Genomic DNA, 72,089 nt, shown 5'->3' with positions numbered 1-72,089 from the left:
CAGTTGGGTTTGCCGCCCTTCTGGCGTTTGGGCGGAGGCTGCCCTTCCGGCTGCTGGTCTTCGACTGTTTCCACTCGCCGACTGGTGGAAGCCGGCTGTGGGGCTTTGCACTTGTGGTCGTTCTGCTGCTAACGCCGACTGGCGTCTCCGTCTGGGGTTCGAGGAGCCTGAGGAACCACCTTGCCTGTCGCACTAACTAGGATCTCCGCCTTCATGGAGGAGTCGGCCGTGGCATATTTGTCTGTTATGATCAGCAGCTCGTCGAAGGTTTCCGGCTCATCGCAGAGAAGGCTGTGCTTGAGGAGCGTGCCCTCTCGGCATCCTGCAGTGAAGTACTCGATGGCCTGCACCTCGTGCACGCCCTTGCAGGAGATGCGGAGCTCGGCCCAACGCGTGAGGTAGTCGCGAGTTGACTCGTTGGGGCCCTGTACGCACAAGGAGAGCTGGCGAGGTTTGGGAGGCCGTTTGTACATGTTGGTGAACTTGCAGACAAAGGCGTCGGTGAAGCCGACCCAACTGTTGATGCTACGGGGCTTCAAGCTGTTCAGCCATGTCCGGGCCGTGCCCTGGAGCATGAGCGGAACATACTTCACGACAACACGCTTGTTGCCGTTTGCTATGCTGACGGCCGTGGAGTAGTCAACTAGCCAGTCTTCTGGCTTCACAGAGCCGGTGATTTGGGTGTGTCTCTTGGGAGCGTGAACCCTTTGGGGAAGGGCTCATCTCGAATGCGGAGGCCGAAACATGGCGGACCCAACTCATCTTCTTCTTCAAGCGCCAGGGATCGGTGGAGACGGTCGATCCGGTGGCGGGCGTCATTCTCTCCGAGTCCCTCTCGGCAGCCAAGGCGGTCGCCGAGTGTCCGGTGATCAACAGGCGGCGGGGAGACTCGCCTTTCCCTGCGAGGGGGAGGAGGCGGACAGTCGTCCCGTCGTTCCATTGCTCTTGGGCGGTCGTCTTGGTTGCGCTCTATGGTGATGTGAGTCCGACCGCGGCTGGCAGCCGGCTCCTTGTCCTTTCTTCCGTGAACGCCACCAGTCGGCGTCCGAGATGTCGCGCCTTAGTCTCGGCAAGGAGGCAGGTCGTCATTCTGTCGGTGCAGCGCATCAGTGCGGCAGCCGGCCTCGTTCTGCTCTACAGCCGCGTCAAGGAGTCGCTGGACGCACTCTGTCATCAAGCGATGTTCTTCGCCCTCGAATTTGTCCAGCTCGTCCACCGCCGCCTGGGCGGCCCGGATGTTCTCCGCAGGTGTGGCATAAACGGGGCGATTTGCCCCGAACAGGTCGGCGATGGCCAGTCCGCACTGCCGGACTATGCCAAGGCGGCTAGGTCCAGCTGGAGCCGGTGTGCCGCCCACAGCGTGGTCCATCTCGCGCTGGTAGGCCTCTGATAGGCGTCTCATGCTGGCCAGCTTTTTGGTGCCTTTGACTAGCTGAAGGCGGCATGCCTCCAGCGTCTCTGCGTCGGCGTCTTTGGGAATGGGCGCAGCCAGGTCTTGCAGCGCCGCGTTGAGCGGGTCATAATCACCCCCGCCGGAGTGCTCGCCATGATCAATGACAAGCACCTCTATGACGGTGCTTCTGCCGCTCTCCACACAAGGGAGCGGTTCATCGTAGACCACCACGTTGGTGGGGAACATGTCAAGCGACGCGGTGTCAGAGTCGACCAACATCGGATCAGTGGAGCCTACGGACTCCAAGTCCCCAGCTGGCTCGCTGGCGACGTGGAGTTGATCGAGGAGGCCCGCGAGGAGGCTCTCGGGGCCGCCTGTGCCTGCGTCGGATGCGGGCTCGTCAGAGAGGTGGACCTCACCGACAAGGTCGGCGAGGCAACTGGCCACGCAGGCGATTTCAGCGCCATGCAGCACGTCGGCGCAGACTCCGTCCGGCGTGTCGGGCTGGCTGCGCTCGCCAGGGAGGAAAAGGGTTCCCATCCAGAACAGGTCTCCGAACGACGGTGCACCAGGCCCCACGGTGGGCACCAAATGTCGGGGGTTGGGTGCGACATATGCCAATGGATGGCTTATCATGGTGGGAGCGAGTAGAAGGTCGTCGGTGCCTGGAAACGGGATGAGGCGTAGACACGAACGTCGGCGTACTTTACCCAGGTTCGGGGCTCTCCTAGGAGATAACACCCCTAGTCCTGCTCTGCGGGGTCTCCGCATGATCACTAAGGCAAAGTGAATACAAGGGCGCTCCTTGAGCTGTATGCTGAAGGTAGGAGAAGGCAGGGCTAGCTCTCTCCTCCCTCTATGATCTGATCAAGTTCTAATGTGTGGGAACCCCTTTACATGGGAGCCCTGGGGGTTTATATAGGCCTACCCCCCAGGGGTACAATGGTAAACTGTCTGGGCGCAGGGCCCAGCCGTCAGTCTCTCCGCCTGTCGGCCCTTCCGCCGACTGCTGGGGCCCGCCGACTGGTCGGGTACGGAGCCGACAGGCCGTACCCGCCGCTTGCGGGTCTTGCCGGCTGCTGATTACTGTAGCCGTGCTTCTAATGACGCAGGCTTGGTCATGGGGTCGTGGCTACAGCCCCGCCGTCTGGCAGGCGATCACCGTAGCCACTCCTTGTCTCGTCTGGTTAATGGCGCGGAGAACCCGTGGGAGGGGCAGGCCGACTCCCAGGGGCCGGCTCCCTACGGGTCTGGCTGGTGGCGCTCTCGCCGTCTTCTGGACTCTCGCTGACCGGTGGGGCCCGTCATCCATGGACCGTACTGACAGGCCGTCGTGGGCACAGGACTCCGCCCACTGTTGCTGATGTCAGGGATGGCATGGCAACAGTGCTGCGCTAGACAGAGATCTCCGTTGGTACAACGCACTGTGGCCTAGCCACCCCCTGGAAAAGGGGAGGGAGTGGGCTTTACTGTTGCCACTCCCTGTCCCATCCCCCCTGGTGAGAGCACGGGCTTTGTTGGTACCGTGGGCTGACTCCCCGTGGCCGGCTTCTCTGGAAGCCGCCAGGCGGGAGTCGGCCGGTCTTAACCTTGCCTCTAGGACTCGGCTGCATGCGGGCAGCCGACTGTTCCTTCAGTCGTCCTCCAGAAGGCGGCCCTTCATCTGGCGTCTCGAGGGGCGCATTCAGCCTCGATGTCTTGAAAGGTTTTGGGCCTCGGGTTAGCCTACCCATGGCCCATTACTCTGACAAATTCTCTTTATTGTGGCATGAATGTTCACATCCAAAAGATTCAAGATAAAAGTTTAATATTGACATAAAAATAGTAATACTTCAAGCATACTAACTAAGAAATTATGTCTTATCAAAATAACATAGCCAAAGAAAGCTTATCCCTACAAAATCATATAGTTTGGCCATGCTTCATTTTCGTCACACAAAATGCTCCCCTCATGCATAACCCCAATGACAAGCCGAGCAATTGGTTCATACTTTTTAATGCGCTTCATCCTTTTCAACCCTTACGCAATACATGAGCGCAAGCCATGGATATAGCACTATAGGTGGAATAGCATATGACGATGGGGGTTATGTGAGAAGACAAAAAAGGAGAAAGTCTCACATTGACGCGGCTAATCAACGGGTTATGGAGATGCCCATCAATTGATGTTAATGCGAGGAGTAGGGATTGCCATGCAACGGATGCACTAGAGCTATAAGTGTATGAAAGCTCATCTAAAGAAACTAAGTGGGTGTGCATCCAACTTGCTTGCTCATGAAGACCTAGGGCATTTTGAGGAAGCCCATCATTGGAATATATAAGCCAAGTTCTATAATGAAAAATTCCCACTAGTATATGAAAGTGACAAAATAAGAAACTCTCTATCATGAAGATCATGGTGCTATTTTGAAGCACAAGTATGGAAAAAGGATAGTATCATTGTCCCTTCTCTCTTTCTCTCTCATTTTTTTGTTTGGCCTTCTTTGGCCTCTTTTTTTATTCTTTCCTCACGCGGGACAATGCTCTAATAATGATGATCATCACACTTTTATTTACTCATAACTCAATGTTACAACTCGATACTAGAACAAAAATATGACTCTATGTGAATGCCTCCAGCAGTGTACCGGGATATACGATGAATCAAGAGAGACATGTAAGAAAGAATTATGAAAGTGGCTTTGCCACAAATACGATGTCAACTACATGATCATGCAAAGCAATATGACAATGATGGAGCGTGTCATAATAAACGGAACGGTGGAAAGTTGCATGGTAATATATCTTGGAATGACTATGGAAATGTCATAATAGGTAGGTATGGCGGCTGTTTTGAGGAAGATATAAGGAGGCTTATGTGTGATAGAGCGTATCGTATCACGGGGTTTGGATGCACCGGCGAAGTTTGCACCAACTCTCAAGGTGAGAAAGGGCAATGCACGGTGCCGTAGAGGCTAGCAAATTGCGGAAAGGTAAGAGTGCGTATGATCCATGGACTCACATTAGTCATAAAGAACTTATATACTTATTGCAAAAGTTTATTAGCCCTCGAAGCAAAATACTACTACGCATGCCCCTAGAGGGATAGATTGGTAGGAAAAGACCATCGCTCGTCCCCGACTGCCACTCATAAGGAAAGCACTCAAAGAACACCCCATGCTTCAAATTTGTCACACAACGTTTACCATACGTGCATGCTACGGGACTTGCCAACATTAACACAAGTACTTCTCAATTTCATAATTACCCAACTTGCATGACTCTAACATTACCACCTTTATATCTCAAAACATCTATCAAGTATCACATTATTCAAAGTACTCTATATGAAAGTTTTTATCATACCCATCTTGAATGCCTATCATATTAGGACTAATTTTATAGCCAAAGCAAATTACCATGCTGTTCTAAAAGACTTTCAAAATAATATAAGTGAAGCATGAGAGATCAATAATTTTTACAAAATAAAACCACCACCGTGCTCTAAAAAAATGTAAGTGAAGCACTAGGGCAAAATTATCTAGCTCAAAAGATATAAGTGAAGCACATAGAGTATTCTAATAAATTCTGATTCATGTGTGCCTATCCCAAAAGGTGTATACAGCAAGGATGATTGTGGTAAATTAAAAAGCAGAGACTCAAATCATACAAGACGCTCCAAGCAAAACACATATCATGTGGTGAATAAAAATATAGCCTCAAGTAAAGTTACCGATAGACGAAGACGAAAGAGGGGATGCCTTCCGGGGCATCCCCAAGCTTAGGCTTTTGGTTGTCGTTGGATTTTACCTTGGGGTGCCTTGGGCATCCCCAAGCTTAGGCTCTTGCCACTCCTTGTTCCAAAATCCATCAAATCTTTACCCAAAAACTTGAAAACTTCACAACACAAAACTCAACAGAAAATCTCATGAGCTCCGGTAGTATAAGAAAACAAATCACCACCTTAAGGTACTGTAATGAACTCATTCTTTATTTATAATGATTTTAAACCTACTGTATTTCAACTTCTCTATGGTTCATACCCCCCGATACTAGCCATAGATTCATCAAAATAAGCAAACAATACACGAAAAACAGAATCTGTCAAAAACAAAATAGTCTGTAGTAATCTGTAGATTTCGAATACTTATGTAACTCCAAAAATCCTGAGAAATTAGGACATCCTAAATAATTTGTATATTGATCTACTTCAGTTGGAATCACTATTTTATCGCTCTCTTGTTAAAAATGAAAATTATTCTCGTGAGCGCATACTTTTTGTTTTTTTCCAGCAAGATCAAATAACAGTCATCGAAGAAGATCCTAAAGGCTTTACTTGGCACAAACACTAACTAAAACATAAAAAGACACAATAATAACAGAGGCTAGATGAATTATTTATTACTAAATAGGAACAAAAAGCAAGAAACAAAAATAAAATTGGGTTGCCTCCCAACAAGCGCTATCGTTTAAGGCCCCTAGCTAGGCATAAAAACAAGAATAGATCTAGGTATTGTCATCTTTGGTATTTATCTTTTTAATGGAGTTATGTTCGGATCCGAGACGTTTCCTTACGTTTCCCCTCTTGCTCGGAGATCTTTAGATCTAGAGCATCCAACCGCTTATTGCGAAGTGTAATCAACAGATTCATGCGGTTAAGATTTCCACCAACATTTTTAAGAGGTTCAATAAAAATTTTCAATTCGGATAATTTCTCTAAGATTTGGGTTCCTTCTTGCGTAAGGTGAAGTCCCTTTTGTGGGGGAAGTACTCCTACTATCCCCTCTATAATTTCATAAGCAATACCAGGGTCAACTTCAATAAAGTTCCCTTTGGCAGAAAAATCAAGGAGTTGTCTATGGGGTAAGGTAAGCCCAACATAAAAATTGCGAAGTAAAATCTTGAAATCTCCCTTTATGGTGCAACTACAATAAGATTCTACCATCCTATACCAAGCATCTTTTAAGTTTTCTCCTTGACTTTGTTTGAAGTGGAGAACTTCAAAATCAGGAGTACTAACAGTGATAGAAGGACTAGCCATAATGGCAAAACAAACGATCTAACACACGGACACACAAGAAGCAAGCAAAAAGAGACGAACAAAAAAAGAGCGAATAGAACGGCAAAGGTGAAGTGGGGGAGAGGAAAACGAGAGGCAAATGGCAAATAATGTAATGCGAGGGATAAGAGTTTGTGATGGGTACTTGGTATGTCTTGAATTGTGTGTAGATCTCCCCGGCAACGGCGCCAGAAATGGCTAGTTGATAGGAGATCAAATATTGACTTGACTTGGTGCAAATCTCCCTGGCAACGGCGCCAGAAATCCTTCTTGCTACCTCTTGAGCATGTGTTGGTTTTCCCTTGAAGAGTAAAGGGGATGCAACAAAGTAGCGTAAGTATTTCCCTCAGTTTTTGAGAACCAAGGTATCAATCCAATAGGAGACTACACGCAAATCCCCTAGTACCTGCACAAACAAATAAGAACCTTGCAACCAACGCGATAAAGGTGTTGTCAATCCCTTCACGGCCACTTGCAAAAGTGAGATCTGATAAAGATAATAAGATAAATATTTTTGATATTTTTGTGGTATAGATTGGAAAATAAAGATTGCAAATAAATAGTAAACTAAAATTGTAGATTGGAAACTTATATGATGTAAAGTAGACCCGGGGGCCATAGGATAGCATGTATTACGGTGGGTGAACAAATTACTGCCGACCAATTGATAGAAAAGCGCACAATTATGATGATATCTAAGGCAATGATCATGAATATAGGCATCACGTCCGTGACAAGTAGACCAAAATGATTCTGCATCTACTACTATTACTCCACACATCGACCGCTATCCAGCATGCATCTAGAGTATTAAGTTCATAAGAACAGAGTAACGCATTAAGCAAGATGACATGATGTAGAGGGATAAACACAAGCAATATGATATAAACTCCATCTTTTTATCCTCGATGGCAACAATACAATACATGTCGTTTCCCTTTCTGTCACTGGGATCGAGTACCGCAAGATTGAACCCAAAGCTAAGCACTTCTCCCATTGCAAGAAAGTTCAATCTAGTAGGCCAAACTAAACCGATAATTCGAAGAGACTTACAAAGATATAAAATCATGCATATAAGAATTCAGACAAGAATCAAATAATATTCATAGATAATCAAGTTCATAAACCCACAATTCATCGGATCTCGGCAAACACACCGCAAAAGAGTTACATCGAATAGATCTCCAAGAAGATCGAGGAGAACTTTGTATTGAGATCCAAAGAGAGAGAAGAAGTCATCTAGCTAGTAACTATGGACCCGAAGGTCTGTGGTAAACTACTCACATATCATCGGAGAGGCTATGGTGTTGATGTAGAAGCCCTTCGTGATCGAATCCCCCTCCGGCAGATCGCCGGAAAAGGCCCTAAGATGGGTTCTCACGGGTACAGAAGGTTGCGGCGGTGAAAAAGGTGTTTCGTGGCTCTCCCCAAAGGTATTAGGGTATAAGAGTATATATAGGCGAAAGAAGTAGGTCGGTGGAGCTGTGAGGGGCCCATGAGGGTGGCCCCCCTTGGGGCACGCCCTCCTGCCTCGTGGCTTCCTTGCTGCTTCCTTGACGTCCACTCCAAGTCTCCTGGATTGCGTTTGTTCCAAAAACGATCCTCGCGAAGGTTTCATTCCATTTGGATTCCGTTTGATATCCCTTTTCTGCGAAACACTGAAATAGGCAAAAAAAAACAGCAATTTGCACTGGGCTTTCAGTTAATAGGTTAGTCCCAAAAATAATATAAAAAGGTATATTAAAGCTCATTAAACATCCAAAACACATAATATAATAGCATGGAACAATAAAAGATTATAGATACGTTGGAGACGTATCAAGCTCCGGTCTATGGCATGACATTTACATTGTTCCCGATACTAACATATGACATAAACTAGTTGTGTCTTGTAGTGGGTCTATCTGACTCAACGATTCATGGAAGTGAATCAATTTGATTATATCCGTGTGAGTCACTCAGATCCTATATGAGTCCATACTATCAGGTTAACATCTCTATGACAGTCATCAACCAAGTCGGATACTAGTACGAGGATACAAGTTCGCATAACCTTATCAACTCTCTCTACACGTGTGTGTATGTGTGTGTATGTGTGTGTGTGTGGTTATATCAATTTAACCAGTAAGTTCTTATTCCATTCTTAAAAGAGAGTGGTTACATGTGGATCACATTTATTATTAGGTCTAACTGAACAACTTGAAAGAGCATCTAGTTCACCACGACACGACCACAAGCCCAACCCTTCAAAAACGCACTACCGGATGACAGAGAAGCAATACTGTCACGCTAGCATCCAACTAGATTTGAGCATCCATGAATGAAACTAGACCAAATTTGGTTGCCTTGCCACCACCGTCCATGGTGGTCGTGCGGGCTTTCCCACCGGCAACCTCAAGCATCAGCATGAGAGTCTGATGTTGGTTGGAAAGCCTGGGGTGTATATGGTTGTGCAACCATCTAAGTAACACTGGACGTGACAACATGGGGGTTGTGAAAAGGGATTCTACTTTTTTGTGTCCTCGAGATACCAAACATTGGGTCGATACAAAACTGGAAGAGATAAATGTTGGACTAGGAAAATATGAAACTTTGGATGAGAGTAGTCATATCGGTATGGGAAACGCTTGTCTTCGGCGTGCTGGCAAAAGCATGGGTTGGCCGCCTCACGCACGCATCCAACGCGTTTCACTTACAGGCGAGACGTAATCTGGCGGGACCCCGTCTGGTGCCTTATCTCTTCCCCGTCCACTATTTCCTTTCCTTTCTTCCTCATCATTTCCTCGTCTCTCTGGTAAACAAGCTGAGCACCACATCCTACCGATCTGCTGCTTCGGCGAGCTACCTCCTCACCTCATTAGATCCCTTTTCTCCTGCGAGAGCCGCTCACCTCAAGGCCCCCTGCCATGCCTGCTGCGAACTACAGCCAGCGGTTGGGGATGATACAAGAAGGGGCAACCAGCGACCACCGGAGTTGCCACGGTTGTCACCGATGCTGCGTGGCGCAGCCATGATACCATGCCCATGCGGTGGTTGGTGCAGTTTCCAGCGGTGCTACAACCGCGGGGCACTGATGCTGCAACTAGTAGCAAGAGTTGCTGCGACCGGTGACGGAATTTTCTTCCTGGAGGAAATGGAGAAGACGGGGGGGGGGGGGGGATGCCTTGGTGCTACAACCAGCATCCGGCGTTGCTGGAACGACAACCACCATTTGCTGCAACCGGCAATCATGCAACACTGGAGAGGATGATACGGCGTGCTGGAATCGGCTGTCACCCCGGGCGGCGGCAAAAAGCTGTAGCCATTCATTGGTAAAGCTTCAATCTCCCTATGAATTTGCTAAACCGGTATTTAATTTTGCTTGAACCGGGTAATTTTTTGCTACAATCGATCAACAAGAGTTCTTGCTGGTAAGTTGTGTTTGCTAGAACCGGTGTTCAATTTTGCTGGAACCATGTAAATTTTTGCTACAATCAATCACCCGAGAGTTCTTCTTGATGAGTTGTTTTGCTGGAACCGGTGTTCAATTCTGCTGGAACCGAGTAATTTTTTGCTTCAACCGACAAATGGTGGATTTGCTGCTTTCCAAGTTTTTTGCTGGGCACGACTGTGTAAGTCGACGACCGCGACGACACCGGTGGTGCTCCAACCATGGTGAACGTGCGCTGGAGTCGGCCGTGCCGGAGCTGCAATGGCTTGGTTCTCGAGCTATGGACGCGACGTGTGGCGACTGCAAGCTTCAACAGAAGGGTGGCGGGGGGGCTACGACGGTGGTGCTGCAACGAGTAGCGGCGCAAGGGGACGGGGTGCTGCCGCCCCTCGCCGAAGCGCACGCGCATGGGAGCGAGAGCAGAGATGCTCACGGGGAACAGGAAGGAGGGGATTTCCTGCTCACGTTGACCAAAGCGAGAGGAAGGAGATGATTTGGTGACCGGCTATAAATCATCAGATCAAACAATTGGGGCCGACCGGCCCGAAACATTGGCTCGGCGCCCCGGTGCTTAATACTGGCCTATCGGTATGGACCACGTTAGTCAAATGGTAAGCGGCGCGTGTATATAGGGTATAATAATGCATCCAACTCGCAAGGTACGTCACCTATATTCGGAGAACATAAAGTCACATTATCATTCTCAAAAGAGGGGGTGGCCCCGTGTGAGGAACGCATCCTGAGCAAAGACGAGGAGGTTTCCACTCAACCTTTGTCACTCTAGCTATAGTGTATATTAGAAGTTAAGTGTTTCCCTTACCTTCCATATACAACAATAATTTAAAGTTAGAAACACCTGTAAATCACATGGAAACGTAGGGATCACAACGAGTCGAAATAAACATGTCGTATTAGTGACACATATTTACACTTTCTGTTAACACTTTTTGTTCTTTTCATAAAGGATATTTGTTTGCATTAGCGTTGTCATGCTAAACGAGCATATACATTACACCATTATGTGTTTGTTGTGGTTTCTAGAGACAAGACATGAACACCTAAATAAAGAGAACATGGACGAACAGGTTAACCGTAGAAGCTCATGCAACATGACAAACAACGTTGCATGGTATGAGGTTCCGTGGATCACACTTCTCTATGTACTCTCAAGAACGAAAACACTTGTCCATACAATGGTAGACCGTCAGAAAAGGTGAACATCTTTTGGACAACAGGAAGTATGACTAACGTGGCGTCGCGGACGAAACTGCATTATCAGTTCAGCTGAATTTGTACTATATGTCATATCTATCTCGAGTACTCAAGACAGAAAAATCTTGTACTCCCTCCGTTCGGAATTACTTGTCGTATAAATGGATGTATCATCCATTTCCAAGACAAATAATTCCGAACGGAGGGAGTAGTATAGTATCAGTGAAATAATATAAACATGAGAGGATCGCACCCTCAACCCATCTCGTTCAGCACACAACCCATGGGTTAGCCATAGCCTCTCCGGCCGTCCTCTCTTCGCCGGTTCCCACAGGGTTAGAAAGTTTAAGCCTTACCATTCCTCGCCCAATTTTGTTCTAATCAATCACCTTTGCCCAGTTCCATTTCGGAAGCCTTCCATGGAGCCCGTGTTCTTCTCACTGGAGGAGGCGATGCCCGAGCCCGACTCTAACCCCTGCCGGACCGCGTCGCCGCCCCTGGAGGCACACGTGCTCGCCGGAGGACTCGGAGGAGTGGGCGCCGGCAAGGTCGTCGGCGGTGGCGCGACGAACGAGTGCGCGACAGAATGGTGCTTCCACGAGTCCGTGGACGAGCCGTGGCTGCTCAACGTCCCCACCGCGCCAGTGGCGAACCCCGAAGCTTCGACGCTTTACCCTAATCCCACGGCCGAGGGGAGCCGCAAGAGGCCGTACGACGTCCATGAGATGGTGGGCGCGGTGGAGGTCATCCCCACGCCGCCTGCGGCGAGCCCGGAGGTGGACCCCGTGGCGTACAACGCGATGCTGAGACGGAAGTTGGACGCGCATCTCGCCGCCGTCGCCATGTTGAGGGTATGCTACTAATCGAAGTACTAATCGCTTTATTTTAATCATCATAGCAGCTCGATAGTTACAAATGAAGGAAACTTCTGATTTGTGATAAAAAAATCATACACATCAGTTGACTATTTTTTTTCAAGAAAAAAATGTCGAACTTGATCAGCGAATTAATATGTATGCAATATTTCAAGATTTGCTAAGGGTGACACCGCCTTTTCTGGAAATAAGTTGAATTTCCTCATATGTGAACCAGCCTATCCATTTTTGTGTCCATCGGTGCTCTGGCGTCATCCCTAACAAGAACAGCTAGCGTTGCACAAAAGAGTCATACTTGGTAAAAGTTCCAGAATGGGTATATTTTTTACTAAATTTTGAAAAGAGGTAATTTTTTGTCAGTTCTCACGAGCTGGAAAAGGCATTGATTAGGAGGGTTGTGGCGACAACAAGGAGAAAGATATTGGAGTTAGGGTTAAGATGTGTGGAATTTTGCATACGGAGAGAAGAGATATAATTTCCACTTTGTTTAAATATTTCCCTCAAGAAATTCTTTGTTTCCCGTATGAATATAGTGTCCCTAAAATATTAATTGTGCATCTTTCATGTTTAACTTTCACTTTTGGCATGTCCACCCATGTACAGAACACTCAGGGAATTTGCCGACAAAGCTCCCATGACAATGGAGCATCGCAAAATCCAGATTCCATCCAAGGCTCGGAAAACCACACCGAAGGTACTCAATTGTGCCTAGTTACGTCTTCACTACTTATGAAACAATATTATGGAATAATATATGCTAAGCTAAGTTGACTGCATCACTTGTTTTCATATATAGTTGTTTCGCTGTACTATTTGTGTGCATATGGGTAATGAGATTCACGTGCAACAAATGTCATATGGTTGTGCAGATGTCAGTGTGCATCAACTTAGCTCTTCCTCATTGGAGCCATCACCATCAGATGGTGATATGGAAGGGGAGGCACAAACAATTGGAACTATGCATATTAGTGCAGAGAAAGCGAATAAGAGGTAAAATATGTTGTATATTTATTTCGTGGTCCTTCCATAAAATCCTACTTTTTCTACTATAACTTGTGTGTGCAATGTTTTTTTCCTTATGTGGAGATATCTGTATTGTTTATCTTTAGTTTTCCCTACATCAATTTTGTTAGTCTCTTTGTGGCTTTGTACTGGATGGAGTTGGCTTATACCTTAGATTTTATCCAAAATTTTGATTGATTTTCATGCACCTTGGCATGTACTTAGGAACACATTTATGATTTTTTATGCATTATTATCCATATAGTTGTACAAATTAATTTGAAACATTTCCACGCAATCAACGTTGCATATGGAGGGTGAATTGATATTTGTGTGAGAAGACTCACTAGATATATCTTATTTTGTTGTTGTTGGTGTCTTCATAGTGTGAAACCTGATTTAGCATGGTTAGAATTTTTGGTGGAGCTTGTCGTGATCACAAACTACAATTTTTTTATCTCATGCAGTTTTACCCCTCTTCTTATTGAAATGGGTGTGCATGTCTCATGCACGTTAATGAACATTTTACGTTTAATTACATTGTATGCCAAATACACCAATACCAATTATCATATTTGGCAAACATTTGTGAGCATATATTTTTGTTGTCGTTTAGCCCTCAAGTTCCGCCTTTTAAGCAGATTCCTCATATGATTTCAGGAAAGAATCTAACAGGGATTCGGCGAGACGCTCAAGGAGTAGAAAAGCAGCTCATACGAAGGAACTAGAGGAGCAGGTCTGATATTTTAAACACTATTTTACTTCTCAAGATGAATATTGCATACTACGTGAGCAAGGAATCTGATGACCGCTGCTAAAACAATACATGTCTCACTATTAAGAGTCGCAAATAACTCTTTGATAAGACATCTTGCAGATGTAAGTCAGAGATACATTAATATCTCTATTGACAATAGGGTACTCAAGGCAAATGTTGAAACCCTAGAAGCAAAGGTATGTCTTGCTTCTACATTGGTGTGTTACATATTGAATTCTGAATTATCCTCTAGCAAACATGTGTCAATGTGCATAGCTACAATGAGTTTCAGTACCCCAATTAAATGTTGAGAGAATTTGAAGGATCAATAGTGTTGACTGGATGGAGGGGTGGAAAGGTGACTATCAAATTATATATATGATAATATCATTTTAATGATATTGTTGAAACGAAAGGTATTTTAGTGTAATTCTATATTAACAATTGTATGTGATGCGAGCAATCCAGAAAGTTGCAAGAACATCACAAACAATCAAGGCAACTGTGCAAACGAAGTATGAACAAAAATTAATATGCCCGAGAAAATAGGTGCGAAGATGGTGATGTCGACCTGAAGTTCAAATCGTCAGGTGATTCCATGCATCCAATGGAGAGGCATGGGTACCAAGTCTTGATGGCCACAAATGTTTATCCTTCTTCCATCAAATTCTTGCATTAAATGTAGTAACGAATCAACTCGTGAATGGTGACAACCAATGCAACGACATAGTAACAAACATAGTTTCATTGTGGACAATATATTAACTTGTGTAGGTGTTTAACATTTAACATGGTTGCATTGCAGGTAAAGATGGCCGAGGAAACTATGAAGAGGGTTACATGCACCAACAATTTTCCTCAAGCAATATCTGGCACATCTCTCAGGATTCCTTTCAGTGGCTCCCCATTGGATGGTATCTGTGATAATCCATTGCCAACCCAGAACACCTCACTTAGCTACCTCCCCACTACAACAACAGATTTTGCTGTGAAAAACAACTACATCCCCGAGCCAGCTCCGGCGTTCCAGATCCATGATCAAATGTCTTCGCTACATATGCAACCTATGTCATGCCTGGATCATCACCCGCAAATGATGCACATAGGTATTCCTACATCGACACCTACTCCGCAACGGGAATCTACTACATTGGATTCAAATGAAATAGTCAACATGATGATGTAGTAGGAATTATATGAGAGACCTGAGCAGGAATTGTTTTTTTAATTATTTTCATTGTTGTTGTTGACCGTTGGGGGTATTTATAGTGGTTTCTCGGCTTGTTAAGTGGACATTTCTTAGACTTGTTTAAGAAATATCTATTGTTGTTGTTTCAGAATAAGAACCTAGACATAGTTGGTCTCTGATAACCATATATAGTGATGTGGTTGAGTCAGACTTTTTATCTTCCTCATATTTCTTCATAACACTTTAATTATCTATGAACAACCCACTATATGGTCGTTTATTTTCTATTAGGACGCTTTTATGGCAAGTTTTACTTTGCATATCTTTCAAAAAAACTTTTCCATATGTATTGTAACTCCATGTGTTTATGGTGTGTTGGAGCCAGGGCCGGTCCTAAAATTTTTGGGGCCCGGGGCGAATCCAAAACTAGGGGCCCCTAGAATAAAAAATATAGTAATAATAAAAGATATATGCACATATAAAATATTACAAATAATCAGTTAAATACATAAAAACAATATACATATGAGATAATTATAGATTTCACCTTTAAAAAATTCTAAAATTCTTCGATGTATAGTCACTAACGACAGGGCCGAGGTCAAGCTCGTCAAATAATTTTCTCTTGATGCATAATTTTTCAAAACCATTTAAACTTCGTAGTGTCATTATTGATCTCAAATAGTTCTTCAATAATTCTATCTTTGAAAAACTTCTTTCGACCGATGCGACAGTTATATGGAACTGTAAATAAGATGACAAGCAACACAGGCATTAAGATAAACGTCGACTTCACATGTTTGAAAATCACCGTAGTAGACATTACACTATCTGACAAAGTGAAATTGATAATCTTTTTTATTAAAAAAAGCAAAAACAGATGATCATCAACACTAGCAGTTTGTGTTTGTGCACCAGTTCAAATAATTATACTATTAGGGCTAGTTACATTTTTATCACTGATATTGATATCAACATTTTCGTCTTGTTCATATTCAGAATTCCCGTCAATTTGTTCCTCTTCCTCCACAACAATCCCTGATTCACCATTTGGGATCAACGAAGCACCGGTATTAGTTTTGAAATTTTTATCAAGAGCATCCCTCTGATTGTATCAACTCATCTAAACACCGTATTGTCTGTTTTCAACGTGCTAAAAATAAAGAAAAAATGGCATCAAAGATTAATCTGTGCCAGCTATGCACCATGTATTCAAAGGATAAAATACTTAATCAGTAGTACTAAACTCATCGAGAGTAGGGCGTAGGGACTAGTGGTAATATAATATACCTTAGATGGATCATCGTTGGTGGTATGTAGGGCGTTCAGCGATGAGCCTATAGACGATGTGGCGCTCGATGAATCGGCGATGCCTGTGTGCATGTTCGTCGCCCGAATTAGTCGGGAGAGAAAGCAGCGCCGCCTAGTACTGGCTGCATCTTGCGATCCGGAAGCACAGGAATAGAGATCAGCATCGACGAGGCGGCGAACTGGCGACCGGACTTAAGGAAATAAATTAAGAGAGAAAAGGACGGCGTAGGATCTAGAGATTGCTCCGTGATGGAATAGGAAGGATCGCTACCTTTGCGTGATTCCATGGCACATACTTTAGGCTACAGTGGGGAGGGGCCCCTCAATTTTGGGGGCCCGGGGCAACCGTCCCCCCTGCAAATAGGACAAACGCGGATCGTACGATTGTGTTGATGCGTGAACAAATTAAATCAAGAGAAGATAAATATCCTCCTAAACCTTACATGCACGACATCCTTGGGACACATCCATTCTCGCCATCCAAAGCTCCACCAGCAAACTGAAGGCAAACATTACCAACCCAAGTGAGATGACGGAGAAGATCACTGAACTTGAAGTTGTGTCGAAGGCTTGCATCAACACGTACTGTTGGCAGGGGCAGGGGCATGGAATCTTACTGGTTGATGAGTCGTGTGCAAGGCTTGCATCAACACTGTGGGCAGGGGTATATGTTGCGAATATACCGTAGTCAAACTAGAACTTTAACACAAATCTGATTAACGGTACGAAGCAAGTTAAGTTGTGTTAATCTATCTCATCCGGCTGGGGTTCGAAGTAAGATCCAAAAGCAGAACACTTAATTTGTTTCAGGTGTGTTAAATCTCATCGGACTTTTCAGGGAGTTTAACTGCATGGGAAGATACATGCATCCCCTAATTTCTCTCCTTGTAGTGTTAGATGCAATGCTGCAATGCAGGTACTAGACAGAAGTTGGCAGTAAACCAAAGGAACAGATTGGCCTTCAAATTTATGTGCCACAGTGCCAGCATATGAATGAGCATAGTATGGTCCAGAGATATCTTCCATGTTCTCGCTTCATGTGTAGCTCAACTGTAACCATGATAATAAACACTGTTTCACTTCATTAGCACAATTGGGTGGCTAGCGCAGGCCTCATAGCTAGAGCGTGAGTGATCCTTAAGTTGAGAGTTCGAGCTTCTACTCTCACCTGCGTTATTAAAAACAACCTTGTAGTGATGAAAAGCTCTGTGACAACTTGGGTCGTCACATCCCCACCTGAGTTCAGGGGGTTAACTGAGCAAATCTTAATCTGTCTCGAATTTTCGTTTTTTTTGCTTAATCATGGACCACTATGAAGCACTTGGTTAGACGGCTGCATGGTACTCCCTCCGTTTCAAAATAGATGACCCAACTTTATATTAACTTTATATTAAAGTTAGTATAAAGTTGAATCATCTATTTTGGAACGGAGGGAGTAGCTCTGAACTGAACGAACATCAGTTCTGTTGTATTTCTTTTAGACGAAGGCAAAATCTTTACCTCGCCTCATTAATTAAAAACAATTTTACAAGTTACCGAAATGGTTGAAAGCGGCCAAAAGTCTCATAAGCCTACTCTCGCGGCATCAAAAGATCTCAAATGCTTAGCCCCCGCTACGCCTCAAAGCGTGGACTCCACTTTAATCCTACTTGCTTTTACACCGGGCCTCACACCAGTACACCATGCTGCCACGTTCCTAAAGACTTGCATTTCTCTCGTTCCTAATCTCCCATGAAGCCAACATAACCATGGACGAGACACCTTTCCTCACACTACTGTTGGCATTTACCATGGAGTACCACCAATCTTTGACCGAGTTAAAATTGCTCCAGTTCTTCAAGTTGATGTGCGCTAGATTAAGCCAATTTTTGATGTCATACCAAATTCGCCTTGTGTATCTGCACTCAGTGGCGGAGGCAGGGGTGCTGGCAGGGGCCAAGGCCCCCCCCCCCCCCCCCTATGCTCTCTCAAATACAACTATATATGCTCCTAATCCTCCATTTGTCAAACACAATTAGAAAGATTTAGTTGATTTGGCCCCGTCAAATATTATAGCAATCTGTTTGGCCTCCTTTATATTAAGTTTCTGGCTCCGTCACTGTCTGCACTTGAAAAGAAGATGAGCCGCCTTCTTCCGTTCTTGCTTACAATGTTGACATAAACTACAATTTGGCCATCCGCAATGTTGAAGGCTATCCGCCGGCGCACTCGATCTTGAATGACAAGGCTTGCAATTTTTGCTTTTTTTGATTAGGCAGCGCCCAAATCATCGGCTTCATAAGGGAAACAACGTATGTGCCCAGTTGGGCCTTGTAGGCCGAAGAAGTCAAAGCTCATACTGTTTTGTTTGGGATGGTAACACCCGAAGCTCATTCTTTACTTTCTAAAACATGTACTGAGAGAAGAAAAAAAAGTCACCCGGTGGTGAGAAGCCAGAGCCTACGTTGACTTGTCTCATCTGCGCATGCAGCATGATCATTGTGCCAGAGATGATAGCCCGCCCCGTCCTGTGCAATTCCAATAGGCGCAACCGCACAAGGCCCCCGAATTTTAGGGGTCCCGTCCCTGGTATGTCTTTACTCCTCGCAACCATGTCTCAAAGGAAAAAAAACTCGAAGAAGGTCAAGTCCACTAGCAGATGGTTACGCAAGTGTAGTCGTTCTAGAGCGATCACCCACCTAGGTCGCAACTTCGGGCGTGGCTATGTCTCGGGGGGACCTCCTGTTTTTTTCGTTTCTTTTTGGTTTTCTTTTCTACTTTTTTCCTTTTTTTGCTTCATTGAAAAAGTTCGGTATTTGAAGAAAAATTTAGGGATTTGAAAACATGTTCACTAATATTTTTAAATATTCATGAATTTCAAAAAAAGGCTCACTATTCTAAAAATGAATATTTAGTAAATTTTGATGAATTTATTTTTGAAAATTGATGAACATTATTTATAATTCCGTTAAATTTTTTGACCGGATGAACATTTTATGTGATTCAATGGGCATTTTTTTGTAATAATGAACAAATTTTCAATTCAATGAACATTTTTTTTGAAATTCTTGAAAATAAAATAAATTAAATGATCATGTTTTTGAAATTTATGAAAAAATGTTGTATTTGAGAACATTTATTGACGAATATTTTTAAATTTGACGATTTTTTTTAATTCAATGAAAAAATGAATTTCAAAAAAAGTTCACCAATTTGAAATAATGATTGAATTTCAAAAAAGGTTCACCAATTTGAAAAACATGTACCCAGGTTTCAAAAAATATTTTTAAATTTGCAATGAAAATAAAACAATGAAAAAAATGGAAAATGAAAAAGAAAGGAAAAATGAGAAATGAAAAAGAGAAACAGAAAACAAACGGAAATGGCTAACTAGGCCGACCCAAACCTACGCAGCGTCAAGGGGGGTGGGGCGCCCATATCTCGGGAGCAACTAACGAACGAGTGCTCGTTCAGGAGCCCCACAAGGGTCACCTAGGGGTGGGCTGAGACCGCGCCACTTGGCGCGCTCTCAGCCGCCGCCAGGTGTCGCGCTCTGGGCGCCCCCTCTGACTATGTTTTTACTTTTTCGCACGCGTTTTCAGATATTGAGATGATCTTCTTGTGTTTTTTTGGCTTTATGGTTGTCCACCGGTCTTTCTTAGCTTTTGGAAAATTTATTTTCAAAAAAACATTTTCTTTGCGTGAAAAGGCCGGTTTTTTCCTTCCGCAAATGGCACGGCCGTGCCTCTCGGAAACGGAAAAAACGTGATTTCTTTCCTTTTTCTTTCGCTAGAGGCACGGCCATGCCTCTCAAAAACGAAAAAAACGTGTTTTCTGTTTTTCCATCCGTGAGAGACACGGGTTTACTTTCACGAGAGGCACAGTCGTGCCTCTTTTGGAAAAGAAAAAAAATGTGCTCATGGTTAATTTTTTTCGTTTGTTTTTTTGGTGAAAAAGAAGTTCGGCAAAATCTATCAACATCGGATCTAATTTTGAAGATCTCGATGCAAGAAATCCAATGATGAAAACGGTTCGAGATTTGGATGCATGATTTAAGAGATAAATTTTTTTGAATAAACAGATGTATGAAAAAGAAAAAACTCCTTGGTTGCGTCAAGTGGCGCACATGTAGTGCGCCACTTGTCGCAACCTGAGGAGATGGGAGTGACCTTTGCAAACAGTGCTCGTTAATTAGTGACTAGTAAGATGCCACTGTGTTGCACGTAACACCAAAATGCATTGATCCGGGTCATCTCATGTTTAACAAATATCGATAGATTTCTTCGGATATTCATTCTTCTCTAGAGCTCACAAGCATCTGGATGAATAATAAATGTAGGAAAAATAGATAAAAAATATCTTTTACAAACAAAAGCGTTCAAGTGTTCAACCTACATCCAAAACTTCCTGAAGAAATAACACTTAGGCCTCCTTTTGTTTAGAGGAATCTTGTAGGAATTTCATAGGATAGAATTTCTATAGGAAAAATTCCTTTAGAGCCCTTTGGTTTGTAGGAATGGAATCCTATTCCTATGGAGGAATTCTTCCTATCCTCCACATTTCATAGGAAAATAAACATTAGCCTAGACTCAATGAAAAAAAAATCCTATGATGTGAACCAAAGGGCATCTCCTTATATATTCCTACTCATAGGATTTGAGATACATGTCACCTCATTTCCTAGAACGTTCCTATTCCCATGACTTTCCTATCCTATGAACCAAAGGAGGCCTTATTGTGCTTTGCAGAAAATGATCTTCAAAAAATATTTTTTGAGTATTGATTTCGTTTATTTTTTCTAGACAGCCATGAATGTAACTCAGGATGACTTGCAAGGGGGCAGAGGATATGGCGAGGAGGAGGGGGTCGGTCGTGGTGGTGGTCGGCAATGCGGCCTAAGCGAAGGCATGAGAGACGTTGGGGGCAGACGACACCAAGCGCAACGATCTCTTCAGACCCTTCTTATTTTTTTATGAGATGGCTAGATGAGGTGAGAGGCAGGAGGTTATCTACAAACAAGGAGTGGAGTGCGGGGGTCTTTTTGTAAAACTGACATAGTTTGTCTCATATGCATTGGATGTAAATCGAACTGTTGTAAATGAAGAATGGCAGGCACACTATCATCATCAACTCAGCTTTTTATATAAATAGAGATTTTGTCATATCTCGCTTTCAGCCAGATGCGCGAGTGTTTCTAAAAAATAGCAAGATGCGCAGAGGCTATGCATAGCCTTAAGCGAGATGTGAGGAAGGCTGTGAGCATATGGGCCGGCCTATTAGTTTAGGTTTGATCGCTTTGCTCACTACCATGTGTTGTAGGTTCGCTCGCTATACATTTTTCTTTTTTCTTTTTTTTTCACCCAGTTTTGTTAATTTTCTTCTTTTTTGTTATAAATTCAGTTTTCAATGATTTCTTGATTTCTTTCTCGGTTTTCATAAACTTTTGTTTTCTACCCTTTTATTGTTTTTCTACGGATTTCTTGATTTTTTGGTTCCTTTGGTTTTAATTCAGTCTTCAAAATATAAGTTTTCCAAAAATGTTAATCATGTATTTAAAAATGATTAACATCTACATAAAAGATATTTTTGATGTATATGAAAAATGTTGAATGTGTACTGGAAAAAGTTAACATGTGTTGAACAACAATTAAACTAACAAAAAAAACAAAGAAATAAAACAAAAGGCGAACAAAACAAAGATAACCAAAGTATAGCGAAGAACGAAAAAAACCAGTGAAAAACAAAAGAAAACAAAATTTATAACGAAGAAAAAAGAAAAGCTGAAGAAAACCGATGAACATCGACAAAAAAAATCAAAGAAATAAAAACAAAGGCGAACAAAACAAAGCTAACCAAAGTATAGCGAAGAACGAAAGAAAACCGGTGAAAAACAAAAGAAAACAAAATTTATAACAAAGGAAAAAGGAAAACTGAAGAAAACCGATAAAGAAAAAGAAAGAAAGAAACAAGGAAAACCAAAGAAAGGAGAAAATATTCTGAAAACCGATAAGTTAACAAAGAAAAGCGGTGAAAACAATAAAACTGGAGAAAAAACAAAGAAAAAAATAGAAAACCAAAGAAAGGTGTTGAAGAAATAGAGAAAAACTAAAGAAAAAGGAAAAGGAAAAAACCGAAGGAACTAGCGAAGTGAACGGATCGAACGCAACGAGCGAGCGAACTTTTACCGTAGCGAGCAGGGAAAAACCTTGTACGTACAAGCCGAGCATACATCGCTACAAGCGAGATATAGCTCTGGCGCGTAACCTCCCTGATTCCCTCGTCTTCTCCTCTCCATCTCTCGTCGCCCTGCCTGCTCGTCGTAATTTTTGTGCGTTGTGACACCATTGATGGAGAAGGAGATCCCGGTGTGTTATACTGTTCGAAATATGAGCAAATTACTATGAGATCTAATCCAAACTCGCACATATGTCCGTGCGTTGCAACGGGAGAGATAATTGATATGTCCGTCAAAATATTCATCACCACAGCCCAACAACATTCGAATGGTGCCACCCGCCCACGACAGAGAGCTGCACACTAAAGTCTAGCAGAAATTCATATAAGTTGTACATTTGGTATGGGTTTTCTATGACGATTCTAATCCTAAAGAGCCTAATTTTCAAATGTTTTATACCAAGGCATTATTTGTAGGTGGAAGCCATGTTTGAAATCTGCATCAAATCGTGAAAAAATAACAATAAAATGGTTATTGTAAATGTGTTTTAGGCCATCTCTGCAAACACTTAAAGATTAATTAAAAGAAATGTTTGCGTATGAGGGAAACAAACCTAGTTTGTTGCATTCAACTCGACACTTACGTAGTGCCTCTCACCTTCCTAGTTGCATTATTTTTGTTGCACATCACGGTCGCACGCTCCGCAGCAACACTTATATGTCTGCCCCTTTCACATCTCTCGATATCAATTCCTTTTTGTCATTTTATGTATGCCACGCCCTTGGTATTAGTACCAATTCCTTTATGTTATCCTCTCCTTCATATTCTTTTAATCTCCCGTTTTTTTATGTCCATTGATCACACCCTTTATTCTCTCGTATTTTTATTACATATGCCATTCGAAACCGGTATTTCATACTTAATTTAGCGCCACAACGTCCCATGAAATATAAGCCACATGTAAGCCCACCTTTGTTTCCTTATTCTCGAGGTGTTTTTCTTTTTGGAGGACCGGTTTGCTTATTTTCCTGACAATTTATGCATGTACATAATGCAGAAAATCGAGGTGGGACTATTTTATTGGGTAGTGAACCCGAAAGCATAGCCCAGCTCCATTGGTTGCCACCTTCTAAACGGTGGTGGATGACTCTGGATCAAGACCACATGAATAAATTAATTTTTTCTGCGGCAGAATTCTTTGTCGCACAATAACTTTGGGTCGGCCCCTACAGGAAAATACACAATCGCACTCGGGTGGAGGACCAGGCTCATTTCCCATGTGCAAGCTGGGACCGATGAGCCACAAAAATCGAAGTCGAATGACGGATAATTTTTTATTTTTTTGTTTTTATTTTATATACAAATGGATGAACCAAACCACATGTCAAAAATCTGGTAATAAGCGAGGTACAAAAAAAGAGTAAGAAACGTTCCGACATTTAATTGTATGTAAGAAAAGCACTAATTAAGGGTATAACATAAAATAATTTTAAAAATAATTAACATGCTAGTTATTGAGAATGTACAAAATTTTGCATATATAACATGCAAAATTTGGAGTTGGGGCTTGAAAGATATGAATATTTTAAAAAACTTGAATCTGCAAAGAAAGTAGAAGAGAATAGTTCGGCAAAAATTGTACTGTGCAGGCCTGCTAAGCGACACCTGGTGAGATAGCTCTATGTGTTACGCCAATCGAAATTCATGGAAAAAAAAGGCTGAATAAAATTGGGGGCGTCTGGGATCAAACCCAGGTCTCCACACTGGGAGACAGACACTTTAGCCAGCATGGTGACATGTGTACTTGTGTTTTGTGTGGGCATCTCCCTACCTGAACCAATCGCTACCGGCGGCTGTTTTAAAAAACGAAAAGTTTTCCTACTTACGAGTGACATTGGTGGATAAATTTGACCCAACTTCAAGGGCAATGTTATGACGGACGATCAAAAGCATTATTTACTTTATTATTAGGGGAAGATGAACAAAAGATAAATCATGAAGCAATAACAGTGATTAAACTTTTTTTGAGCATCAGTACAGACATAAGCGCTCATATACACGCGCATACACTCACCCCTATGAACGCACACACGCACACCATACCTCTATGAGCACCTCCGAGAGACTGAGCCGGCATATCATCTTGAGATTTTACGAAGTCACCGTAGGCGCCTCGTAGTCGACGGGAATGTCTCCCCCCACTGAAAGCGTATCGCCGGAATTACTGAAATAAATCCAGAATAAATGCGAGCACCAGGATTTGAACCCTGGTGGGTTTGGGATACCACTGTCCACCTAATCATGCGAACTAGCATAGTAGATGAACAGATCACATCTAGAGCACATATTAGAAACATGAATTCTACCACGATCTCGAACAGGAAGGATAAAATCATATACGGTGCAGCGGGAGCAGCACCGCCGGCGTTGACGTTGTCGCCCATGTCGTCGAGGATGAGGTTGCCGGGGTCAGGGAAGAAGTCGTCGCTGCCAGCAGTCGCGCGAGTGCGCTCCCCAAAAACCTGATCGCCCCTCTCTCGTACAGGATCACGAGATGCGGGGTTCCGGAGGCCTGCTGTCCCTTCTCCCGGTGCACGCCGAAAGGAGGGATGGAGAAGACTTGCTTGGCGGTGCAATGATCTGGAACGATGGTGAGAAACCATACGAAAATGGCGGTGGCTAGGGTAGACGTCTGCCTGACTATATAGTGCGGGCTGGGTAGGTCGTGGGAGTAAACCCCACGTCCGAGTCGTCACGATCTTCCGACTCAATAATTAATGTGTACGTTAATTATTAATTAATGACTCATTAATTTTCCCTAGCAACAAGAATATAGATAACGTGCATAGCTCTGTACTCGGCTCGGCTCAATCCCGCAACCCGCGGCGAGGCAAGGCGAGGCGTAGCGAGGCGAGCGAGGAGGAGGAGCGCATGTGTAGGTCTCCTCTTCTCATACTCATACAAGTGCTAGAAGAGCTCACCTTGGGATGTGTTTGGTTGGAGGGATAGCCACCCAAGGGACAGGGATAGCCATATTTAGGGTGGATACCACATGTTTGGTTCATGGACGAGGTTGGACGAGGCAGGACGTGGATAACCAGATGCTAGGAATATTCGCCAAAAATCCGGCTCCGTGCACGCGCGAAAATCTCGCGGACATGGGCAGCCAGGCTCGCGCCAAAACGTTTTCGGCCCCGCCCACCTCCCCAACCTTATCTTTTCCCCCTTTCTTCCCTCAAATCTCTCGTCTCGTCTCCCGTCGGTGCCGGCGGCTGCAAATCGAATAGACGGCCGGCGGATCTCAAGGTCAGTGCATTGGTGCTATCTTCTTCCTGTCCTTAGTCCTTCGTTCGAGATTTCCGCGGCGGCGGCAGCCGCAGATGGGTGTGGCGGCGGCGGCCGGTGATGGGTGCAGCAGCGGCGGTTGCCGCAGCTGGGCGTGGTGCCGGCGGCAGCTGTAGCTGGTGGCGTGGCACGGGAGGTAGATGCAGGGGCGGCGCGGGAGATCTGTAGCTGGGCGTGGCGCGGGAGGTAGATGCAGGGGCAGCGCGGGAGCAGATGCGCCTCGCACACGGGCAACAGATGTAGGAAGCTGGCAAACTGCGTGGGCGTGCTTGCGTACATGAGCTGTTGCTTGTGGTGTGAACGTGTGTGTGCTGTGTGCTTGCATACAGGAGCAGCTGGGCATGTTGATGGGGCTGTACATGGTGCTGCTAGTGTAAACTTGTGTATGGTGTGTGTGTGCTGATGTTTGATTTGTTTTTCATACAGGAGCTGAAAGGGAAATGGCAAAGCTGAAGTCAGGGGCTACATCTCCCTCCTCTCTTTGATTTTCTGCAAGATCAGAGGTAACTTGATTACTAGTAAAACCAAATGTTCCTCGTATGTACTGCTTGAATGATGATGTGCATGCTGAGTTGTTTTTGTTAAAGTAACACCATTTGTAATTGATGAAGTAATGTCATTTGTACCATTGCATTGTAGATGGACAAAAAAACAAAGATGTTAATGTGTGCGGCAGCAGCACAATGGTTTATCAATATGATAGCTTTGGTTGTCTAATCTAGAAAAAGAAAAAGGAGAGAGGCAATTACATATGCCCCAATTGATGAGAGAGATAGGATGAGAAGAGAGTACTTTGATAACAAAGTATGGAAGAATGACACAACTTGTGTGAACATGCTTAGGCTTCGGAGAGCTCCTTTCTTTCGGTTTTGTCAACTATTTAGAGATCGCAATTTGCTAAAGGACACAATCCATATGTCCATTGAGCAGCAAGTAGCATTGTTTTTGCACACTGTTGGTCACAACGTTCGGAATAGAGTAATTGGTGGGAATTTCGGTAGATCTGGTGAAGTTGTTAGCCGCTATTTTAAAAAACTACTCCATGCAATTGGTGAGCTTCGAGATGAACTTATTAGGAAGCCTTCATTGGGGACCCAAAAGAAAATAGAAGGAAACCATCGGTGGGATCCATACTTTAAGGTATGACACCGAGTGACAACTACCTTTTGTCAATGTAGGCACAAATCTGTTTAGATCCTAATTTTTTGTTTTTATTTCCACTTAATAGGATTGTATTAGAGCTATTGATGGTACACATGTACGTGCCTCTGTTACACCTGATATGGAGGCTGCCTTTCGTGGTAGAAAGAAATATACTACTCAAAATGTGATGGCGGCTGTTGATTTTGATCTTCGATTCACATATGTGTTGGCCGGTTGGGAGGGTACAGCACATGATGCTGTAGTTTTACACGATGCTTTAGGACGTGAAAATGGTCTACGTGTCCCACAAGGTAATAGATTAACCATGTAGATACATGTTGTCAATGAGATTTTGATATATATGTAAGTAACCCAAATGCTCCTCGTATTTAGGAAAATTTTATCTAGTTGATGCCGGATATGGAGCCAAACCAGGCTTCTTGCCTCCTTTTCGTGGCGTGAGGTACCATTTAAATGAGTGGGGAAACAATCCTGTGCAAAATGAAAAGGAGCTGTTCAACCTTAGGCATTCTTCTCTTCGCACAACTGTAGAACGGGCATTTGGGTCATTGAAGAGAAGATTCAAAATCCTTGATGATGCCACACCATTCTTTCTTTATCCTACTCAAGTAGACATTGTTGTGGCTTGTTGCATTATTCAGAATTGGGTTTTAAATGATGGCATTGATGAATATATCATACCCGAGGATGAATGGGTGGCCAATATCACTCATGCTTCATCATCAACTGGCCAAGCACAAGAACATGCATACATGGCTAATTTTAGGCAAGGACTTACTGATCAAATGTGGGAAGATCGACAAAACTATTTGCAGCATCAAAACATGTAGTAGCTACTATGTCATTCAAATGTGGGAAGAACTATTGTACTTTATTTAAACTATGTGTTTGTGGGAATTTCATTGTAATGACATATTATTTGTTGTAATGACATACTATTATTGTTGAGTTGCTTATTTTCTCTCCAAGTACTTGCTGAGATTTAATTCTTTATGTTGAAATATTTGCTGAATTGCTTCTTTCTTTTCATGTACCTGCTGGAATTTAATCTTTATGTTGAAATACTTGCTGAAATTCAATTCTTTATGTTGAAATACTTATAGAATTGCTTCTTTCTCTTCAAATACATGTCCAATTTAATTCTTTATGTTGAAATTGGTTGCTGATTTGGTTCTTTCTCTCCAAATACTTGCTGATATGCTTGGTGAAATTGTAGGATATGGTTGCTAGGCAAATCTCATGGACACCTACCATGTCATCGTACATGCTAGCCCATCTATGTGGTTTGGTGACTGGTGGCCATAGACCAGGTACCTCCTTCAAGAATGTCCACTGGAATGGTTGTGCCGCTGCTATGAATGAACATTTTCAGCGCACCAATTTGATTGGAACTCACATCACAAATCACACAAGGACGTGGAAAAGGAAGTATAAGCAGATAGTGCACCTCAAATCATTGAGTGGTGCACTTTGGGATGAAGATAACTTTCTTGATCATGAGCATTACACAAACCATATTAAGGTATCTATTTTTCTGCCCTTTAGTACTTGCTGGAATTGGTTTCATTTGTCCAAAATACTTGTTGAAATGAGCTTTCTAATGAAAAATAGTTGTTGAAATTGGTTCCATATCTCCTAGTACTTGCCGTAATGATTTCTTTCATGCACTATCACTTGCTGGAACATTTTTACACTCCATTTCCTTGCTAGAATGGGTACTTTTATAGCCCAATTCTTGCTGAAATAAGTTCTTTTATGCATTACCACTTGCTGGACCTTATGTATACTCCATGCTAGTTGCTGAAATGAGCTTTTATAGCCAAATTCTTGCTGAAATGAGTTCTTTCATGCATTATAACTTGCTGGAATTTATTTATACTCACATTCCTTGCTGAAATGATTACTTTTGTTTACAAAGGACCACAAAGAAGATGAACCCTTCCTGAACAAGCCTATTAAACATTATGAGGAGATGCTGGTTATTGTTGGAGCAGGCATGGCTACGGGGCAATATGCAAAAGGCTCAAGTGACCCTTTAGTGACGGAGGTGATTGATCTTGAAGAACAGAAAACCAACAAAGCCGCTGCCTCGAATGAAGAGGTTGCCCAATCACACACTTGTGATGAGTCAGCCGCTCCCAAGTTGAAGAAAGCCAAAACTAATCCTTCTGCAGAAGATAGGATGGTTGCAACCATAATGGCTTCAAGTGAAAGGATTGCTGTTGCCATTGAGAAACTTGCTAGCGACGTCAACCCCGCCATTGATGGTCTTTGGGATGAGATGAAAGAACTCCCTGGCTTTGATGTGGATTCCCTTGCTCATTACTATGCCTATTTGGTTGACAATCCTCGTGTTGCAATGGCATTCAAGGTCCTGGGGGGTGTTCAAAGAAAGGTTTGGGTCTCTAGGTATGTGTAGAGTACCTTTCCTGAAGCTGAAGCATGATGATCTTATATGGGTGTTTAACTTTATGCTTTTGATGACAACCAACAATGGAGCTATGGGTTGTATGGACTTGTTCTTTTGATTAAAACCAAAACATTGAACTATGCATGGGTTGTATAACTATATAGATTTGATCTACTACTATATGGAATGTCGAACTATGTGCTCTATGCACTTGTGTTTTATATATGGAAATGTTGAACTATGATGTGTATTGAAGTTAACATTTAGCTTGTACCACTGATGAGTTTGTTTGGGTATGATTGCTTCTTTCTACAATGTTTTTGTATCATATTTCATTGCCTCATATTGAAAAACGGGCTAGCCTCACCCACCAACCAAACAGAAAAATGGCTATCCCCAATCATGATTCATCCTTCTAACCAAACAAAATATGGGCTAACTTTATCCACACAACCAAACAGAAAAATTGGCTATCCCTATCCAACTGGATAGGGATGCCCATATCCACCTTAACATCTCCCTCTAACCAAACACATCCTTATAAAGAGGTGCCACTCTCTCAACTTCCGGAGTGGGACTAAATTTTAGTCTCACTCACTACACTACATGTGTGCATGAATGGGCCAAGAGAATTTCACAATTTTAGTTGGGCTTTGGGCCAAAGGCCTACTAGCAAAATTCCAACAATCCCTCACAAAGTCTCATTGGCACATCTCATCATTTAGTTCCAAAACATTGTTTATATACCGGTGGTTAGTGGAGACTCTGAAGTTGAATTTTCACTTAGATTTTTATGCTACACTAGATCATAACTTGAATAGTGGACTATGCGTTGAACTACAAGTTTTCCGTGAAACTAGTTTCACACAAATTCTTGACCGATACTGGGCTGACGCAAGGCTTCCCCGCGGGTGAAGCGTATACGTCATACTCCAGGGCCTTTTATGAATTTATTAGAGAACACTCAATTCTCACAGACTGCGACGTTAACAGTCAAATTCATATAGGTGTGTTCCTTAGGAGATGCTCTGCAGGAAAACATCTCTGCTTACTCAAATAAGCCACTTGGAACACATTAAGATAAATATCAACCTGCCATGCACATCAGGAGAGTATTGCATCTTCACGGAGTGGGATAATTAAAATAGGGATACTCCCCTCTTAGCTGACCAACAGCTTGTCTCCCACTTCTACTTCACGGGATCTCCGATCACATAGAGTGGGTTACCACTATGGACAACTCATGCGGTGGGTCTCAAGCCCATCTCCATCGATGCATTATCTATCACGTTACGAGATAGACCCTTTGTGAAGGGATCTGCCAAGTTTTTCGACGTTTGGATATAATCCAACGTAATAACTCCGGAGTTCCTCAATTTTCTGACAGATTTTAGTCTCCTCTTCACATGCGTTGAGGACTTCATATAGAACTGTTTATCTTGACAATCACAGTTTGATTATCACAGTTCATCGGGATAGGGGTATTGGTTTTGCAACCATAGGTAAGTCCATCAAGAGCTCACAAAGCCACTCTGCTTCAATAGTGGCAGTGTCTAATGCTGTGAGTTCTGCTTCCATAGTTGACCTCGTTAAGATGGTCTGCTTGCAAGACTTCCAGGAAACAGTGCCACCACCAAGTGTAAAAACATAACCACTTGTGGCCTTAATCTCATCAGCATCATATATCCAGTTTGAGTCACTATAGCCCTCCAGTACCCTTGGATACCCTGTGTAGTGAATCCCATAGCTCGCGGTGCCTTTCAAATAGCGCATAACTCTCTCAAGCGCATGTCAATGATCATCTCCCGGTTTTGACACAAACCAACTCAGCTCGCTTATAGCAAAAGAGATGTCAGGCCTCGTGACACTCGCCAAATACATAAGCGAGCCAATAATCTGAGAATACCTCAGTTGATCTCTAGCAATCCTCCGATTCTTTCGAAGCAACACACTAGCATCATATGGAGTTGGAGAAGGCGTGCAGTCGCTATACCCAAAACGACTCAAGATCTTTTTCACATAGTGAGATTGAAGTAGTGTGATCCCACCATTCTCATCTCTCAACAGCTTGATGTTTAAGATAACATTAGCTAGTCCTAGATCCTTCATCTCAAAGCAGCAAGATAAGAAATCCTTAACCTCCTTGATTAAATCAAGTTTGGTTCCAAAGATCAGTATGTCCTCGACATACAGACAAAGAATAACTCCTTTGCCCCCACCATGGCGATAGTACACACACTTGTCACCATCGTTTACTACAAAGCCGACAGTAGTTAATGTTCTTTTGAACTTCTCATGCCACTCCTTAGGAGCTTGTTTAAGGTCATATAAAGACTTTAATAACTTGCACACCTTTCCTTCCCGACCAGGTACTACAAAACCATCTGGCTGATCCATATAAATTTCCTCCTTTAACTCTCCATTGAGGAAACCCGTCTTAACGTCCATTTTATGAACGAGAAGACCATGTGAGGCAGCCAGTGATAGTAGCACCCGAATTGTGGTCAGTCTAGCCACGGGTGAGTAAGTATCAAAGAAGTCTTTACCTTCTTTCTGGGTATAACCCTTAGCCACAAGCCGTGCCTTGTACTTTTCAATCATACCATCAGGTCTAAGCTTATTCTTGAACACCCACTTACATCCTACAAGTTTGCACCCATAAGGACGGTCAGTGATCTCCCAGGTTCTGTTAGCTAAGATGGAATCCATCTCGCTATGTACAGCTTCCTTCCAGTAGTCAGCATCAGGAGATGCATATGCTTCTGAAATAGTCCTGGGTGTGTCATCCACGAGGTACACAATGAAATCATCACCAAAAGACTTTGCAGTCCTCTGTCTCTTACTCCTCACAGGAGTTCCATTATCACCCTCAACAGGATTCTTAACGTGTTCCATCGCAATGGTGGGTTCAGGAATTACAACGAATTTCTCACTAGATGGAGTAGGTATCTCCTGATTTGATGAACTCGACATATCCTTTATAGGAAATATGTCCTAAAAAAAGTTGCATCATTCGACTCCATAATTGTACCAACATGCATGTCGGATACCTCAGATTTTATTATCAAAAATCTATAGCCAGCGCTATGAAAAGCATAGCCCAGAAGAACACAATCCACGGTTTTTGGTCCAACCTTGCGCTTCTTGGGAATTGGTATATTGACTTTCGCCAAACAACCCCAAGTACGTAGATAACACTACTAGAGAAAAGCCTATACACATAATTTTACCAGTAGCGCTGTACAAAATCAAGCGTTGCTGCTACTTAGTAGCAGCGCGCATAAATAAACCGCGCTACTGCTATGACTTTAGCAGTAGCGCGTACTAGCAAAAAGCGCTGCTGCTACGTTTGAATTGGGCGCACATGGCTATCCCAACCTAGCAGTAGCGCGTATAATGGCCCAACGCTACTGCTAATCTCCTTAGCTGCGGCGTGTATTCCAGAACGCGTTGTAGCTAACGTAGCAGTAGCGCCCTTTCTGGAACGCGCTACTAGTACTTCTGACTTAACCACGCGGTTCGTCCTTCCCCACGACCACTTCATCCCCCAAATCAACTCCACTCTCGCCGCTGCCGTCGCCCCTTGGCCGCCGCGCGCTCTCCCCACGCTGCCCCGACCCCAGATTCAACGCCGGCCCCGACCCCGACCTCAACGCCGCCCGGGACGCCGCCCCCGACCCCGACCTAAACACCGCCCCGGACGCCGCCCCCGCCCCCCCCCCCCCGACCTCAACGCCGCCCCGGAGCCCCGACCACGACCTCGACGCCGCCTGCCCCTCCCTCGTCGCAGGCACCCGAGGTGAGCACGCCTGCTCCTCCCTCTCCCCTACCTCTGCCTAGGGTTTCTACCTCCATCAAATTAGTTAGGGTGGAAACGAATCGGATGCGGATGCGGATCAAATGAGTTAGGGTTCATGTAAGGGTGGAAACAAATCAAATTTCTAAGATAAATCATAAAACGAGTAAAATTTGACCACTTATTTCACTTTATAGTTGGATAATTGGAATATCCGCTACCACTTTCCACCCCTATAGGTTCATCAAATTAGATGGTAATTAGGGCAGTAGTTCTTAGGTACTAATTAGTTAGTAAGAACTAGGTACTAATTAGGTACTAGAATATTTTTATTTATAGTAAGTTTATTTTTAGTAAGAACTAGTTGAATTAGTAGAACTAGTTAGTATTAGTTAAAGCAATTTTCCCGCATCGACGTGGACGATGCCTATCCCGCATCCTCGTCGTCGAGTCGGCGGAGGACGACACCTGCTTGACCAGATGGGCCATGTCCGGGACTGGGCTCCACCGGGGTGGTACTGGGAGGCGCTACCTACCGGGGGGGGCGCAGGTTGGTGAGGAGCCAGCCTGTCGTTGACCCAAACCTTCTTTGGTGGCGGTCGCGTGGGCAAGTGGCGGTCCAGAGGCTCGAGGACTCCGCGGAGGTGGTGCGTCACCGTGTCAGTGAGGAGGACGCGCACGTCCGTTGCTACCTGTTTGCGTTGGAGCACAGGTTCTCCAATACCTGGCAGGTTCTCCAGGGATCTCACTGGAGCTATGATCCCGTGATGGTTCCTTCTCTGTGGGTGTCCACCGCCCGCGCCGGTACCCGTCGTGTGCTAGGGTTTTAGTTGTACTAGTGATGTTATATGTATGACACTATTCGGGATGTATTAGTGATAATATTCGATGATGTACGGACGCATGAGATGATTTACTTTTGCTTATTGAATGCATGCTAATTTGAGTCTTATAAGATATTTTGAAATGTATATCTTGTGTTGCTAAATATTCAAGTGGCCGGTCATGTTTGCAGGTTACACCTCCGAGTGGCCTATTTTTTTTCCGGAGTGTTGATTCATTTCCGTTCCGGCAAATTTCAGGCGCTCGATATATCCTATTTTAGCAAAGGTCATGCCGGATTTTTCCGTGAATTTTGGCATGACTTTTGCCAGAATATGTAGGAAATATCGAGTGCCCCGGATTTGTGTGTTGAGTATCCTGGTAGTTGTCTTTTATCGATTTTCAATTAATGTTTTAACTATGAACATAAGAAATGTCTGACGACAAAAAGGATTTCGGTATTTGCAAATACTGCGAAGACGAGCGCGGCCTGTGCGACGGAATCTTCCTAGATGATGATAGGCGCTTCAACATCAAGCTGGACGAGAACTTCGAAGTGGATACAGTAAGTCACAACGACAAGTATTTTTTCGTAATTAAGCATGACATCTGCTTCATTTGCTTCAACTTTTTTTACTATTCTACTAGCGTATCTCCTGCCATGCAAGAGTTTTTGTATTGGATAGGTTTCAGTCATACTATGGAGGTAAAGAAAGTTTATTTGAAGACCGAGCATGGTTATATTTTCCACGCAAAATTATACAATTCAGACGACTACATCTATTTTGGATGCAAAACATGACGAGCACTATGCAAGACTTATGCATTTCAATCTGATATGGTTATCACCTTTGATATTCATCCGGAAGATGATATTGAAGGTAATACCGACATCTGGGTCGATGTGCAGACGCCTCCAGTTACACCAAAATGTAAGTTTCTCAACCATATTTATGTCTTTGATATTGTTTATTCAAAAATAGTTGATAACTAATTTGTATTGTCAGCTTATTTCGGTGCAAGCAAACATGTCCAGCGCTTGATAGACAGGACCTACTACTGTCCCGCGGCTGAACTAAACTACGAGGAGCTAAGTCATTATGTTTCATGGCTTGAGGATCTTGATACCGTCAAGACAAATTTTCTTCCTGGACTTAGAAACCTTAGTACTGAAAACATGCGACCAATAGTGTTCGTCATGAACTACGGTCACATCTATTTAGGAAGGATGGTAAGATTTTTACTATTTGTCCTCAGTGCATCTTTTCCATACATTATTTGTGAAGCTAAACTTCATTGCTAAGTATGTGACCATACGATGTTCTTCAACAGGGACTCCCGATGAATGTTGTGCCTTATGGGATCGAGACTAAAGGTACCATGAGTATTATTAGCTTACGGCCAAGACATCCTACATGTTACTTTAGTGCATTCAAGATCAGCGATGAATGCTTAATAGTGCAAGACTGGACCAGATATGTGATGGGGGAGCGCAGACAAGTACTAGGGGGCAGCAAACAGATGTGCTACCCAAAATTAGGAGACAGGTTCATCTGCATGCTCCAACTTGATCAAGGAGGGGAGCTACACATGTTTTATGTTGTTTTACCTAAGAGAGAGCAGCAGGAGTGATTAGGTAGAAATGAGTTTGAGGATGATGATGTGCTACACTATTAATATGATGATAAAATAGCTAGTGTTGGTGGTAATGACTGATGATTATTATTAGCTAGTGTTAGTGGTGATTAAATAAATATTGTTGGTGCTAATGATTATGATGATGATTAAATAGCTTGTGCTGGCGGATTAGATTCAAGTGGAGGCAACATGTGGTGCACATCGAAAGTACTACTAGTCCAAACTAGATCAAGTTTGGATTAGTAGTATACTTTTGACATGCACCACATATTGCCTCCACTTGAACCTAATCCACCTTCATTTGACACACTGTTATGGATATAATGATGTAAACCTCATAACTGATATTGTACCAATATTTGTACGATGGCGCATAAATACACTAAAAATAAAAAAAATAAAAAAACAATACTAGTAGCGATGGAAAGAAAACATGATGCCAATAGTTACATTAGCAGCAGCGTGGGAGTGAACAAGCGCTGCAGCTATTTGTCTTAGCAGTAGCGCGTGCGGCACGCGTTACTGCTAAGCAATAGTTGTAGCGCCTTATTAGTAGCGCGCCTACCCGCGCTATTAGTGAGCACAAAACCAGCGCTACTGCTAGGGTTTTCCCTAGTAGTGTAAGAGAGTTTCAATCTTTTCTTTTCCCATTCCTCAAATGGAGTCATGGTCTTATACTTTGTGGGAACTCAGTTTAGGACATGACACACATTCATTAGCGCCTCCCCCCACCATTCCTTGGAAAGACCCGATGTGTCTAATATGGTGTTAACTATATCAGTTAGAGTTCAGTTCTTTCTTTCAGCTACCCCATTTGACCGAGGTGAGTAGGGAGGCGTCCTCTCATGGATTATACCATGTTCCGCACAAAAAAGATCAAATTCATTGGAAAAATACTCTCCACCACGATCGGACCTAAGTCGTTTAATTTTCCGATCAAGTTGGTTCTCTGCCTCAGCTTTATAGTTTTGGAAAAAAGTTAAAGCCTCATCTTTTGATTTCAGAAGATACATATAACAATATCTAGTGGAGTCATCAATCAACGTCATGAAGTATCTCTTTCCATCTTTTGTCAACACGCCATTCATCTCACAAAGATCAGAATGTATAAGCTCTAGTGGCCCCAAGTCTCTTGCCTCTGCAGTCTTATGGGACTTGCGAGGTTGCTTAGCTTGCACACATACCTGGCACTTAGAGCCTTTGACAGTAGAGATTTTTGGAATTAAATTCATATTGTCTAGCCGCGTCATGCAACCAAAGTTAATGTGACAAAGCCGTGAATGTCAAATATCAGACTCATTATTGTGGCAAACATTATTAATAACTTTAGTGCAAATATCTGACAAAGACAGGCGGAACAAAGCCTCCGCTCTCATAGCCTTTTCCAACAAATTGTCCATATTTAGAAATTACAACTTTATTAGATTCGAAAACCAACTTAAAACCATCTCGACATAAACGGGAATCGCTAACGAGATTTTAATTGATGGACGACACATGATGAACATTCTTCAGACGCACGGTCTTCCCAGAAGTGAACTTCAGATCGACCGTACCGACACCTCGAACGATGGCATGTGACTCATTCCCCATCAGCACGGGAGAAGTCCCTGTGACCTGGTAAGAAGAAAACATGGAGGCATCAGCACAAACATGTACATTATCACCGGTGTTAATTAACCAATCAGGAGTTTAAATACTGAAAGGATGGTAGGAAGAATACCGTATCCAGAATCCTTAATATCAGTATCACCGATGACAACATTAGTGGACTTGCCGCTCTTCTCATGTTCGCGCTCCTCAAAGCGGTTAGGACACTTCGGAGCCCAGTGATTAGGATCACCACAGACATGACAAAGTCCCTTCCCTTTCTTATGAGAATTCTTCTTGAAGTTGGTAGAATGTGACGGCTTGTTCTTTGTATCAAACTTGTCTTTGCCCTGAATTTTGTTCTTGTTGTTTTTGAACTTGTTGGGCTGGAAGTTATTCTTATGTACCATGTGGGCACTAGAAGCTCCCTCAACAACTCGAGCACGTGTGTCCTTTGCTCTCGCCTTCTCTTCAACATCAAGACTACCAATGAGATCCGCAACGGAAAACTCATGTCTCTTGTGTTTCAGGGAAGTAGCAAAATTGTTCCACGAAGGTGGAAGCTTGGCAATGATGCCTCCGGCAACAAATTTGTTCGGCAGCACACACTTGAAGTACTCAAGTTCTTTTGCGAGCGACTGTATCTCATGAGCCTGCTGTACAACAGAGCGCTCATCGGTCATCTTGTAGTCATAGAATTGCTCCATGACGTACAACTCATTGCCGGCATCCGAGACACCAAACTTGGCCTGGAGCGCAGTCCACATGTCCTTGCCATTGTCAAACGACATATACGAATCCACAGTGGAGTCATCAAGAACACTCAGAAGAGCGCCTTTAAAGAGAGTATCGATCTTCTCAAAAGCTTCCAGTTGTGCTGGATTAAGATCGCCCTCAGGCTTGCCCTTGGTGGCATCATAGCAGTCCATGGTCTGAAACCAATAGACTGCTCTCGTGTGCCACCTCTTATATTGCGCCCCCTTAAAGGCAGACGGCTTCAGATGCGCAGCAAAACCACACTCGGAGTAAATTGCCTATAATCTGGTTTTTGGATTGTTGGAAATATGAGCAAATTACTACGAGATTTAATCTAAATGAACACAAGATAAATCATGACAGCAATAGCAGTGATTAAACTAATCATGCGAACTAGCATAGTAGATGAACAGATCACATACTAGAAACATGAATTCTACCACGACCTCGAACAGGAAGGATAGAATCACATACGGAGCAGCACCGCCGGCGTTGACGTTGTCGTCCATGTTGTCGAGGATGAGGTTGCCGAGGTCGGGAAAAAATATAGACAACGTGCATAGCTCTGTCCTCGGCTCGGCTTGGCTCAATCCTGCAACCCGCGGCGCGACGAGCGAGGAGGAGGAGCGCGCATGTATGTCTCCTCTTCTCATGCTCATACAAGTGGTAGAATAGCTCACCTTATAAAGAGGTGCAACTCTCTCTCAACTTTCGGAGTGGGACTAAACTTTAGTCTCACTCACTTCACTCACATGTGTACATGAATGGGCCAAGAGAATTTTAGAATTTTAGTTGGGCTTTGGGCCAAAGGCCTACTAGCAAAATTCCAACACATACCCAACAAATTGCAAATCCCGCAGTTTGCAATGGTCAATAGAAATCCCTTCTACATAGCACTCAAATTCATTGCATCGATTTGATATGTCGTTCCTTGTTCGTGTGACTTTGGTGCTCCCCTAATTTTGATTCTTCAGTCTCCATTGGCTTGACAGAGCATATGGGATGTCTAGCTTGTCAGTTGCGTGTATCCGTTTACGTGGAAATGGAGGAGAGAACCTGTCTGCGTGCATGGAAGAGTCAAAGCCGAAGCATGCATTATCTGCGTGTCTCTTTTAGTCTAGCTAAAAATGCGCATTTCGTCGGACACGGAGTTTTTGCACTCGGGCGTAACTGCTCTCTTTATCCGGACCACCGAATATAGCTTGGGGATATGTTCCATGTCAGGTGCCTGGCACAATACGTGTGTTTTTTAGTCGGGCCATCAGGTCTCTACGTATGTCCCCGTGCTGTGATGTGGGCCATCATCGGGACGGCCGTTCATGTATGATGTTTGAGCCGTGGCTCGGAACGTCAACGCCAATGCTGATCCGTGGACAGAAAACGTGCTTTCCGTCCTCGTGGGGCCGGGGCACAGTTATGGTATAGGTCTGGGTTCCTAGTCGATGCACATTTTCATTGCGATAGAGCAGAGCAGATAAGATAAGGTTCGTGTTGCTCGAAGGGCAGGCGCCTGAAGAAGACGACACCATTGATGGGGATGGGATTCCTACGGCAGCTAATCAGCCGGTAATGAAGTCCCCTTCTTGCGGTTTCGATCCTTTGGGGATCTCTATGTTCAGATCTGCAGTGGTGATTGTAATCTTGGTTGTGAAAACAGATTCCCACTGATTGAAGCGGTGGACGACACTGAATGCATGTGAGATCCGCTGCGGCGAATGGCTGCCTTGACGGTTGTTGGTATGGATCAGGTGCCGGGGCCGGCCGCGAGTGCAGACGCACAGATCTGCTCGAGCGTGGTGTGGTTGGCAGAAGGAAGAACTCGTCGCCGCCCTCGCAGGTCTCCACGGGAAGGCCAGCCCACAAGCTCCTCGGTGGTTAAAGAGGTTAGTGCCCAACATGGTAAAGGTACATTTCTTTTGTGGATATAGTAGTACTTCGTTGTAGGAATCCATTAGTGATCTGGATTAGAGTCATGTCTGATCGGTGAAGTGGTTAGTTTTTCGTTCAATGGGAATTATTGCTACTGTCTTTGCTAAAAATGGTAAAAGTCGGTAGAACAGAACTAACTAGCAACGACCAATGTTACTATGTAAATTACTACAAGAAGCCTACAGGCAGTGCTGTAGGACCTTGGATTTAAGGGAATTGCTTCTGACTTGAAATAACTACTGCTGCTGAACTTCAACTACTAAACAACATATAACTACTGCTGCTGTAGGACAGGAAATGTGTAAGTTTAGTATGGCAGACCCATTTTGCAGTCATCTTTGCGCAAAATTATATTAGCTACATCGTGTAGTTTGGCAGGGCACTTTGTTTTTAGAAGATTGTTGCTTACTCTTGAAAACAATTTAAAAGTAATTGACCAAATAAAGCAGTGTAGCTGATTTTGGAGATGTCTAAGGTTAATATGACAGAACAATTTTGAGGGCATCATTGTGCCCGAATATATGAACCGTCTGCACACACAGTGGGTGAGAAGCTTGCATCTATAATTTCTTCGTTGCAGCACTCGGCGAAGACATGAACTAGAGACCCAGCACCAATAGACAGATATCAGCAGTTTGTAAAGCTTTTGGTTCATTAGACCATGTTTGCATATTAGTGATAAGGACATGTGCAATTAAGTTAGCTGTGAATAATAGTAGGGTAATAATTTCAGGTCTCGTCTGGCCAAACATGTGGGTTCATTGGGAAAGTTGTACAGAGTATTCTATCAAATTTCCCTGATTTTTCATAGATTTTTGTATGGAAAAAGTGTGTCCTGATTCTTTCTTGTTCTGTACCGACTGGGTGTTTCTTCAATGTCCAAACTTATGATTAGTGCATGAGTATTTACAGGCTGAGGAACTTTCTGCAGAACGGCTGCTTCTTCAGTGCCCAAGCTTGAAAGATGTTCATGTCTATCGATGTTGTGATATGTTGATCGGAGCAATCAGAAACGAGGTGAGCCGTGGATCAGGTTCTCGATTTCTGTCTAATCTGTGGCTCAGAAAAGTCGATGCTCCATGGATTCAATGCAAGGTGAGTCTGTTCTTCCCCAACGCGGCCGTCATTTTGGAACTTCAGAAGCAAGGGAGGGAGTGGACGAACACACGACCGAAAGCGATGGATTTCCTCCTCCAATCAGGAGGTATGTCGACCCCGATGCTACTAATCGACCTTGTGTGTTTTCCAGTGTCGAGTTCCAGCGGTTAAGCTTTTGTGATTTTTCTCTGCCAGATCTACTCTGATTGAGGTTGGGGAGAGTCTAGTGCTGGAAGGTCGCCGGCACATGGCACCAGGCGGACAGTGGTCAAGGTGACGCTGCAGGAGGCCATGGGTGTGAGCGCCAAAGGGCGGATCTGCGGCGTTGCTGAAGCGGCGGCAGTGACAAGGGGCAGCTTGCCTCTCACTTCCGAGCTGTCGACGGGGAAGATGAATTTTCAGGTTCCTCGTTGGAACAAGAGGTCAGTGATAACATTAAATTCAGCATTCATACGAATATTTTCAGTAGTACAAATATTTCCATGCTTTTTAGGTCATACAGTTTGGTTGAATTTCTGGGTGTCCATGGTGCGAGATGAATTGGTGTGCAAACTGTCTGTTCTGAATTGAAGTTAAATTCAGCATTGCTATGAAGATTTACAGTACTATAATTTCATGCTTTCTAAGGTCATGCACTTTGGTTTAATTTCTACGGGGAGTACTTCATGGCGTGACATGAATTAGTGTGCAAACTTACTTTCTAAGGTCATGCACTTTGGTTTAATTTCTGTGGGGAGTACTTCATGGTGTGACATGAATTAGTGTGCAAACTGACTGTTCTGAATTGAAGTTAAATTCAACATTGCTATAAAGATTTACAGTACTATATTTTCAGGCTTTGTAAGGTCATACAGTTTGGTTGAATTTCTGTTGGGAGCACTACATGGTTTGGTAGGAGTTAGTGTGCGAACTTTCTGTTTTGAACGGCTAATTTCATCTCTCGGTTCAGTAGTTTCATGCGCATCTTGATATTCAGTGGGTTAATTGTTTGACACAATCATTGAAACTGCTTTTAGGTTGAGGACTGGAGCCTCTGCCCCAAGCTTCACGCCTTGCCCACCCCGCATAAGCACTTTTGAGAAGGCAGTTAGGGTGTTCATAGAAAACCTGACTGAAGATGGGTCATGGCTTGTAATTTGGTGGTGGTAATCTGGTCCGTGGGCCAGGAAATTCGTTTTACATTAGGTGGATGGCTTGAATCATTCACTGCAGGCCGGTGGCTCCCCAGCTGCGGTATCCAAATCCATTTCCAGTCAGCGGGGTGCTCCAGCGCACACGAATCCATTCGAGCGATGGAGTTCCAAATGCAGCTAATTAGAAGGTGAGATGAATCCATGGATCTATCAAGCTAGCTGACTTGCTAAACTGTTGTTCAGCTTTATGTTCTGATTTGCGTCTCCTTGTGTGTTCTGTTGGCTTTGTAAGGTATCCTCTGGTGGAGGAGGTGAGTGAGAGTGACCAGGAGAGGGGATCTGCCAACAAGCAGGGCGGTGGCGACTTTCCCGGCAGTGGATGAACCGTTGGCGGCTTGTCCGCGCAGATGTGTGAGTTACAGACCGCCGTGTTGGGAAGGCAGAAGAGCCCGCTGCAGCAGTCTAAACTATCAACTGGTAAGATGAATCCGCAGGCCCTGTCATGGTCCAAAAATTGCGTGCGTGTAAGCTTGGATTGGATCTAAATTTGTTGATAATGCTTGAATGAAATTGTAGTAGAATGCATAAATCTATCGATGTAGTGATGTTCATTCAGTAGAATGAGAAATTGTCTACATAGTACTTTTAGAGCACGTTCGTATTAATAATTGATTAAACTGTACCAATGGAAATTAGCTCATGATTGAGCAATTCTGGAAAAAAAAAACGAGCCGTGCGGACAATTTGTTGGTGTGAAAAACCATAACCAGACGGTGATCTTAGCTGGCGTCCTGGTACACGATGAGACCGTGTAGACTTTTGAGTGTTTTTGTACTGAATCCCTGAGGATTATGTTGATTAAGGACATCTGTTAAAAAGAGTACTCTGGTAGTATGATGATCTGACTGTTTCTTGTTTTTGTTCATGTGCAGATCAAAATCGAGCAGCGGAGGTCGCAATCAAGAGTGTGATGCTTGTTGGTGTGCCTACAGCGAGAACTACTTACCCGGATCTCGGCGATGTGCCAAAGCAGCCTCGGAAGCCGGCGAGTTGCAAAAATTGTGGTGTGGTGGGGCACCATAGGAACAATTTTACGAAAGCGATGGAGCTGAGATTAGCTGGTGGCGTGTAAGTGGTGAGTGAAAAATGGCAAGCGATTTCAGTAAGTTTGAATTGTCAATCGCAAGCATGACTTGTTTTCTGCATTCATGAGGGCATGTACAGCGGAGGCATCACCATGCGTATGCCCCAACGAATCCACGCAAGCCTGAAGGAATGAAACCACCGTCTTACAATATTCTGGGCAATGGAGGCACTAGTCTGCGGTCCAGATTTTGCAGTGACTCTGTTTCTTTCCTACGTCAAGCACACCGGGTCTTCTCTTGCTTTTTTCATGCATACTCCTCTTTTCTCTTCTCTCTCTTTGCTTTTCACATGAGGAGGCTGGCTCTTCTGCAAGCATCACCTTTGGTCTGCAGGCAACACCTTTCGCTGAGCTGGGCTCGTTAAGACAGACGTGGCAGCTGGGGCACTAGTCCATGCTGGAGCATTGGCCATGCCCTGATGTTTTTGTGCAACTGAGCACCTGCCCTGCGTGCAGGCATGCTTTATGTCTCGGATCAGTTTGCTGGCGTTGCGTCGGGTAATGATGTCATTACCCGCCTAGAGCTAGTGGTGTGATGTAATCCATCTCCAAGTTTGTTGTTCTGGCGTAGTTAATTAAGATTCGTAATCATCATATCACATTTTTCATGCGGCCGTGTTCGTTGGCGATCACGCAAAGTAATGTGACGGCATGGACGTCCTTCTATGGAACAGAATTGACAAGTAATCGGCCCATGACGTTTGGTTCTGTTAGGTCCGTCAAACAAATAAACGGGGACGTTGCATTTATGGGTGGCCCTATGTGGGCCATGATCCTTAAAAGGGATGAAATACGAGGTACTATACCCCACACAATACGCTCGGGAAAGGGAATTTTGGGGTGAATCAACGAGGGGGATATCGAGCACATGTGCGCTCGAGCTCAAAATATGACTTTCGCCATCTATCTTTCTGCACCCACTGGTCCCTGTCGTGCCAGATCCATATCACCCTTTCTTGTGTGCCATCCATGCAAACCCTCTTCAGGGGTAAGTAGCAAAAAACTACCACATTACATGCTAGGGTTACAAAAGACTACCTGTTTTCTTTTTTTTTTTCAAAATGCTACCACAATTTTGGTTCGCTGTTACAAAAAACTATCATATTGCGCTGATGAATGTGCTAGTTAATTTTAATCATGTTTATGATATATTGGGTCCACTAGTCAGCTTCGACTGTTAGATGACTGTTTGTTTGACCGTTACTTATATGTGAGACCCACATGTCAACTCTCTCTTCCTTCCTATTCTCTTTGTTCTCTCCCTCTCCTTCCTTGAACTCTTTCTCTCCTAAGCCATGGCCAAAACCAAGGCCGGCGCACCAGCCGCGGCAAGGGCAGCGAGCAGCAGCAGCAGTGGCAGCGGGCAGCGGCAAGTAGCCGTGGCGGCGGAAGCAGCAGATGCAAGGGCAACGAGCAAGCAGCGGTAGCAGTGCACACAACAAGAGCAGTGCACGTAACGGTAAGCAGCAGCAGCGCATGCAGCAGTTAAAACTTAACGCTTCAGCAACTAGGGTTTTTGGAACAACCAACTAATTTTGTGGCAGCATTTTGAGAAATTTTTAAAAAATGGTAGTCCCGGCCTAGGTTTTCTGGGTCGGCTTTGTTCAGTCCAGACCGACGGATGGCCATGTATACTTGCCTCCAATATCTACCTTCGCTATTGATCCTTCGCATTAGCCTATGCAGCAGAGATGGCGCTGCTCCGTTGAGGTTGAGCTGATTGGCAGCACTGCCTACCGGTCACCGCGTTCTCCATCAGCTAGGAAAGCCCATCGGTGGATTTGGAAAGCTAAAATCCCCTTTAAGATCAAAATATTTATGTGGCAGTTGTTTCAGGACGCGGTTCTGAGCAGAGACGTTATGAAACATCGAAAGTGGCCGGGAAATGCTAAGTGTCCGTTCTGTGCTGCTCGTGAGACGGCACAACATCTTTTCTTCCTCTGCCCTGTTGCTAGGGTGATCTGGCGATCGGTGGTGGCGGTCCTGGGCACTGACTTATGTCCCAATAACCTTTGGCAATAGTACTCTTGGTGTTATATCTATCTCCCTGATGGTGCGAAATTCTATATTTTTGGTTTAGCTGCCATCTGTTGGGCAGTGTGGAACTATCGTAACAGGGCAACCTTTGAGTTTAAACTTTCTAAAACCCCTTTTGAGATTGTATTTTCCGCTTGTGTCTTCATTACCTACTGGGCGGGTCTTTTGAAAGGGGCAGACCATGAGGCGATGGAGTGTGGGTCGCAGATGCTGAGGAGCAGCACAAGCAACATGATGATGATCTGCGCCGCTGCGACAGAGGATTCGGCGACGACTTGAAAGTCCGCTTCTTCTCCAGGAGGACAGGGCTGCTTTTGGGCTATCTCCTGCGCGAGGTTATGACCTGAAGGGTCGTGTATTTTGCATAGTGTGATGCTGGCGTGTGTTGGTTGATGTGAATTTTAGGTGTCGCCGGGTTTTCGCCCCGCAGCAGGTGTCTCGTAGGCGAGTTCCTGTGGTGGGTTTTCCGGAGATGCGTTGAACTCGCTTCCCCCTTTCCCACCTCCTTTTCTAGCTCTATTCTGGGACTATTGTATTTCCGTTATTTGGTTAATGGAAAGGGGTAATGCTCGGTTTAAAAAAAAAAAGTAGGAAAGCCCATCATCGGTGCCCTGCCCACCACTCCGATGAAAAACTTGAACCAGATTGAGATGGAGGCTGAAATGAGATGATTGGCAGCACTGCCTCAGCGCGTCGCGTTCTCCATCACCGGTGCTCACCGCTCCTGGCGCGAAGGATCTGCATGCGCCCAAACATTTCCTGGACTCGTTCTTGTCCGTTTTCTCTGATCAGGTATAGATCCAAGGCGAAGCATGTGTTACCTGTGCGCCACTGGAGCAGCTAAAAACGCACAATGCGCCCATCATCTTTCCGCACGGCCCTCTTGTTGCGTAGTCCAACCCTACCCTCTTCTGAACCTCTGATACGTGTGCCTGCTCGCTACCATTCGTCGGAGAAACACAAGTTGGACGCCTGCTTGCTTCCGGCTTCATGCCTTCCGCTTGCTTCCGCTCCGCCACGACTCAAGTTGGTTCTGAATGTCTGAGCGCGCCTAACTTGCCTCGCACCGGCGACTTTTCCAACAAGAATCTGTGGTGCCAAAGGTGCCAATTAGTAGCCCCATCGGACGGCCCGTGATGAATGATGATGCAGTATATATACTGGCCGGGGCGCCTCTGCCTTCTGCGTACTGCATACTCACAATCACAAGTTGGCTCTCCTCTGCATCTCCCGCGGAGCACGCATCTATCAGCAATGGCGGCCACCTCCATCGTCGACGTCTTCGCCGCCCGACCGTCGCCGGCTCTAGGTAAGCAAGCGCATCATCCGGAAAAAATGCCAGCCAGACATGTTACAAGTTGCTAACTAACAGTGGGGCGCTGCAGGGCTGCCTGGGCTGAGACTCACCAGGGCCAAGGGGCTGAGGTGCAGGTGCAGTGTCAGCAAGAAGGCGTCTTCGGCTCTGGCTCCGATGGTGGCCAAGGGCGCGCCGCTGCTCGCTAAGGCGAGCTGCATGGCGTCAACAGCCCCGATGCTGGCCTTGGCTCTGGCGCTGGTGGACGAAGGGATGTCAGGTGAGCGCGCCGGGCAGAGCAACGACCTGCTGGGGTGGACTCTGCTGCTTGCCTTGGGCCTCGTCTTGTGCTTCTACGCCGTCTACTCCACCACCTTCGACGACGACGACGACCACTCAGGTGCCGGCGGCATCACGCTCTGAACTCTGAAGTCTCAGCACCACCACCATCTTGTTATGCTGCCTGCCTGCCTGCCTGATCCGTAAAAGCTTTGTGTAATTATTAATTACCATCAATCTACTGTATCAAGCATGGATGAACACTGTGTTACTGCATGATTACGGTAGGAAAACTGAAGCGAGCTATATATGGCAGTGTTAAACAGCTGCAGACATTATGGGTTTGTTGTTGTACCGCGGATCTCGTCGTCGGTGCATAGCAAGTTGAGCTGTATGAATCTATGTCGTCTACCTGTTACAAATCTGGGGTTCTAATCAATATAAGTTGTGTTCAATCTCATCCGGCTATTGATAAGGGAGCTTAACTGAATGAAACTGGCAAGACAAAGCCACACAGGCATCATTGAATTTTCGCCGTGTAGCATTGAATACGTACAAGTTGGCACTTGGCAGTTACTTAGGAACGAACACGCCTTGAAACTATATTGCCAGTATAGATAATCAGAAACACGAACCGTAAGTAATGTGCCATCTACGTCTACAATTTGGAATGCCCAATGGTCCTCTTTCTCAACAAGGACATTTGTTTCGCTCTTAGAAAACAACAATTGGGGTGTTGGCGCAGTTGGCTAGCGCATAGGCCTCATAGCTAAAATAAATGCGAGTGATCCTGAGGTCGAGAGTTCGAGCCTCTCTCACCCCACACCATTGTTTTAAATAGCGGCGAGCCTCCAAATCAGCTAAAGCGGACTATAGCGGGCTATTTGTGAAGGTGATAATTTAGCGGCACCTGCTATGCCCCACACACGAAAAGACCATCGTTGTGATGAAACGCTTAGATTTACCCTGGAGCAACTCTGAACCTGGTCTCATCCTTTTTAATTTTTGGTTCTGCACAATAAGTGATCTCCTCCACTGCTGCACCTTCCTCTCTCTCACTCCCTGCTCCTCCTGCCCAAGCACCGACGTTCAGGCTCACAAAGATTGGAATTGCACATGATGCATTGCCTAAAATATCTTGATCATGCTACAGAGGTCTTCTTGAGCTACCAGCTTCGGGTTCTCGATTTTAATTATCTTGGAATTGGTATGAAGCACTTGGATGGATGGAGGATTGGTACAGTAGCTTGGAAGTTGGAACAGTCTGGGCACTTTTTGAGTTCTTTTTTTTGCGGGTGGGCACTTTTTGAGTTCAGCTTTAAGAATCCACTATGATGAATTTATTGTTCGATTGCTGGGAGACACATCTATTTCCTAGCTTGCCAAGAAAGAGAGGAGAATAAAAGCATGCTTCGGGATTAATCCCGCTGCACTATTTGGTTGGGATTAACTTCTGAAGCTCATGCTTTGTTTTCTGGACATGTACAGAGGAAAAGGCACCTGAAGCCAGCTTTAACAGTGAAAAATAAACTCATCTGCGCGGCATGATCATCGTGCAGGCAGCCAAATTGCAATACTGTGGCTTGCCTCTTACAATAAGATTGTGACTAGAGACAATTTGCAGAAAAGAAATATGAACAAGCCTCTAAACTACTCCCTCCGTAAACTAATATAAGAGTGTCTAGATTACTAAAATAATGATCTAAACGCTCTTATATTTCTTTACAGAGGGAGTACTATGTTTCTATTCTGAACAGCGTCTATTTTTTGATTGCATAGTGGCTCAAATGGTTTGGGCTGAAACTAGATTATTCTTTGAGATGCATTTTGACCTTTCCTTTGCTTCTATCTCATCATATTGGATGGCTGGCAAAAAGCTTGATGTTTTCAACACTGCTGCTGCGGCTGTCCTTTGGTTTTTAATTGGTGCCACTTGGTTGTCTTTGAAACAGATTTGGTCTCTGCTTTTATTTAAACTCAATCAAGAACAGGCACCTCTTGTTACATACTGGAGAAGATGGATGCTCTCTGAATCACATCCAGCGGCTGCTGACTGAACCAAGCAAGATTGGGGAGAGCTGAGCCCTCGCTATTCCTCGCCACCGAAGACCAGGATGTTGGGGGTCCTGAGCCCAACATCCACACTTGAGGCTCCTGAATCTCCTGCAATGCCAGTTTTCCTGCCTACTGTTCCCTCACAGATGTAATGATCTTGTTCATGTAAAACCAGAGAGCTTTGGTTGTACTGTTCTTTATGGTTTTGCAATGGTCCTGCTGCTTTTTAACAAGGGCTGTTTCGCTTCCAACCCAACAAGTGGGGTGGTGGCGCAGTTGGCTAGCGCTTTGGTCTCATAGCTGAAAACGTGAGTGATCCTGAGGTCGAGAGTTCGAGCCTCTCTCACCCCACACTTGAAAAATGACCATCGTAGTGAAGAAACGCTCAATGGCAACTTTGGGTCGCCACATGGTACATCTGATTCTCAGGTGAAACCGAGCATGTCTGAACCATGGTCTTCTTTTTCTTCCATTTTTGTGGCCTTCTCCATATATATATATTTGGTTCAGCTGCCTAAAATATTTGGCCTTTTCCATATATATAATATATATTTGGTTCAGTTGCCTAAAATATCTTGATCATGCTACAGAAGTCTTCTTCAGCTAACACAGCGTCGGGTTCTTGATTTAGCCTCTCTCACCCCACACTTGAAAAATGACCATCGTAGTGAAGAAACGCTCAATGGCAACTTTGGGTCGCCACATGGTACATCTGATTCTCAGGTGAAACCGAGCATGTCTGAACCATGGTCTTCTTTTTCTTCCATTTTTGTGGCCTTCTCCATATATATATATTTGGTTCAGCTGCCTAAAATATTTGGCCTTTTCCATATATATAATATATATTTGGTTCAGTTGCCTAAAATATCTTGATCATGCTACAGAAGTCTTCTTCAGCTAACACAGCGTCGGGTTCTTGATTTTTAATGGTGTGAGAACTGGTATGAAGCACTTGGATAGTTGGATGCATGGCAGCTTGGAAGTTGCTACAGTCTGGGCACTTTTCTGTTTGAAATGGGCTAAAATATTCTTGGGTTATCATTCTTCTGGTTCTTCGGATGGGAATGTTGATATTGAAAATGGGAGTATCGCTCTTTTAGAATCCAGTGATACAATTAGCATTCTCAAAGATTATTCGGTTAGCTAGCGTGGCAAGAAAGAGAAGAAAAAGAATAACTGTAAATGCACTGTATGATAGTATTAACTTCTGAGTATACGTACGCTCTTTTATTGCTGAATCGAAGTGGTCCGTATAGGTATTGATTTGAGTGTTTTCATCATTTCCATGTTAAGTTACTTTTGGGGCATCAGGTTTGAACAGAATAACTCTGATGCTATTGTGGCTTGAACAATCAGTTGTGCTGCACTACTTCTGAAGCGAAATTAAGCTCACTCTTTTGTTTCCTGGACATGTACAGAAAAAAGAAAGAGGCACCAGCTGGTAAGCCATCTTCTTCTGCACAGACCACAGAGATATGATTGATGGCACCACCTCGCCGCGTTCTCCATCGTCAAGCACGGAGTGCCTCTGCCTGGATGGACACCCACAAGTAATTGGCCCTCCTACTGTCACCTGCTCTGCTGCTGTGCTGCATCTTATTCTTCCCCATAGGACGTACTGTATTTTTCAGAATTCAGCAATGGCAATGATCAGGGCCACCGCCGTCGTCTTCGCCGCCAGACCGTCGCCGGCTCTAGTAGGTAAGCAAGCTCGTCATCCATGGGAAAGAGATGCATGTCATGTTAAGTTGCTAACTAAAACCCGGACGCTGCAGGGCTGCCTCGGCTGAGAATGGCCAGGGTCGAGAGGCCGAGGCTGAGGTACAGCAAGAAGGCGTCTTGCTCTGGCTCCGGTGGTGGCCAAGGGCGTGCCGCCGCAGCGCCACCGCGGCCATCTATGCTTGGCATCGCCCCGCTGCTTTTTAACAAGGACGTTTGTTTCGCTTCCGACACAACAAATGGGGTGGTGGCGCACTTGGGGCCAGTTCTTTTGCTAGCTTTTTTGGGCTTCCAGAATAAACTGCCCCCTACCCAGGTTATTCTAAAAGCCCAACCAAAATTTTCTTTTTAAAAGCCTACTAGTCAAGTCTTAACTACTAGGCTTTAAAAAAAAATTTGGTTCAGCTTCTAGAATAAGCTAGGTAGGGAGCAGCTTATTGTAGCTTATTCTGGAAGCCACCAAAAGAACTGGCCCTTGATTCATCAGGCGAGATGAGCAAGTCTGAACCTTTTTTTTTCGACAAAGGGTGGATTTTATTGACTCAAAATGAAGCATCAAGTAGATACAAACATAGTGAGCACACACCCGACCTCTGCATAGCTAAGATGCACACAGCCAACACCAACACACACAGGAAAATCCGCTGGCAAATAGCAAAGTCATATAAGACCAAAGCTATGCCTAAACGAGAGAAAAAAAATAAATCAAACAAATCTGCGATGGACAAAATACAACAACAACTGTATCCGCACCAACCATCTCATGACACCATAATGACAATGAGGTTCTTCAACAGCAACGCCTTCATGAAGGGAGCGACGCTCTACGACACCGTCACCGGATCCAGCCATCAAAGGTCAGATTCTAGGTTTTCACCCTGAAGAACCAGTCTGAGCAAATTCGAGCAATGCCTTCAACAAGGTAATGACACAAAGCATCGCCATTGCCATGTATGACCAACTTGTGCCAGACCTAGGTTTTCACCCCGGAGCTCAAGACCAGGTACTTAAGAAGCACCACAATTTGAGTCAATCATATGTTATCGTCACCACTTTTCCACAATCCAAGCAGCTGCATGTGCTGGGCTAGAAAGCCGACCTCCGCCATTGCACAACCTTACCCTCTGCGTCAAGCCGTCGTCCATATATTGCATCTCACGGTCAAAGGCAACCACCAGATCAGAAAGGAGAAATCCTCCCGAAGATCTTTCGGTGGTCTTCGCAATCCGTAGATAGACGCCACACAAAGCAAGTCTGAACCTGGTCTACTGATTTCTTTGGTTTTTTGTACTCCCTCTGCAAACTAATATAAGAGCGTTTAGAACACTAAAGTAGTGATCTCCTTCCAAGGTAGTCATCGGGAAAGTACATGACCTGCTGCTGCCTATTGGTTCAACTGATGAAACAGATTGTTGTCTGAATCATGTGCGAATTGATGAACCAATGGCTAGAATGACACCGCTCTTGTGTTCTTGTATCTACCAATTGATTGAAGCATTGCTCTGTCTATTATTACCTTCATGTGCGCGAGTGCTGGGTACGACTGGAGTTTGGCTGAACTTCACTCCAGCGCATATCACTGAAGATGTTCAGTACTCCCTCCGTTCACTTTTTAAAAAGTCGTTTCGGACAACTGAAAATGAGCTACTTTGCATCCTGTCTGAAATGTCTTCAAGGCCTTATAAAAATGAACAGAGGGAGTATAATTGTAATGCATGTGACCCAATGTCTTCTTACAATTTAACCTAAGAACTAAGGTTGATATGCAATGAACGAAAAATCCAGGCCCGAAATCCTGCTTCCTATAATCGAATTGAACTCATGTGAGTTACTCCCTCTATAAAGTGTTGGTGTCTACCTTGCCCTAGCCCTCGCTGGAGCTCTCTCTCTTCTGTGCTCTAGCTCAAACAATCAAGGGAAGAAGAAGAAAGGTGGACACAGGAGGTTTCCGGCGCTCGAACGCCACTACCACGAGCACGAACTCGTAAGCCTCCATTTGTTACAACGCATGGGGGGCTACTTATACCCGACTGCACGCACACACTCAGCCAAGACCCGGCCACCACACCGGCCACCACTAGCACGTACATAGCCAGCTCACCCGCTAACTAAGTCATCACGCACGCACTAACTCCATCTCCTAGAATCTCTCAGCTGGATATGCATGGCCAGTGGCTGCACAACTCATGCGACCAACTAACTTATCCATGCAAACAACCTACTAGCTAACAGAAACGAAGTTCACGGAGCCTCCTGGCCCTCCGGTCTCCCGATGGTGAGCACGCCCGCTCGTCCCCAGGACCTGGACGCCGTCTCGCCGGTCACCACCATTGGGCATGGCTTATTCGTGCCAACATAAAGAAATATAAGACCGTTTAGATCACTCCCCCACACTTGCCGAGAACCACTTGGACAGAGAAAGTCCAGCGTATGTTATTTTTGCGGGAAAAAAAGAGAAGAGGGTCGAACATATTGGGTTAGTTTAGCTCGGTCTTCATGTTGATCCTGCTCAATGATGTGATGTTATGTATCAGCAGAAGTATATGTTCTCTGCAGTGCTAACAGTACAGCCGTGCGTTGTATACGCAAGCATGGTCCAATCGAATTGTGACCCCAATAAGAACAAGTCCATGCATCTCGAGTTGGTCATCCATGCTCAACAGATTTGGAAAACTATGCATCTTGAGCTTTGAAGTCCAACGCAAGTGCTCACTGCTGCGTTCTCATGAAACCTCATTCCGTGTCATGTGGTGTCTGAAGACTTGCGTATTTTTTGCTGCGGAGGGAGCTAGTCAAGTTGTTTTGGATGTCTCACAGCACAATGGATGATATTGTTCCAAAAGATTCTCCTGTGAGGTGATCAAGTTGTTTTACATTGTTGGTTTGAGTTATATGATTCGGCGAAACAACATACTGAAATTGGCAGAGACCAACAAATCAAGGCCAGAATATCAGCACGGAGACAACACCTTCAACAAGGTAATGGCATTGGGTATGTTGGTTTTATGTGAACCTAATCCAAACTAGGCGGATAATGCTCCAGCGTTGAAACATTGAACACTAGTACTCGCGTAAATAATAAATATTACCAAAAAAGGTAAATAATAAATATTACCGAAAAAGGTAAATAATAAATATTCTCATTTTAAGTCCATCGGGAAGCATGCATGCATGCATTGTTGGCCCAGAAAAGTAGTGGATACACCCAAGTTCATTGCAGCCCATGATGAACAATAAAGTCGAAACAAAATCAAAAAAATATGAAACTTCGTGGCATTGATTATGAACAAATGTTGTAGGTACTTGCAAAGTTTGACGAACAAATAACATCAAATGATCTCCATACAAACGAAATACAAATTCTGCTCAAACAGTGCACATATGTTTGAGCACAATTTTTTTCTATAGAGCTCTTCAAATGCATTTGGCCACCACATTTTGCAAGCACCTAAAACATTTGCTCATAATCAAAGCCACAAAGTTTCAGACTTTTTTTAATTTTATTTGCTATGTTTTCGATCATGGGTTCAATGTCCCTGGGAGTAGAAAAACACTCTCAGCTTGGCCCTAACAACAGGAGATAACATGTTGACTAAAAAACCAGGAGGAGTGAGTGTGGTGGGGGAAGAGAAGATATCAATCCTTTTAGGTACAACTAACTTGGGTATTAATATTCTACAAACCACAATGAGTATATCCGCCAGCCTCGAGCATTGTAGAACCCCGTAACAAAACTTCTATAAATACTCGACACACATAAACACATTATACATGAAAGTGGTACTAATTAGTATGTGTATGTCAGTGTCTGCGGTTATATTGTGTTTTCTAGAAACAAACATGTCTGTTTCTGAATTTTTCCCTTACATTTAGACTAGAACCATATACTACCAAAAGATTTTTTTTCTTCCAGATGTTCCATACCAAGTTCTAAAAAATAATGCAATTTCCTTGTACTAAAACACTACTATATTCACAATGTTACATATTGTATAACGATAAACAATGTATTTTTATATTAATAAACACACTTATATATATGGCAAGAGTTGTTAGATAAGAGAAAACATTAGCCAAAATTGTATGTTGATAAATGATCAATAAAATACTAGTTAAGATTTACTTATAGAATAAACTGTAAACAAGTAAAATTGTTTGCTATAAATAGGGACTGGCTACAGGTCAGTCGACTAAAAATAAGTTTTGGGACAGTAACTCTGTCATCTCCCGTTCATTTCAGATTAGAAGGACAAAGGCAAATCCTGTACAAACTGAATCAATTGGCTCAAATTATAAGGCAAACGATTCTATTTAGACAGTCTAACTAAATAGTTTGTAGCTTCGGTCAATTCAATGCAAAATACAAGAAAAGCCCAATAAACCAGGTTGGACATGTTAACCCGGTTACCTGATCGTACCAAAACACACCTGGTCGCCAGCCGCCACACAGATCGTTAGGGTCACTTTATTTCCTTCCATCCCTTTCCTATGATGCTTTTGCTTCGAGCCGCCGCACAGATCCCCATGCAACGATGACGCCACCATGGATTGCCAAGACCACAGAGAAGGTAGAGAAATTAAAAAGGGAAATAAGATAGCAAAAAGAAGAACACACAAGTTTTCTCATCATGGTAAAAACTATCATTTCTCATCAAACTTTCTCCCTTTGTAATTTGGTTTCTACATATTTGAATTTCAAAATGCATTGGCCATATAAAAATGAAAAATGTCCCACAAGGATTTTGCACATATGAATACTACAAAATCATTCAGCTTATACTAAAAATGAAAATGTTGATCCCCCGGGATTGAGAACTTTTTGGAAGCAATCGACCCAAGGACCAAATCCTTAGTCTAAAACTTTTTGTATTTGGATGTGCAGTAGTGATGAGGGGATTTTATGCGCACTTTTTAGAGTATATCTTAGTGCCGAAGTCATTCATATCATATCTATCTAGCACCTTTTCATGTCCTATGGTGACTAGGTGATCTATGATGATTGATTTGAGTTGTATATGTTATATATTGTTGTTGTCCTTTGGTGCTTAATTCATAAGTGCACAAGTATCTCATATCACATTTTAGGGTTTGCAATATGTGATGATTTCCTTAGGATGGATGGTCGGAGTGATTATCGTATCCCGAGTTTGTGAACTGTTGCATATCGAATAAAGAGGACCCATAGATCTTAACACTATGGTTGGGGTTTACCTTAATGAATCTTTAGTATTTGCGAATGCTTGCGAGCTAGGGTTCCAATCATAACTACATGTTATTGATATGTCTCCGTCGTATCTACTTTTCCTAAAGAATTTGCATGATTTGAATGAAACTAACCTGGACTGACGCTATTTTCAGCAGAACTATCATGGTTTTGTTTTTGTGCAAAAATAAAAGTTCCCGGATTGGAACAAAACTTTGCGAGGAATTTTTATACAATAAAAGATAATTTCTGGAGCTAAGAACCACCGAAGGGGGGCACCTGGGTGGGCACAACCCACTAGGGCGCCCCTCCCCCCTCCAAGCACGCCCAGGTGGGTTGTCCCCCACCTGGTGGCCCCGCAGACCTCAACCCTGATACTATAAAATCACATTTTCGGAGAAAAAATAAGGGAGGGAGAATTATCGCGTTTCACGAGACAAAGCCGCCGCCACCTCCTATTCTTCGTCGGGAGGCCAGATCTGGAGTCCATTTGGAGCTCTGGAGAGGGGGATCTTCGATCTTTGTCATCACCAACCCTTCTCCATCGCCAATTCCATGATGGTCTCCACTGGGAGTGAGTAATTCCTTCATAGGCTCGTTGGTTGGTGAGGAGTTGGATGAGATTCATCATGTAATTGAGTTAGTTTTGTTAGGGCATGACCCCCCCAGTATCCATTATGTTTTGAGATTGATGTTGCTATGACTTTGCCATGCTTAATGCTTGTCACTTTGGGTCCCGGTGCCATGATTTCAGATCTGAACCGTTTATGTTATCACCATTATATCTATTTTCTAGATCCGATCTTGCAAGTTATAGTCACCTACTACGTGTTATGATCCGTCAACCCCGGACTGACAGAAGTCGGAACACTTCCCGGTGATGATCGTAGTTTGAGGAGTTCATGTATTCACTATGTGTTAATGCTTTGTTCCCATTCTCTATTAAAAGGAGACCTTAATATCCCTTAGTTTCCAATAGGACCCCGCTGGCGCGGGAGGGTAGGACAAAATATGTCATGCAAGTTCTTTCCATAAGCATGTATGACTATTTACGGAATATATGCCTACATTATATTTATAAACTGGAGCTAGTGTCGTATCGTCCTAAGTTATGACTGTTATATGTGTTGGAAATATGCCCTAGAGGCAATAATAAATTAGTTATTATTATATTATATTTCATTGTTCATGATAATCGTTTATTATCCATGCTAGAATTGTATTGATAGGAAACTCAGATACATGTGTGGATACATAGACAACACCATGTCCCTAGTAAGCCTCTAGTTGACTAGCTCGTTGATCAATAGATGGTTACCGTTTCCTGACCATGGACATTGGATGTCGTTGATAACGGGATCACATCATTAAGAGAATGATGTGATGGACAAGACCCAATCCTAAGCCTAGCACAAAGATCGTGTAGTTCGGATGCTAAAGCTTTTCTAATGTCAAGTATTATTTCCTTAGACCATGAGATTGTGCAACTCCCGGATACCGTAGGAATGCTTTGGGTGTACCAAACGTCACAACATAACTGGGTGGCTATAAAGGTTCACTACAGGTATCTCCGAAAGTGTCTGTTGGGTTGGCACGAATCGAGACTGGGATTTGTCACTCGTGTAAACGTAGAGGTATCTCTGGGCCCACTCGGTAGGAAATCATCATAATGTGCACAATGTGATCAAGGAGTTGATCACGAGATGATATGTTACGGAACGAGTAAAGAGACTTGCTGGTAACGAGATTGAACAAGGTATCGGGATACCGACGATCGAATCTCGGGCAAGTATCGTACCGATGGACAAAGGGAATTGTATACGGGATTGATTGAATCCTTGACATCGTGGTTCATCCGATGAGATCATCGTGGAGCATGTGGGAGCCAACATGGCTATCCAGATCCCGCTGTTGGTTATTGACCGGAGAGTTGTCTCGGCCATGTCTGCATGACTCCCGAGCCCGTAGGGTCTACACACTTAAGGTTCGATGACGCTAGGATTATAGGGAATAGATGTACGTGGTTACCGAATGTCGTTCGGAGTCCCGGATGAGATCCCGGACGTCACGAGGAGTTCCAAAATTGTCCGGAGGTAAAGATCTATATATGGGAAGTTATCATACGGTCACCGGAATAATTCGGGGGTTACCGGTATTGTACCGGGACCACCGGAGGGGTTCCGGGGGTCCACCGGGAGGGTCCACCTGCCCCGGAGGGCCCTATGGTCTGTGTGTGGAGAGGGACCAGCCCCTTAGTGGGCTGGGCGCCTCCCCCTAGGGCCCATGTGCCTAGGGTTTGGGGGAACCCTAAAGGGGGGGCGCCCCCCTTGCCTTGGGGGGCAAGGCAACCCCCCTGGCCGCCGCCCCCTCCTCAGATTGGATCTGAGGGGGTCGGCCCCCCTCTCCCTTGCCCCTATATATATGTGGGGGGTGGGAGGGCAGCCGCACCCAAGTTCTGGCGCAACCCTCCCCCTCTCCCAAGTCCTCCTTCTCTCCCGCGATGCTTGGCGAAGCCCTGCAGGATTGCCATGCTCCTCCTTCACCACCACGCCGTCGTGCTGCTGCTGGATGGAGTCTTCCCCAACCTCTCCTTCTCCCCTTGCTGGATCAAGGCGTGGGAGACATCACCGGGCTGCATGTGTGTTAAACACGGAGGCGTCGTTGTTCGGCGCTTAGATCGGAATCAACCGCGATCTGAATCGCTGTGAGTACGACTCCTTCATCCGCGTTCTTGCAACGCTTCCGCTTAGCGATCTACAAGGGTATGTAGATGCACTCTCCTTCCCCTCGTTGCTAGATTACTCCATAGATTGATCTTGGTGATGCGTAGAAAATTTTAAATTTCTGCTACGATCCCCAACAGTGGCATCATGAGCTAGGTCTATGCGTAGTTTCTATGCACAAGTAGAACACAAGTTGTTGTGGGCGTCGATTTTGTCAATTTACTTGCCGTTACTAGTCTTATCTTGATTCGGCGGCATCATGGGATGAAGCGGCCCGGACTGACCTTACACGTATGCTTACGTGAGACTGGTTCCACCGACTAACATGCACTAGTTGCATAAGGTGGCTAGCGGGTGTCTGTCTCTCCCACTTTAGTCGGATCGGATTCGATGAAAAGGGTCCTTATGAAGGGTAAATAGAAATTGGCATATCACGTTGTGGTTTTGGCATAGGTAAGAAACGTTCTTGCTAGAAACCTATAGCAGCCACGTAAAAACTTGCAACAACAATTAGAGGACGTCTAACTTGTTTTTGCAGCATATACCGTGTGACGTGATATGGCCAAAAGGATGTGATGAATGATATATATGATGTATGAGATTGATCATGTTCTTGTAATAGGAATCACGACTTGCATGTCGATGAGTATGACAACCGGCAGAAGCCATAGGAGTTGTCTTAATTTATTTATGACATGCGTGTCAACATAAACGTCATGTAATTACTTTACTTTGTTGCTAAAGCGTTAGCCATAGTAGTAGAAGTAATAGATGACGAGACAACTTCAAGAAGACACGATGATGGAGATCATGATGATGGAGATCATGGTGTCATGCCGGTGACAACGATGATCATGGAGCCCCGACGATGGAGATCAAAAGGAGCAAAATGATATTGGCCATATCATGTCACTATTTGATTGCATGTGATGTTTATCATGTTTTACATCTTATTTGCTTAGAACGACGGTAGCTTAAGTAAGATGATCCCTCACTAAAATTTCAAGAAAAGTGTTCCCCCTAACTGTGCACTGTTGCGAAGGTTCGTTGTTTCGAAGCATCACGTGATGATCGGGTGTGATAGATTCTAACGTTCGAATACAACGGGTGTTGACAAGCCTAGCATGTACAGACATGGCCTCGGGACACATGCGAAACACTTAGGTTGACTTGACGAGCCTAGCATGTATAGACATGGCCTCGGAACACGGAAGACCGAAAGGTCGAACATGAGTCGTATAGAAGATACGATCAACATGAGATGTTCACCGTTGATGACTAGTCCGTCTCACGTGATGATCGGACACAGCCTAGTCGATTCGGATCATGTTTCACTTAGATGACTAGAGGGATGTCTATCTGAGTGGGAGTTCATTAAATAATTTGATTGGATGAACTCAATTATCATGAACATAGTCTAAATTGTCTTTGCAAATATGTTGTAGATAAATAGCTCATGTTGTAGCTCCCTGTTTCAATACGTTCCTAGAGAAAGATTAAGTTGAAAGATATTGTAAGCAATGATGCGGACTAGGTCCATAGTCCGAGGAGTGTCCTCACTGCTACACAGAAGGCTTACGTCTTTGATGCACCGCTCGATGTGCAAACCCCTACAACGTCATCTGTGGATGTTGTGAACACCTGACAGGCACATCCTGATGACTACTTGATAGTTTAGTGCATCATACTTTACGGCTTAGAATCGGGATTCCAATGACGTTTTGAACGCCATAGAACATATGAGATGTTCCAAGAGCTGAAATTGGGATTTCAGGCTCATGCCCGTGTTGAGAGGTGTGAGACCTCTGACAAGTTCTTTTGCCAATAAGATGGAGGAGAATAGCTCGGCTAGTGAGCATGTGCTCAGAATGTCTGGGTGCTACAATCACTTAAATCAAGTGGGAGTTAAACTTCCAGATAAGATAGTGATTGATAGAGTTCTCTAGCCACTATCACTAAGCTACTAGATCTTCGTGATGAACTATGACATACAAGGGATGGAGTTGATTCCGGAGTTGTTCGCGGTGCTTAAGACCGCAAAAGGTAGAAATCAAGGAGCATCAAGTGTTGATGGTTTGACAAGACCACTGGTTTCAACAAGGGCAAGGGCTAGAAGGGAAACGTCATGGATGGCAAACCAGTTGCCGCTCCAGTGATGGAACCCAAGGTTGAACCCAAACCCGAGAATGAGTGCTTCTATTGTAAGGGGAACGGTCACTAGTAGCGGAATTGCCCCAAATGCATGGTAGATAAGAAGGCTGGCAACTTCAACAAAGTATATACGTGTTATTAATGTGTACCTCACAAGTACTCCTGGTAGCACCTGGGTATTGGATACCGGTTTAGTTGCTATTATTGGTGACTTGAAGCAAAAGCTATGGACTAAACGGAGACTGGCTAAGGGCGAGGTGACGATGTGTGTTGGAAGTGTTTCCAAAGTTGATGAGATCACCATTGCACGCTCCATCTTCCTTCGGGATTAGTATTGAACCTAGATAAATGTTATCAGGTGTCTACGTTGAGCATGAATATGATTAGATCATGTTCATTGCAATACGGTTATTCATTTAAATTAGAGAATAATGGTTATTCTGTTTACATGAATGATACCTTTCATGGTCGTGCACCCTATGTGAATGGTTCATTGAATCTTGGTCGTGGTAATACACATGTTCACGCCAAAAGATGTAGAGTTAATAATGATAGTACCACTTTCTCGTGGCACTGCCGCTTAGGTCATATTGGCGTAAGATGCATGAAGAAACTCCATGTCGATGGATGTTTGGAGTCACTTGATTTTGAATCACTTGACACATGCGAGCCATGCCTCATGGGCAGGATGACTAAGACCCCGTTTTCAGGTACAATGAAACGGGCAAGTGACTTGTTGGAAATCATGCATGCTGATGCGTGTGATCCAATGAGAATTGAAGCGTGCGGTGGATATCGCTATTTTCTCATCTTCACTGATGATTTGGGTAGATATAGGTATATCTACTTAATGAAGCACAAGTCTGAAACGTTTGAAAAGTTCAAGCGATTTCAGAGTGAAGTTAAGAATCATCATAACAATAAGATCATGTTCCTACGATCTGATCAAAAGGGGATTTTCTGAGTTAGGACTTTGGCAATCACTTAAGACATTGTGGAATTGTTTCACAGTTGAAGCCACCTGAAACACCACAAGGTAATGGTGTGTCTGGACGTCGTAATCGAACACTATGAGATATGGTGCGATCTATGATGTCTCTTATCAATCTACCATTTTCATTTTGAGGTTATGCGTTAGAGACAGCTGCATTCACTTTAGATAGGACACCATCTAAGTCCGTTGAGACGACGTCGTATGAACATTGGTTTGGCAAGAAACCAAAGTTGTCGTTTCTTAATGTTTGGGGCTGCGATGCTTAAGGCTTCAGCCGGAGAAGCTCGAACCCAAAGCGGACAAACACATCTTCATAGGATACCCAAAGGTGACAGTAGGGTATACCTTCTATCTCAGATCCGAGGGCAAATTGTTTGTCGCTAAGAACGGGTCCTTTCTCGAGAAGGAGTTTCTCTCGAAAGAATTGAGTGGAAGGAAGATAGAACTTGATGAGGTTGTCGAACCTTTACTTCAACCAGAGAGTGATGCAACACAGAAAGATGTTTTATGTGGCGCCTACGTCTGTTGAATAGGAAGTTAATGATAGTGATCATGAAGCTTCGGATCAAGTTGCTATCGAACCTCGTAGGTCGACAAGGATATGTACTACTCCTAAGTGGTACGGTAATCATGTCTTAGATATCATGTTGTTAGACAAGAATGAACCTACAAGTTATGGAGAAGCGATGGTGGGCCTGTATTCCGACAAATGGTTAGAAGCCATGAAATCCGAGATAGGATCCATATATCAGAACAAAGTATGGACTTTGGTGGACTTGCCCGATGATCGGCAAGCCATTGAGATAAATGGATCTTTAAGAAGAAGACGGACGTGGGCGGTAATGTTACCGTCTATGAAGCTCGACTTGTGGGAAAGAGTCTTTTCACAAGTTCAAGGAGTTGACTACGATGAGAATTTCTCACCCGTAGCGATGCTTAAGTCCGTCGGAATCATGTTAGCACTAGCTATATTTTTCGATTATGAAATCTTACAGATGGATGTCAAAACAAGTTTTCTTACCAAGTTTTCGTAAGAAAAGTTGTATGTGATGCAATAAAAGGTTTTGTCGATCCTAAGGATGCTAAAAGGTATGCTGGCTCCAGCAATCCTTCTATGGACTAGAGCAAGCATCTCAGAATCGGAATATATGTTTTGATGGAGTGATCAAAGCTTTTAGGTTTTATACAATGTTTGCTAGAAACTTGTATTTACAAGAAAGTGAGTGGGAGCACTACAACATTTATGATAAGTATATGTGGATGACATATTGTAGATCCGAAATAATGTAGAATTTCTGGAAAGCATAAACGGTTGTTTGAAGAGTGTTTTCAAAGGAAGACCTGGATAAAGCTGCTTACATATTGGGCATCAAGATCTATAGAGATAGATCAAGACGCCTGATGATACTTTCAAAGAACGCACACCTTGACATGTTTTTGAAGGAGTTCAAAATAGATCAGTCAAAGAAGGGGTTCTTACCTGAGATGTAAGGTGTGAAGTTGAGTAAGACTCAAAGATTGACCACGGCAGAAGAGAGAGGAAGGACGAAGGTCGTCCCCTATGCTCTTGTCATAGGCCCTATACGGTATGCCATGCTGAGTACCGCACCTGATGTGTGCCTTGCCACATGTCTGCAAGAGGGTACAAAGGTGATCTAGGACTGGATCACCAGACAGCGGTCAAAATTATCCTTAGAGGAATAAGGAAATGTTTCTTGGTTATGGAGGTGATAAAGAGTTCGACGTAAAGAGTTACGTCGATGCAAGCTTAACACCTATCCGGATAGCTCTGAGTAAAGATACCGGATACGTATAATGGAGCAACAATTTGGAATAGCTCCAAGTGGAACGTGGTAGCAGCATCTACGATATGACATAAAGTTTTGCAAAATACATAGGAATCTGAATATGGCAAGACCCATTGACTACAACCTCTCTCACAAGCATAACATGATCAAACCCAGAACTCATTGAGTGTTAATCACATAGTGATGTGAACTAGATTATTTAGTCTAGTAAACTCTTTGGATGTTGGTCACATGGCGATGTGACCTGTGAGTGTTAATCACATGGCGATGTGAACTAGATTATTGACTCTAGTGCAAGTGGGAGACTATTGGAAATATGCCCTAGAGGCAATAATAAATTAGTTATTATTATATTATATTTCATTGTTCATGATAATCGTTTATTATCCATGCTAGAATTGTATTGATAGGAAACTCAGATACATGTGTGGATACATAGACAACACCATGTCCCTAGTAAGCCTCTAGTTGACTAGCTCGTTGATCAATAGATGGTTACCGTTTCCTGACGATGGACATTGGATGTCGTTGATAACGGGATCACATCATTAGGAGAATGATGTGATGGACAAGACCCAATCCTAAGCCTAGCACAAAGATCGTGTAGTTCGTATGCTAAAGCTTTTCTAATGTCAAGTATCATTTCCTTAGACAATGAGATTGTGCAACTCCCGGATACCGTAGGAATGCTTTGGGTGTACCAAACGTCACAACATAACTGGGTGGCTATAAAGGTTCACTACAGGCATCTCCGAAAGTGTCTGTTGGGTTGGCACGAATCGAGACTGGGATTTGTCACTCCGTGTAAACGAAGAGGTATCTCTGGGCCCACTCGGTAGGACATCATCATAATGTGCACAATGTGATCAAGGAGTTGATCACGGGATGATGTGTTACGGAACGAGTAAAGAGACTTGCCGGTAACGAGATTGAACAAGGTATCGGGATACCGACGATCGAATCTCGGGCAAGTATCGTACCGATGGACAAAGGGAATTGTATACGGGATTGATTGAATCCTTGACATCGTGGTTCATCCGATGAGATCATCGTGGAGCATGTGGGAGCCAACATGGGTATCCAGATCCCGATGTTGGTTATTGACCGGAGAGTTGTCTCGGCCATGTCTGCATGACTCCCGAGCCTGTAGGGTCTACACACTTAAGGTTCGATGACGCTAGGGTTATAGGGAATAGATGTACGTGGTTACCGAATGTTGTTCAGAGTCCCGGATGAGATACCGGACGTCACGAGGAGTTCCGAAATGATCCGGAGGTAAAGATTTATATATGGGAAGTCATCATACGGTCACCGGAATAATTCGGGGGTTACCAATATTGTACCGGCAGTACTAGATTTTCCATTATAGCCGAGGGTCCAATAACTGTTGGATATATAAGTTCCCCGTCAGATACCCTAATAACCGACGGGTCACCGTCGGCTATCTCCCGTCGGCCTTGCTTTGTCGGCCATTACACATATATCCGACGGTACCGTTAGATAATATCTTTCCCAACGGTAATAGGCTGACAGTTAACCGTTAGACATAAATTGATCATCAGAAGCTCGACGACACTTATAGCCGATGGTTCCCCGTCGGATATTTATGTTCCTGCGGTTATTGCCCCCCGTCAATTTTCTTAATAGGCGACGGTATATTTGACTATCAAGGTTATTTATAACCGAGAGGAGTGCCAAACCGTCAGTTTATATGATTACTGATGGTGCATAGAACCCCTCGGGGATTCCTTTAGTTGAGAATTTTCTAGCACCATCAATTGTATAATTTCACCAATGTTCTGAAGTTCCTGTGGTCATATTGTGTACCCAAGATGTTTGTTGCACTGTAGGAAATAAGTCACCCTTACAAATTGCTTACTAAGAAATTGTGATTCATGACGATAGTATTTCAAAATATTGGCTTTTCAAATACATCTCAAAATCACACAACTAAACATGATCAAAGAAAATATATTTTATTTAGCATAACAACAAGAAGTATAACATGTCTAATGAGTTGAATCAATATTACATTGGCCATACTGACGCATCTAAGAAGTGTCAAATGAAAAACAAAATAGTGACTAAGATATAATGGTCCAAACATTGTGCATAAGCTAAATTGTCCATGAACTTCATAACTTCACTTGGTTGCAGGACTCGAAGATCATCGGACTCATCACAATTATCGTCGTCTTGATCGTAATGCCCATCGCCATATATATAATCTCCCACATTGCCATAGGTACCATTGTCATCATTAGTATCATAGCATTATCACAACTCAATTTATCTCCAATATGACTTACCAATACCTAAGAAACTATAAGACTTGTTATAAGAGAGATGAAAAATGATATAATGCAGCTGACATTTAATTGAGCTAAAAGGAACAAACTTGTTCAGGAATCATCTACACATTGACATAGAAATCACATCTTAGTAAGAATTATTAGTGTTACACCAGTACTTCAATCCTTTTCCAACCATACGTCTTGCAAATGGAAACTGAAAAGTAAAAATGAACAAAAATAAAATGACTATTGTTTTGCACCTTTTATGCACAGGGTTATACAGACTAGTACTTCTAGATCTTTGAATACAATTCACTGCTATTTGTGATAACTTGCTTTAGTAATCAACTCTACAAGGTAACCAAGAGGAATGGTTTATCAACTTAAAGTAAAGAGTAAATAAATCTAAAATCCACATCAATGCCTGTGTGTTCATAAATCATTATATGGAGAACTAAAATGCCAAGGCGACACATACAACATGATTCAGGAACAAGATAAGATGGCAAATCTACCATCAGTTAAAGAAAAATCTGGATATGTACCATTAAATCGACACAACTTTGAGAAAATATCATGGTAAGATCTTATTGTAGATATATAGAATTGAAAAGAACAATCCATTAGGAAATACACCATTCCACGGGTCATATGTGTCAGTTCATTGCCTCAATTGATGCCTTTTCCCCCTGACCTACACACACATTTCTCGACCCAAAGATATGCACCAGGGCCAGCAAACATAACACACCCACAAGATACTAGAATGTCTTGGAACAAGTAGTTGTACGAAGCTAAACTAGTACTACTATTCTTATGTAGTAGTTTTGCCAGCATAGTTGTGTGAATCGTACATATTTGACATCCTAGCTAGCAAGGATTTGACATTCAGAATCAATCAGACTAGGACCTGGTAGGCTGGGCGTTTTCTCAGTAAAGTCTGCTTATGACTTGGCCTTTGATGCAGTTACTAGAGGAAATGCACAAGCTTCCAGCGCTGCTCCTGATGGCCGTCGAGCGTGTTGGAAGATGATATGGGGGAGCTTTGTCCCGCCGTCTATAAATTTTTTTGCCTGGAGAGCTGCTGTAAACTCCTTGCCTACATGGAAGAATAAGGAGAAGAGAAATCTGGAGGTGTCGAATATGTGTCCAGTGTGTGATAGGGAAACTGAAGATTGTTTCCATGCTCTCTGTCGATGCCCACTAGCTACCCAACTATGGGACTGCATGTCTGAAGTTTGGCAACTGCCCAAGCAAAAGGTGACAGTGAATACTGGTGTTGAGTGGCTGCTTGATGCTCTACATCCACTAGGGGAGATGGATCGTGCAAAGTTGCTGTTGACTCTGTGGCGCTGCTGGCATAACAGGAACGAGGTGGTGCACAACAAAACTCCGGCCCCGATGACCGCCTCTCGCCATTTTCTCTGTGAATATTTGGATTCTCTGATTTTTTCAATACAGAGAACGACCCATGGATCATGCAAAGGTAAAGAAGTGGTCTCTTTGAGTACTAGAACAGTACCGTTTCAGGCTATTTCCAGCAAGGCACCCACTGTTAAATGGTCTCCTCCTTTGGCGGGCTGGGCGAAACTAAACACGGATGGATCATGGACGGAGGAAGGAAGTGCAAGAGCTGGTATGTTATTAAGAGATCATCTGGCCAACATCATTTTCTCGTCCTGTCGCCAACTCTTCCAATGTCGAGACACACTAGAATCTGAACTATGTGCGGTCATGGAGGGTTTATCAATTTCAATCCAGAGATCGGACTTGCCAATACACATGGAGATGGATTCGCTGTCAGCGGTTAACTTGGTGAATGGAATAGGAACAGATAGGTCTGTTTATGCTTTGTTGGTTGCAGAGATCAAACATTTGATGTCTCTTCGTCGGACTTGTGTTACTCATATTGGTCGAAGTCAAAATGTGGCTAGTGATTTTTTAGCAAAATCTGCTAGAACTGAACATAGAACCTTAGTCTGGATGGGTTCAGGCCCCCCAGAAGTCGTTGATTTTTGTAAGGAGGACTGTATGATGAGCCATGAGTAATACAAGTTTTCTACCCGCAAAAAAAAAATCTTAGATTGCAGATAAGTACTACTCCAAAATTACTGGTGAGTAATTGGTACGATGGAACCAAAGAGGTGGTACGTAAGTGCAACTACCAAAATTTGGCCATCTCACCGGTGGATGGGATCTGCTTTGACAATGATTCGTAGAAAATCCAGATGAATGGAAACATATGTACTCCAGCATGTCTGAATTAAGAAAAAGCAGATGGATGGGATTTGATTATGGTGATACCTGATACGGTACCTCTTCGATTGGAAGGATCAAACTTCTGGCTGGGTAGGGAGAAGACCTTTCCTCGGGCGGCTGTTCAACTAGAGATGTGGATCTCTCGCCTCCTTTACCCAGAACATCAGCCCACGGCGCCGGCCGCCCATTAGCACGCCCCACCGCTCAGCCATCAGCCTTGCGCCCCTGCCCCCCGCTCGCCCATCAGCCCGTGCTGCCGCCGCTCCCACAACAGCATGCGTAGCCCTCGCCGTTTTCCCCACCACCAGTCGCCATACTTTACCGCATGAATACAAAAAAAAAGAGATCAAGGCGAGGGGAGAAAGGAAGTCCCGGGGAGACAGAGGAAAGGAGGCACTGACCTAGCACCGTAACTTGCCGAGTGCTGTCGGTCGCTGCCACAACGGGTGAGAGACGGGATCTGGGTGGAGAACTGCTCTAGGCTCCAATCGAGAGGTGAGTGGGAATGAGGCTAATCTGGAGCTGGGCGGTGGCAAGGTTCACGACGGCCCAGTGGGTGGTTAGAGGAAGTTGAGATCGTGGCTTCGTGCCGCGTGGGCTATTTCGATTCTTTTTCCTTCGCGCGTATTTTTTTTTCAATTGGTTTTCCTTTTTCGAGAAGAAAAAAGTGTAGTTTTCACCCCAAATCCCTATCAATGTATCCATAACCCCCCAAAGTTAATTTTGGTATGATTTTAACCCTGAAAATGTCAAAACCGTTTTAATCAAACCCTAATGGTTTATTGTCACATCAGAAGCGGTTTTGCAATTTGGATTGTGATTTGGCGCATATGTGTTGGTGACGTGGCAGTTGGTCGAGAGGTTAAGTTCTAGTGTTCGCCTTGTTCCCTTGTTCGCCCAAAGCAGAAGCACCGCAGCCACCGTCGTCGCTGCCGCCGCCGCCACACCCCCAGCACCTTCTCCGTCGACCGCCGCCGTCGACTGCCGCCGTCAATCTTTGGCCCCTGGCCGTCGATTTCGCATGGGATAAAGCAAGCGTGCGGCCGCCCATCAAGTTGTTAGGGCTACGCCGCCGTCGACGGCGGTTGGGGCGCCGTCGTCGACCGTGGCAACTCCATCTCCATTGGATTGAAGCTATGGCTGCAGGTATGTTCGTCCGTCAAGCTGTTCTTCCTGCTTCGTGGCAACATGTGTGGTTGTTCCTGATGTTGTTCTTATATATGAAAAAATGCTCTATTTTGTGGATGATCGCCAGATGTTTTTGGAAGAAAGTAGGTTCTTTTATATAGATACATTGATGATTGGGTTGAAATAACTGAGCATAGCGATTTTGACTGCATTTTGGCCAGGCGAATAGGCGATAGTGGTAACTATGATTTATACTAAATTTTGGTTGATCATGTGGAGTGTGTTAACTCTGCATTTGACTGAAGAAATGTGAACTTTGTATGTAACTGAATATTTGCACTTTCTTAGTTACTTGCACGTCGAATCTGCATTTAACTTTGTATTTGAGAGGAAAGATGGTCTGAATATTTGGAATCTGTCAGTTATTTGCGCTATATTTTGACTGAATATTTGGACTATACAGCTAACCAGAAATTTCTCTGAATTTGCAGCTTCTTTGGATCCTCCCGATCGACTTGATTACATGTATGTGAGATTCCATTACTTCGGCTATTTTGTGAGGAAGGATGGACAGGTTGATTACCCAGGAGAGATACAAGCAGAGATTTTGGAACTATTTACTGTCACTGAAAATGCACAACATGTGCTTCTTGCTGTACATATAGTCAGATTGCAAAAGATTGTACTGTGTAAGCCAGTACTGAAGATAGCATATTTTCCTTCAGTTGGTCTACAGTCACATAGCAAATCAGATAGCAAAATATTTGTACTTTGTAAGCCAGTACTGAACATAATTCGTTGGTCTACAGTCACATACAAACATGTCTGAACATACTGGCACATCTTTCTCAACATACTGCCACGTCTCTCTAAATCTTTCAAAAGATCATGCCACATTACAGTACCAATTCATTTCATAACAAAACAGAAGAAAGCAACCACCAAGCAGATTACAAGATGCTACCACATCTTTCTAAATCTTTCCAATTTCCTATGCATTTCTTCTTCTGCTTCTGCTGCTTGCTTGAACTGCATCTCATGCACAAAAGACCTCATGCCCATCTCCACATCTACAGCCTTATCCATGCGAGCTTCAACTTAGATTCGAGATTCTGCCAACTGTGTCTTCTCTTTTTTCAGATGATACACAGTATCAAGCAAGTCACCGACCAGCTAATTCAGAAATGGAGTATTTGGATCGTCATGCCACTCAAAGAACCTGCAGTCCACACCCTGACATTGCATTGAACTCATCAAACAATGGAAAGACCTCCCAGAAAAATCAGTTCCAAAAAGAACAGCAAGAACCTTCGATTTCCGCAATTGTAGCACCTGCGCCCTGGGTTCTTCACACTCCAGGAAATCCATCCGGGTGCTTCCACTCTGCAGCCGCGCAAGTTTTGGGGCTCGTATTGTAGCGGACCCTGCCGATATGGCATGGGCGATTGCGCTGCCGCCGCCGTACCAGTGGAATATGACGTGCGGCCGGCGGAGGAGCTCGCTGAGAAGCTTGCGGGTGAGGTCATGGAGTGGAGACGATTCAAGAGCACGACCGTGATTGGGATTTAAGGTTCGAACGAGATGGCAGAGAACTTGGGGAATTTTTGTCCGTGGCTGCTAGTTCGAGCGAGAGTAGTGTGTGCTGAGAGCGACCCTTTGACACGCCAGCGCCAAGTAATCGTAGTAAACGAAAACCACCTTGCAAAACCGCTTCTGATGTGACAATAAACCATTCAGGATTTTATTAAAACGGTTTTGACATTTTCAGGGTTGAAATCATACCAAAATTGACTTTGGGGGGTTATGGGATTCATTGAGAAGGATTTGGGGGTGAAAACTATACTTCTTTCTTTCGAGAATCATCTCGCGTGTCGGTTGAAACTTTCATCCCACGCATGTTGACCACACTTAAAAATGTACTGCATCCCTAAATACACTTACGAATTTATACACATTGAAATATGCGTTGTAGAATTTTAAACTCAATAATGTGTGGATGGGGACTGACAAAGTGCACTCTTTTTCTCTCAAAAGGAGGATTAACACTGGCCTCTGCATGCACCCAACCACTTTATTAATTATTTATCAAAATCTTACAAATTAATACATCAATAAGTCTTTAGCCGAGGACGACCTGGGCCTCACCGGCTGCCGCCGCCACTGACCACGCCCAGTCGCACCGCCCTCCTCCAGTCATTGGTCCCGACCGGCACTACCAACATCGTCGCCGGGATCCGGCCGCCGCACCCATTGATCGAATTAGGAGCAACACCCCCACGATTCAGGGTATCCTGTGCCCTCGGAGACCGCTAGAGGAAGAGCAGTACCTGCACCACCGCCGTTGCACGCACGGGTTTTGCCTAGTGCCGACCATCGGCGACAACAGAGGGGAGGGGAGGAGGTGGTTCCAGCAGCTCGGAATTGGGTCCTCTCATGTCGCCCGCGCGAGGGGCGACGTGAGACTTGTGAGTCGGGCGTATATGCTCGACATACCTAATAATAAGAGCTACCTTCGCTCACACAAATAAATGTGATACTTGGTTGAGTCCACCTTCATTGCTAAACATACTTTTATCCTTCCTACGTAAATTGAAAAAATTAATCCGAATGATAGATTATCTATCTATTTCACATATCATTAATGAATTGGAATATTTTTATAGTTGGTCTACTATCACCCCTAATCTCAATCAGTGTTGCCTAGATTCCATCATCAATTGGGTTAATATCTCATCTTACTATGTAATTTTTTTAGAAAACTTCCAACCTATTCATCATCAATCATGATAGTACAACGTATATCAGAAATAACAAAAATTGCATGCGGATCCGTAGACCATCTAGCGACAACTACAAAACCTGAAGCGATCCAAAGGCTCGCCGCCGTCACCACAACCACAGCAGCCACTGAAGAAAAGAACGACATATCACCTCCTCATCCAAGCTCGACGCGGCTCAA

The 72,089-nt window shown here is 44.1% G+C and overlaps 2 protein-coding genes and 2 long non-coding RNA genes across 8 annotated transcripts; 3 read left to right on the top strand and 1 right to left on the bottom strand.

The window, feature by feature from the left end:
* Nucleotides 1-9,219: 9,219 nt before the first annotated feature.
* LOC123171219 (bZIP transcription factor RISBZ1) lies at nt 9,220-15,149 on the top strand. 4 transcript variants are annotated; one of them, XM_044588874.1, is made up of 7 exons: nt 9,220-9,742; nt 11,473-11,924; nt 12,552-12,642; nt 12,818-12,938; nt 13,611-13,686; nt 13,779-13,904; nt 14,513-15,149. In XM_044588874.1, exons 2-7 carry the CDS (start codon nt 11,493-11,495, stop codon nt 14,891-14,893), a joined length of 1,227 nt encoding a protein of 408 aa, XP_044444809.1. In that variant the 5' UTR covers nt 9,220-9,742; nt 11,473-11,492; the 3' UTR covers nt 14,894-15,149. The 4 variants fall into 4 exon arrangements, with proteins under 4 accessions (XP_044444809.1, XP_044444770.1, XP_044444853.1 ...); XM_044588835.1 differs by lacking the exon at nt 9,220-9,742 and adding an exon at nt 11,223-11,408; XM_044588918.1 differs by lacking the exon at nt 9,220-9,742 and having other exon boundaries at nt 11,274-11,924; nt 12,561-12,642.
* A 24,007-nt stretch (nt 15,150-39,156) lies between these two features.
* Nucleotides 39,157-43,341, top strand: LOC123062377 (uncharacterized). 2 transcript variants are annotated; one of them, XR_006429644.1, is made up of 7 exons: nt 39,157-39,448; nt 39,540-39,765; nt 40,743-41,015; nt 41,105-41,331; nt 41,926-42,230; nt 42,335-42,519; nt 42,975-43,341. It is a non-coding gene; the product is annotated as an uncharacterized lncRNA (long non-coding RNA). The 2 variants fall into 2 exon arrangements; XR_006429646.1 differs by having other exon boundaries at nt 40,724-41,015.
* A 2,897-nt stretch (nt 43,342-46,238) lies between these two features.
* Nucleotides 46,239-47,254, top strand: LOC123171117 (photosystem II reaction center W protein, chloroplastic). Its single transcript, XM_044588777.1, has 2 exons — nt 46,239-46,532; nt 46,609-47,254. The coding sequence occupies exons 1-2, from the start codon at nt 46,364-46,366 to the stop codon at nt 46,938-46,940; spliced, it is 501 nt and encodes a 166-aa protein (XP_044444712.1). The 5' UTR covers nt 46,239-46,363; the 3' UTR covers nt 46,941-47,254.
* An 18,152-nt stretch (nt 47,255-65,406) lies between these two features.
* LOC123171047 (uncharacterized) lies at nt 65,407-68,522 on the bottom strand. The gene is made up of 2 exons (XR_006485269.1): nt 65,848-68,522; nt 65,407-65,772 (listed from the first exon to the last, which is right to left on the bottom strand). It is a non-coding gene; the product is annotated as an uncharacterized lncRNA (long non-coding RNA).
* Nucleotides 68,523-72,089: the final 3,567 nt, after the last annotated feature.

Source organism: Triticum aestivum, chromosome 1A (assembly GCF_018294505.1).
Source record: "Triticum aestivum cultivar Chinese Spring chromosome 1A, IWGSC CS RefSeq v2.1, whole genome shotgun sequence".
NCBI lineage: Eukaryota > Viridiplantae > Streptophyta > Magnoliopsida > Poales > Poaceae > Triticum > Triticum aestivum.
Note: the sequence above shows the minus strand (reverse complement) of the source record. Positions and strands in the feature narration are given on the sequence as shown.

Bases quoted from the DNA above. Each gene is read 5' to 3' on its own strand.
- LOC123171219 (XM_044588874.1), top strand. From the start codon at position 11,493: ATGGAGCCCGTGTTCTTCTCACTGGAGGAGGCGATGCCCGAGCCCGAC. The intron at 11,925-12,551 runs GTATGCTACTAA...ACCCATGTACAG, and splicing joins CCGCCGTCGCCATGTTGAGG to AACACTCAGGGAATTTGCCG. The intron at 13,687-13,778 runs GTCTGATATTTT...AAAACAATACAT, and splicing joins CGAAGGAACTAGAGGAGCAG to GTCTCACTATTAAGAGTCGC.
- LOC123171117 (XM_044588777.1), top strand. From the start codon at position 46,364: ATGATGATGCAGTATATATACTGGCCGGGGCGCCTCTGCCTTCTGCGT. The intron at 46,533-46,608 runs GTAAGCAAGCGC...GGGGCGCTGCAG, and splicing joins CCGACCGTCGCCGGCTCTAG to GGCTGCCTGGGCTGAGACTC.